General features: G+C 50.8%; 4 protein-coding genes across 6 annotated transcripts; 3 read left to right on the forward strand and 1 right to left on the reverse strand.

The window, feature by feature from the left end:
- The first annotated feature begins 3,259 nt into the window (after positions 1–3,259).
- On the forward strand, positions 3,260–10,281 carry LOC121480225 (tubulin alpha-1C chain). Its single transcript, XM_041736605.1, has 4 exons — positions 3,260–3,387; positions 6,489–6,711; positions 6,856–7,004; positions 9,196–10,281. Exons 1-4 carry the CDS (start codon positions 3,385–3,387, stop codon positions 10,168–10,170), a joined length of 1,350 nt encoding a protein of 449 aa, XP_041592539.1. The 5' UTR covers positions 3,260–3,384; the 3' UTR covers positions 10,171–10,281.
- Positions 10,282–23,899: 13,618 nt separating this feature from the next.
- Positions 23,900–28,974, forward strand: PRPH (peripherin). 2 transcript variants are annotated; one of them, XM_041735423.1, is made up of 9 exons: positions 23,900–26,143; positions 26,470–26,530; positions 26,718–26,813; positions 27,190–27,357; positions 27,443–27,568; positions 27,643–27,863; positions 27,958–28,010; positions 28,237–28,316; positions 28,556–28,974. In XM_041735423.1, exons 1-9 carry the CDS (start codon positions 25,602–25,604, stop codon positions 28,622–28,624), a joined length of 1,416 nt encoding a protein of 471 aa, XP_041591357.1. In that variant the 5' UTR covers positions 23,900–25,601; the 3' UTR covers positions 28,625–28,974. The 2 variants fall into 2 exon arrangements, with proteins under 2 accessions (XP_041591357.1, XP_041591358.1); XM_041735424.1 differs by having other exon boundaries at positions 23,912–26,143; positions 28,559–28,974.
- A 25,053-nt stretch (positions 28,975–54,027) lies between these two features.
- On the forward strand, positions 54,028–60,543 carry LOC121479731 (trophinin associated protein). Of its 2 annotated transcripts, XM_041735517.1 has the most exons (15): positions 54,028–54,089; positions 54,339–54,493; positions 54,598–54,781; positions 55,299–55,456; positions 55,577–55,714; positions 55,910–55,992; positions 56,482–56,534; positions 57,010–57,122; positions 58,052–58,168; positions 58,276–58,359; positions 58,458–58,517; positions 58,766–58,900; positions 59,060–59,693; positions 59,982–60,175; positions 60,389–60,543. In XM_041735517.1, exons 2-15 carry the CDS (start codon positions 54,350–54,352, stop codon positions 60,434–60,436), a joined length of 2,145 nt encoding a protein of 714 aa, XP_041591451.1. In that variant the 5' UTR covers positions 54,028–54,089; positions 54,339–54,349; the 3' UTR covers positions 60,437–60,543. The 2 variants fall into 2 exon arrangements, with proteins under 2 accessions (XP_041591451.1, XP_041591449.1); XM_041735515.1 differs by having other exon boundaries at positions 59,982–60,543.
- Positions 60,544–61,223: 680 nt separating this feature from the next.
- C1QL4 (complement C1q like 4) lies at positions 61,224–64,683 on the reverse strand. Its single transcript, XM_041736958.1, has 2 exons — positions 64,147–64,683; positions 61,224–62,093 (listed from the first exon to the last, which is right to left on the reverse strand). The coding sequence occupies exons 1-2, from the start codon at positions 64,681–64,683 to the stop codon at positions 61,914–61,916; spliced, it is 717 nt and encodes a 238-aa protein (XP_041592892.1). The 3' UTR covers positions 61,224–61,913.
- Positions 64,684–68,909: the final 4,226 nt, after the last annotated feature.

The following is a 68,909-nucleotide window of genomic DNA, read 5'->3' on the forward strand; positions in this document are numbered from 1 at the left end:
TGACTTCCATGTGACTAAATCTAATAGTCATTTTGGAGTTCTTTGCTTTCTTGACTTATCAGTGGCATTTGACTCTGCTAATCATCTCTTTTTCCTTGCTTCCAGGACCTCACACTCTTGGGTTTCCTCCTAACTCACTGGCTGCTCCTTTTTGGTGTCCTTTACTGGTTCTTTGTCTTTTCCCAGAGCTCGATACTTGGTCCTCTTCTCTTGTGTTTCTGTAGTCACTCTGGTCACATCTCACACAACGTCATGACTGAGGATGGCATTTAGATGTCTGTCTCTACCCAGATCTTTCTCCTTTGAGATCCAGACTCATATCCAGCTGTGTCTTGAGCATCTCCACCTCCATGTAGACATCAACATCTTGACTTAACATGACCCAAAATAACCCTTGATATCTACACCTTCCAAGCCTGGCCCATTCTCAGCCTTTTGCCTCTGTTGATGGCAAATCCATCTCTCACTCATTCAGGCTGTAAACTAGACTAATCCTTGGCTACTCTTTCCCTCCATGTGAGTCTCTGGCTTTATCTATCGAATGTAGCCAACTCTAACCACTTTTCACTAATTCCTCTGCTTCCACTCTGGTCAGCAGCACTCTAGTCATCTCTCAAAAGGATTATGGCAATGAGTTGTCATCTTAAGATAGCTTCCTGCTTCTACCTGTCCTTTCCTATAATCTGTTCTCAACACAACAACGAAAGAACCAAAGTGATCTTTTAAGAAAAGGCAATTAGGTCATGCCGGTCCTATGTTTTAAACCCTATGTTAGCTCCCCATATCAGAGTAAAAGTCACAGGACTTGCAGCTGCTTACAAGAAGCCATAAGATCTGGCTCCTGTTTCCTCTCCAGCCTCATCCTCTATTATTCATCTTTTCCAGCCAAGCTGGCCTCCCAGCTCTTCCTTCCAGGAACACTAAAGGGTCACTCTTGCTTGGGTAGGTGGAGTTAGAGGGTCCTATGTTCCAGCTGCTCATTGTTAGCCACTTGGCTAATCCCTCATGACCTTCAGGTCTTTGTTCAAATCTCAGGTATCCTTAAGGGCTAACCCCCACCCTCTTGTTTATATTGCAACCCCTCCCCTCACTCCACCCTCTCAGCGCTCTCATTCCACTTTGCTCAGTATTTTCCTATAGCCGTCTTATGCACTTTTCGCCTTCTAATGACTCTTACGATTTGCTTATTTACTGTGTTCATTGCTTGTCTTTCCTCCTATCCCTCCTAGAACATCGGCTCTATGAGGCAGAGATCTGTCCATTTTGTTCACATACATATACCCAAGAACCCTAAAACTGTGCTGAATGTATATGTGGAATGAATAAAAAGTTGACATGCTTTACCAGTTAAGACTAAAATATTTAGGGCAGGGGATCCCTGGGTGGCTCAGCGGTTTGGCGCCTGCCTTTGGCCCAGGGCAGGATCCTGGAGTCCCAGAATCAAGTCCGGCATCGAGCTTCCTGCATGGAGCCTGCTTCTCCCTATGCCTGTGTCTCTCATGAATAAGTAAATAAAATCTTTAAAAAAAGACTAAAATATCTAACAACAGACTATGATGCCAGTTATTCCAATTTTCAGAATATCCTGCCAAACAATAGGTGTTCAATCAACATTTGATGATAGAACTGTGGTACTATCGTTTGAAAAGGAGTCTCTGTACTTATTTCCACAGCGTTCACTTTGTGTCTAGGAGGTGGAGTGTATCTTGAGTTCTACCTTTTCTGTACCCAAAGCCCATTTTTCTTTTCATTCTGTCTTTTTCTACTTTGGGAAAAAGTCCTTGTAACTTCTATCCTGTAGAGCAGTCACTTTTGCTCTCTGAATATTTCCATAAACCCCATCACCCATAGATGGTGTAGAGAGCTAGGATAACACGGTGAAGTTGCAGAGAGACGGTGAGCCTGGTATATTGAGCGGGAGGCAGTACAAGGTAATGAGGGCTTATTACTCCATTACTCCAGCTATGTGGCCTTCGACTAGTTTAATTCCTCTGAGCCCTAGTTTACTCATCTGTAAAATGGGAATAACTCACAGGGCTTGTCGCAAGGATGAAATGTGATTGACAGAGTGTGAAAAACCAATTACTTTGAATTGTAAGCAATCAAAAATGGAAGCTATGCTAATAAACTGAAAAAACTGCTTTTGCGCCAAGGGGAAGGAGATTGTTGTTAGAGACAAAAGGTTCATTTAAAAGAAGGTAGGAGGGCACCTGGGTGGCTCAGGGGTTGAGCGTCTGCCTTTGGCCCAGGAGGTGGTCCCTGGGATCGAGTCCCACGTGGGGCTCCCTGCGTGGAGCCTGCTGCTCCCTCGGCCTGTCTCTGCCTCTGTTATCTCTCATGAATAAATAAGATCTAAAAAATAAATAAATAAATAAAAGAAAGTAGGAAAACGAGTAAAGTGGAGAATATCGGCTTCAGGTCAGCTGGTGGTAATGAAGAGCTGGAAGGGGGAGCGAAGCCTTCTCTCTCGGGAATCCCTCAGCTGCGAGGAGCCGCGCCAGGGCCCTGCAAGGCGGGAGCGGCGGCCTCGCAGGCCCCGGGCGGCGGGGATGGCTGCAGGTCCCGCCGGCCGCCGCTCCAGGGTCGAGGCCTCTCTCCCGGCCGTGGCCTCGCCCGCCTGACACCGCGCCCCGGAACCCACTGAGGGCAGGGCACAGGCTTCGCCTTCCTTTTCCTTCCAATCGCCGTCTCCGTCCTCTTCCCCGCCTCACCCGCCCGCCCCTGGCCCCGGGACCCGCTCTCCCTTCCTAGGTCTGGCTCCTTCCGAAAGTTTGGTTTGAACTTTTGAACCCACCAATCAGCGCCGCGCGCCTCTCCCCTGTGCGCGGGCGGGCGCCGCGGGGCTTGGGGGCGGGGCCGCAGGGAGGGGCGGGGCCGCGGGGCTTAGGGCGGGGCCGCAGGGAGGAGCGGGGCCGCGGGGCTTGGGGCGGGGCCGCAGGGAGGGGCGGGGCCGCGGGGCTTGGGCGGGGCCGCAGGGAGGGGCGGCGCTTGGGGGCGGGGCGGGGGCCGGGGGGCTTGCAGGTGGTGCTGCAGAGAGGGGCGGGGCCTGCGGAGGCCTCGGGGGGCTGGAGGCGGTGCCGCAGAGCCGGGCGGGGTCCTGCGGGGTGGGGCCTGCCGGAGGCCCCGGGGCTTGGGGGCGGCCCGCAGAGCGGGGCGGGCGCCTGCCGGGGCCTCGGGGCTGGGGCTGGAGGCGGCGCCGCAGAGCCGGGCGGGGTCCGGTGCCCGCCCCCTGGCCACGTGGCCGGGGAGGGTATATAGGGTCCCTCGGGGCCGTCCCGCCTCTTACCACTTCTCCCCCGGACTCCTTGGAAGTCTGTTAGTGGGAGAAACCTGTCGCCGTCCCCTCGCCGCCTCCAGCCCCAAGGAGCCCTTGAAGTCTCAGTCATGGTGAGTGGGGTCCCCGGGACGTGGCGGGGGGTGCGAGCAGTCCGAAGGGGCGCTGGAGCCCGGGTGCACGTGGGGCCGCGTCCCGGACGCCGCCAAGTAAACTGGCTTCTGATGGCGGGGCCGGGAGAGCCGAGCTCACCGGCAAACTTCTCCAGGCCCGGAAACGCGGCTAGGACCCTGTTGGGGCAGCGGAGGGCCCTCCCGATGCTGGTGCGAGGGCGTCGCCCCAAGGCCCGTCACAGCCCCGGGAGCACCAGGGTGAGCCCTCCCGATGGCCCCCAAGGACTTGCGGACACCTGCACTCCCTCCCCTCCGTTCCCCCGAGTGACCTCACGGTGCCAGCCCCTTACGCACCGGAGCCCTGGAGCCCTGGGTGCGCGCCGGCACCGAAGGTGCGTCCGCTCCCTGGCGCCCCCTGTCCAGCGCCCGGTGACTCCCTGCTGAGTCACCTGTGGCTGGTCCCCGGGGAGAGCTTCCAGTTGCATCAGTCCACCTGCAGGGTGTAGGCAGGCTGCTCCTTTTAAGGGAATTATATTGACCGTCACGTTGTCGAATTTTGCAATTCTAGTGTTAACGTGGGATGTTTATAGCTGAAGCTTTGCACTTAGGCCAGGTTTCTAGAAACTCCTTAGAACAGATATTTTCTTATAAAACCGCGAGTAAACAGGTACTAATAGTGTGTTCTTAGGAGGTCTGTTAGAGGTCTACCTCAAGTAAAACACGTTTTTTTTTTTTTTAATTTTTTATTTATTTATGATAGTCACAGAGAGAGAGAGAGAGAGAGGCAGAGACACAGGCGGAGGGAGAAGCAGGCTCCATGCACCGGGAGCCCGATGTGGGATTCGATCCCGGGTCTCCAGGATCGCGCCCTGGGCCAAAGGCAGGCGCCAAACCGCTGCGCCACCCAGGGATCCCAGTAAAACACGTTTTTAAGTTACTATATGTGTATCAAATGTTTCAAAAATATTTCTATGTAAAGAGAAGGGGATACAGTGAACAGACCAGCCACCCTCTTCAGAGGCCACTACAGTTGTCAAAACTAAATCTGACTGTAACAAATTGGCTTAAGTGCCTTTCAGCAAGGGAGACCAAAAGATCGTGGTAAAAGTGTGATTCAGAAAGTAGTGGGCCTGTTTAGAGTAGGGCGGGAGGGCAACAGCAGGGGACCCATTTCGGCAAACACTGGCTAGGTTAATATATGAGAGACATAGAGAGGTAAAGACATAGGCAGAGGGAGACCTAGGCTCCCTGCAGGGAGCCGGATGCAGGACTCCCATCCCAGGACCCCGGGTTCACCACCTGAGCCAAAAGCAGACTCAACCACTGAACCACCCAGGTAAACCCTTTTTTTTTTTTTTTACAAGAGACAGTGGCTGCTTAACCAGGGAAAGCTAGACTAAGTGACTGTATCACCTGTGTCTCACCTCACCTCCTGAGTGGCCAGGGGAAAGTGGAGGGCAAGCAGTGTCCATGATCTAAACGAGAAAGTAGTTACACACAATGAAAGAAAATTTTTTGGGCTCAAAAGTCAGTAGAAGAAACATTTCATTAGAATGAAAGGCTCTTCTCAAATACTTTATCTCCTTGGACCTGGAGCTGTCATGGGCATATCTCTCCTGGGCTGTAGAATTTACAAAGTCCACTTAAAGGTAAATATGATGCAATGGTAAATAGTCATAGGTTCATTAGAACAAACAACTCCCCTTTCTCCCACAGCCCTAGAGCTGGGCGAGCAGATGCAGGTAATGAGCCAGGTGATGCGGTCAGGAGACCATGGGTGTTTTATGAGGAGTGTAGGCAGGAAGGAGGGGATGAGAAGTCAAAGGTTGTGGGTGATTGGGATTTTTATTATCTCAGGTTATTAAACTAGGCCCTTTGAGATCTTTGTGGTGTTGAGTTTTCTCTAGTTTCCTGTTAGCAGCTTTAAAAAACTTTGAAGCCCTCTTATTTGGGGAAAATGTGAAGGAAGATATTTGGTGTTAATATTTTGAAAGTCCTCTTTTGTTCTCCAAAGCGACTTACAATGAGATACAATAAACTCCCATTTTTCATTTTCCTCTTAAATGTGGGGGCATAGATTCTGTCTTCGTGGCCTTATTTTACTAGGCAGGAATGAGTTTGGTAACTTATAAATGATCTTGCTCATCAAGTAAAGGAAAACAAACATTTTCCCAATATCATTAAGTTCTTGACACCACAGAATTTTTCCCACAGTGCTAGCTTTCGTGGCCTTATTTTACTAGGCAGGAATGAGTTTGGTAACTTATAAATGATCTTGCTCATCAAGTAGAGGAAAACAAACATTTTCCCAAAATCATTAAGTTCTTGACACCACAGAATTTTTCCCATCTACGTATGTATGTTTGGGTAGGAAAACTAATTTCTTAAGCTATTACTCAGGTCTTGTTGACACTTCTGGCTTTTATTACCATCTGTCTCCAACCTTGCCTACTCAAGATGTGTTGATAGTGAAGGAAGAATGTTCTTCCTTAAGGTTGAGTTCTTCCACGGGGCTAAAAAAGCTGCCTCTGACCACAGTTTTTAAAATACAGCTAACTGCTGCTTATCTGGCATTTTCTCCATGAGTCATATGGCTGTAGTTTGCTGGTTTAAGCTGGTTTTAGAGGGAGAGGGAGAAGCTCTTGTCTTTTAAAGAATAGGATTAAAGAGGGACCAGAATGAGCTCAACAGTTGCACAATCACACAGAATGAATCAGAGCTGGAAAGGGGGAATTTTGCATGACTTTAAGGAATCAGCAGGCATATTTCCCAGGAGCTGGGGGAAATGCATTGCTATAGAACTGGCTTAAGTCTTTCTAAAATGGGAGAAACCTGACCTTGAATATCTAATGTGACTACAAAGCAAGGGTCTGATCTCTGGTCTTGCCTAGTAGTTCATTAACATATCTTTGGTTTTGCAAAGCATTTTCTCTGAATTAGTCAGCAATGGCTGTTGCTTGTGAAATAAACCTTGGGCTGGAGTGACTTCCAGAAAGGTGATGATCTATCCTGAAGGTTAATTAGTCATTTAGGAATGAATCATTCCTGAATGTCCCATCTGATCTGTCATATTCTGACATTTTCCTTTCTTCTTGCCACAGCGTGAGTGCATCTCCATCCACGTTGGCCAGGCAGGTGTCCAGATTGGCAATGCCTGCTGGGAGCTCTATTGCCTGGAACATGGCATTCAGCCCGATGGCCAGATGCCAAGTGACAAGACCATTGGGGGAGGAGATGACTCCTTCAACACCTTCTTCAGTGAGACGGGCGCTGGCAAGCATGTGCCCAGGGCAGTGTTTGTAGACCTGGAGCCCACAGTCATTGGTGAGTTGGCCTCAGTAACCCAAGTGAGCTCCCGGGGCACTGGGACAGGAGGTCTGTCTGAGGCTCCATTGACAGACAGCCTGGGGCTGAGCAGGGTCATGCAGGTTGTTAGTGATGGGTGGCCACCTTGTTTTCCTTTTCCAGATGAAGTTCGCACTGGCACCTACCGCCAGCTCTTCCACCCTGAGCAACTCATCACAGGCAAGGAAGATGCTGCCAATAACTATGCCCGAGGGCACTACACCATTGGCAAGGAGATCATTGACCTTGTCTTGGACCGAATTCGGAAGCTGGTAAACATTGTTTTATTTAAAGTGGGATGAGAGTTTTCTCTTAGAGCTTTAAGAGAGACCACACCAGAGGAGTCCTCCTTTCGCACACTAAAATGACCCTTTGAGTGCTTACCAGATTTTAAACCAGATGATCCTGGGTTATGGGACAAGTATTTGGGGCAGAGTTAAGTGCTCCCTTGCCTATTTCTATGTCTTATAAGGCAGACTTGGCAATTGCTCAAGGCAGTTGGGGCAATTTACCTAAAGTCAAGGTGAGAACCAGAGAGCCTTTTAACAGTTGTATTGATATTTAAGACCATTAAACATCTTTGTTCATATTAATCAACTTCCCTGCTTCAAGTTCAGATGCCCCTTTTAGGTCATCTTAGTCACATTGAGTAGGTGGCAGACTGTGACATGTAACTAATCGATCAGACTCCCAAAAAACGGATTACTTTACATTTGGTACTTTACATTAATACAGAAAGTTCAGAGCACAAGAAGCTAGTATAACGCTGACTAGAAATGGCACATGCTGGAAACTTCCAACCACAATGAAAGTGGAATCAAGAGAGCTCCCCTATTATAGAGGCTAGTGTCAATCATTGAAACTTGGAAAGTATTGAAATATAATCACAGAAAACAGTCGACTTGCTTTTCCACTAGGCTCAGGACCATGTGGACTGGCACCGTGTCAGAAAAATCTTGGGGCACAGTATTCACATCAGTAAAGTTGATAAGTGTTTTGTTTGGATCATTTTAATTAAGAGTCTGGCAATCAGATGGCTCTTTGCTCCTCAGGCATGTGGGCAGCTTGTAAGTAATTAACCAAAAATTAAGAATAAAGGCTTGGGTAGAGTAGCTTGTCAGGAAAATCACATTCTAAGCCTAGCCACAACTGGTCTAGTCTGAAAAGAATGGCTTTGCATCATTCACAACTTGAGACTTTTCCGGTTGTTTATATCGTAGTTGTCCTAGCAAAATTGGGGTAATGGTTCCTATGTTTACAAATCAAGCTTCAGCTACGAGCACTGACTTGGAAATCAGGACCTGCCTTTAGGGACAAATAAACTGAGTAAAACCCATGAAGGGTTCTGGAGTAAAGCTGATTACCAAAACAATTGTATTTGTCCTTGGTGGTGTTACTGTGTCCATAGGACGCTTAGTGGATTTAATTGGTAGACTGGAGTCTGCCCTGTACATTGATCCCATTCAGAGTGTGGACCCACAGGAGAAGTAACTAAGCGATTGGTAGAGAATTCCACAAATCTCAGCACTTTCGAGAAGTGACGATTGTCAGCAGAAAAGTCAAGATCATCCTTTCCTAGAACAGCAGTTCGCTTATCAGAATCACTCAGTTAAGTGGTGGAAAGCCCCAGGGACACTAGGTCTCGCAGGACTGCACGTTACCTTTTGCAGAATCAGTCAATAGGCTTTCTGCTGACCAGTGTTCACTGTGTCGAGCACTGTTGAAAAACTCGCTTCGTTCTCGACAGCCTGAGGTAGGTTACTATTCTAATTAATAAATGCGAAAACTGAGATTGAGAACTAAATTTGGTCAAAGTCACACAGCAAGGAACTGGTGGAGCCGGATCCAGACCCAGCCTGCCGCCAACACCAGGGCATTGGAACTGGCTGTTCTCTCCTATTCCAGCTCAGAAAGTAGCCGCCAGAGTTTTATAAGACCTTTATTGTGTGGGGCTGGTGGTCTCGGGCCTGCCCTTGGTGGCTCTCCAACTGTGAGAAGTTACCCTTGTTCTGCAGTCACAGCAAGGGCACCAGAGGTTGCCTTTCTAGTTAACTAAAACTTTGGCCTTGCATCCATCCCAGACCTCACGATTCCTTTGTCTGCAGAAATGAAAATAGTTCATTTTCGAATAGCTGATATAGCAGATTTTCACCCCTAGGAATTGTGAAGTTTCTCTGAATTTTAGCACTTAGAAGCTCACTCTATCGCTTTCTTGGCAAATATTGTTCAGTCTTGTTTGGAAGATTAAAAAAGATCTCCATCAGGGGCACCTGGCTGGTTCGGTCAGAAGAACATGTGATGCTTGATCCTCAAAGTCCTGAGTTTGAGTCTTACATTGGGTGTCGAGATTACTTAGATAAACAAAAAACCTAAAATTAAAAAAAATCTCTGCCAATATAATTACGGATTCAGAGAAGTCCTTGCAGCTTTCACCAAGGCTAAAATTAACTTTTCTTTTTGCAGGCTGACCAGTGCACGGGTCTTCAGGGCTTCTTGGTTTTCCACAGCTTTGGAGGGGGAACCGGTTCTGGGTTCACCTCCCTGCTGATGGAACGTCTCTCTGTCGATTATGGCAAGAAGTCCAAGCTAGAGTTCTCCATCTACCCTGCCCCCCAGGTGTCCACAGCTGTAGTAGAGCCCTACAACTCCATCCTCACCACCCACACCACCCTGGAGCACTCTGATTGTGCCTTCATGGTAGACAACGAGGCCATCTATGACATCTGTCGTAGAAACCTCGATATTGAGCGCCCAACCTACACTAACCTTAACCGCCTTATTAGCCAGATTGTGTCCTCCATCACGGCTTCCCTCAGATTTGATGGAGCCCTGAATGTGGATCTGACGGAGTTCCAGACCAACCTGGTGCCCTATCCCCGCATCCACTTCCCTCTGGCCACATACGCCCCTGTCATCTCTGCTGAGAAAGCCTACCATGAACAGCTTACCGTAGCAGAGATCACCAATGCATGCTTTGAGCCAGCCAACCAGATGGTGAAATGTGACCCTCGCCATGGTAAATACATGGCTTGCTGCCTGTTGTACCGTGGCGACGTGGTTCCCAAAGATGTCAATGCTGCCATTGCCACCATCAAGACCAAACGCAGCATCCAGTTTGTGGACTGGTGCCCCACTGGCTTCAAAGTGGGCATTAACTACCAGCCTCCCACTGTGGTACCCGGTGGAGACCTGGCCAAAGTACAGCGAGCTGTGTGCATGCTGAGCAACACCACAGCCATTGCTGAGGCCTGGGCTCGCCTGGACCACAAGTTTGACCTGATGTATGCCAAGCGTGCCTTTGTTCACTGGTATGTGGGTGAGGGCATGGAGGAAGGAGAGTTTTCTGAGGCCCGTGAGGACATGGCTGCCCTGGAGAAGGATTATGAGGAGGTTGGAGCGGATAGTGCTGAGGGAGAGGATGAGGGTGAAGAGTATTAACCTGTCTGCTACGATTTTACACTCCGTTGTCTTGGGACTGTCTTATTTCTGTTGTGGAAGCTGTCTGTTGTGGTCCTAACTTGTCAATAAAAGTGATGTTTCTATTTTAAATGTCAGGCTGGCTTCTGTATCACAGTAAATACTAGTCCCCGCTTATTTAAGGCCAACTGGGGATGGAGGAGGCGGGCAGGGGATCACCCAATCATTTGATCAACACTTCAAGTGGCTTCTTTGTGCCATCCACTGTGCTAAGTGGTTTGGCTGTTTCACTTAATTCCTGGATTGATGAGCGGTGATAAAATCCTATCATGAGTGAGGCAGCAAGCTGAGATTGGGCTCCTGCTTCTCAGACTTAAGTGTGGACATGAATCACATGTAGATAGTAAGATGTAGATCCAGATCTGTAGGTCTGAAGTGGAGCTTAGATCCTGCATTTTTTTAGCAAACTTCCAGCTCATGCTCTTGGTCTGCTGGGACTACATGTGAAGTAGCAAGAGGTTAGGTAATGCAGCTAGTAGATGGTGGAGCCAAGATTCAAGGAACCAGCCAGACTAGCAAAACTTGCCGTCGGGATTTAATAATGTACAGTCACGTGGGAAGGGTTTGGAATTGTGCTGATCTATTCCATACTTAGACAAAATCTACAATGGCAAAGAAGACTGTACTTTAAGACGATACTGCTTGAAGAAAGGAGCTGGCTGAGACGCAAGATTACAGTAGTCACGAGTTAATAATGGTATTGGTACCTGACCCAGTTTAGGTCATGGGGAATGTCTGTAGTAGGAAAAAGGAACATTGAATGATGTATGTGTAGGAAAGATTGGAGAGGGAAGATCCCCTAATTTAGACCCTCTTCCAAGTACATGTTAGAAGCAGTGTGGTTGTTGAGAGCAGGAGGGAGGGAAGGGTGGGGGAAGAGGCATGCATGAGTGGCTGGACAGCGTGGTGATGGGTACTCAGGTACCAGTTGTGTGACCCATAAGGATGAATAGAGCAAAGGGAAAGGGCTGAGCCTCAGGCAGAAGGGAGGAACCAATTTCGGTGCCTGGGTGCCGGCCTGGCCTGAGGGAATGCCAAACAGGCGGCAGGAGATGGGGACAGAGTTGCAGATGTGTTCACCTTTGCTCGATGACTGACCGTATTCCACTGAGGCTCAGTTCCCTTCTTTTCCCACTGGTATTTTCACCCCTAACTCTGAGGATTTCCTCTAAAAAAACATGCGTGTTCCATCTGGGAGCACAGCACTGCCTCCTGCCCAAGATATTTCAATTTTGTGCTCCCAGAGGGTCTTCAGCTTTCATCACTAGAGCAGCCAAGGTTTTAAAAGCCCTTCAGGGCAAGGCCCAGCCCTGACCCGTCCTTGAGCACCAAGGCAGCAATTGCTACTTATCAGATGGGCCAGATTCCTCCTTATGCCAGACCGTGGTGGGGGGGGGGGGGGGTGGCGGGGAGGGGGGGGGGGTCTGGGATGAAAATGAACCTTGGAAAGGCCAGGCAGCCCAGCCACGAGAGAGGCACCTGGAAATTTTCCCAATTTGAGAGATCTGCCAATCGCCACAGTTGGAGCCCTGGAGGAAACTGGATGCTCATATGCGAGAAGAAGCAGATACATCATCCAGCTTCAGCGGAGCGTGACCCCTCATGGTACCTGAGAGGTCTATTCTCTAAACCAGCATGTTCCAAGCACAGTGCCCTGAGAATGGGGTTTAGGGGTTGCCAAGTATAATCCCTCAGTCTTTATAACAGCCTGGTGAAACCTGAAAGACAGCCTGAAACCCCTGGGGCCAATCACCCCTGGCCAGGAATGACCCCTCCAACGACCTCTGTAAACCTTTACAGATAAATTATTTTCTACATGTGCCAAGACGTGAAAAATGTTGGAAACCTTTAAGCAGCTACAATAGTGTGGAGGTGAAAGAAGGTGAGAGAAGAATTTAGTTGAGAAAAAATATTCCAGTGGATCAGAGCCTGGGGAATTGGAAGAGCAAAGGGCCAGGAGTTGGGGAGGGATCTGTCCTTGCATGATTTTTTTCCCCCTCTCCTGTGTTGGTGAGAGAGTGAATAGAAGTTAGCCTGCAGCAAGAACAAATATACCCCAAGGTCTAGGTCACTGCTTTGTGGCTGACAATCATCTGATCTGCCCTTGAGCACAAATGGAAAGTCTGGACTCGGATCGGCTGCCATGGCTGATGCTGCTGAGGCTTGATGGGGATAAATGGAGAAAGGCTAGGAGTATGCAGGCTTCAAGATTGGCTGGGGCCCCAGATTCTGGCTATGTGGACAGAGGGCTTTGGCTGCCCTCATCTGACCTGAACAGAGGAGCAATCTGCTCCTGCTCCAGCCAGGCCGCTGGCCACTGAGGCCCCAGTAGTGGGCTTAGGCCTGGCTGCTTTGTGCTAGTGTGATGAGACAATGACCAGCAGGGACGTGTGTGGGCTGTCTACTTCTTGTTCCGTGTTTGGGAAGCAGCTGGCGAAGGCCTCGGCTCCAGTGGGAATCTGTCAAACAGCCCAGTGTTGGTCCAGAGGCAGCCAGGTGGGTTCGAGCTCAGAGAGACCCTGTCTTAGACCTCTGCCTTCTGGAAGATGTGTGGCGACTCCGAGTGGGGCTGTGGGAGACAGGGGAGGTCCGCCGGGGTAGGAGTGTTTCATGACCTTCACAGCACCCTTCCAGGTGGAGATGTTATCCTCGTCTCCACAGCTCAGGCAGTTGAAACTCAGCTTAAGTATCTAGCCGGGATCCCTGGGTGGCGCAGCGGTTTGGTGCCTGCCTTTGGCCCAGGGCGCGATCCTGGAGACCCGGGATCGAGTCCCACGTCGGGCTCCCGGTGCATGGAGCCTGCTTCTCCCTCTGCCTGTGTCTCTGCGCCTCTCTCTCTCTCTCTCTCTCTCTCTGTGTGTGTGTGTGTGTGTGTGACTATCATAAAAAAAAAAAGTATCTAGCCTAAGGCTACAGAACAAGTGGCCAACCTAAAATTTGACCCCCAAACCCTGACTCCAAAGAGCTCTCTGCTGAGTAGTCTCCCAGAGGGGACCAGGGCCACATCTTGGGTCATGTGAGGCCTGAGGCCCACCAGAGCCAGCCCTTGCTCGGAGCATTGGACAGAGCCACGGCTCTCAATTGTCAGATCACCTTCTAGGAGCTCCGTTCCCCGGGCCCAGTGGCAGCGTGACGATCCGCAATGCCAAGGCCAGCCCGTTCCCACTCTCCAGGCTACAGCTTCTCTGGCGAAGGGGCTTTTTTTGGTCGCGGCCTCTCTCTGAACTCAGTGAATCCATCCTCAGATCGTGGACATAGTGTCCTTTCAGCCTAGCTGCTACCGCCTGGCAGGACTCCCGCTGACAAGACACCAGCCGCCGTGCAGAGGGGACAGCTCCCACCCAGAGCGCCGGGGCCGGGTGGCCAGCTCTTGGCAGCCACGGCCACAAGGTGAGGCTGGCAGAGACGACCCGGGCGGATGGCTCCTGGAGCCTAGAGCCAGGGCAGCCGTCGGGGACACAGGGCACATGAGGTGAAGGAAATCTAGACCCAGTGCGTTGGGGTAGAGAAGCCTCCCCCCTCCCCGCCATGGAGGAAGTCCTCTTTGCCACATCTCACTAGCCTGCCACTGTCCCATTCATTCAAGAGCCTGGTGTCTGAGTTTGTCAGTCCTGAGCAGGTTCTGGGGAAACGGTTTCCCCTCCTCTACCGCTCCCCTGAGTCTGCAGCCGGAGAGAACGCAGCAGCAGCAGCAGCGGCGCGGCCCTTGCGAGAGGCAGGTCCCCTGGAGCCAGAAGGCAGGGAATGCTTTTAAACACCTGTCTCACCACCAGGTTTCTTTTACATTCTCTTTTTAAAATGAGAACAGACTATAAAGCTATCCTCATGACACGAGAGTTTTGTCTATATTCGCACATTAGTTTAATTCACTGGGGGTGAGTAGGTGGGTGTAAATTCAGTGTCATTGCTGTCACCCTTCACCCCCCTGCCCACACTCTGCTCTTCTCAAACATCTCGTTTGGCTCACAGGAGATGTCTAGCCTGACAGTAAACTAATACTAAAATGCCCTTGGCAAAGGTAATCACATCCAATTATACTGTTGTAACAGTCATTTCCGTTTTTAAGTATTTTCAATGAACCTAATTGGTACAAGTCACTGTGCTGGGTACTGGAGGGATTATATTTAGCTTTCTTGTCTCACCCCACCTGCACTGTGGAGACAGATCACATAGACACAACCCTAATTCAAGGTAGTACATGTCCCATGTCTGAAGAGATTATCACGTGTGGCAGCCACCAGTGCACAGCCACCCCAAAGCGATCCCAGCTGGTGGCTTTACCTGCCAACACAGCCTGGTTGTGTGCAGGTGTTGGGCACCCGTGGGCGTCAGGGGACCTGGGCCGCTCCACCACCGGGGTGAATCTTAGGCCAAGCTGATGAAGGTAATGCCAGTTCTCTTGCCAGGGACTGGGTCAGGAGCCAGCACGTGATGGAGTTACGGAAATGAGAGGTGAGGTAATGTCTGCTGGGTGTGGGGTTGGGGGGAAGATGTTCTTAGGAAAATTTCCTTGCTCTTGAAAAGGAATGTACGGAAAAGATTTTCTGTCTTGGCGATACTTGGATGCTGTTGTGTGAGCACATGATGCCTGATGGTGCTGCAGTCATCTTATGACCACAAGGGGACGGACGAGAGGACAAAAGCTAACACTGAGTGTGACAGAGCAGAAAGGGGAAAAGAACCTGGATCCTTGATGGGATGTTGAGCCCTGAAGTAGCTCGCCGTGAAGCTCCTCTGCCTCTTGTTTCTTCTTTATATGAGATTAAAAATCCCCTTACTGTTTGGGACATTTTGAGTTGGGTCTTCTGTTGCTTCCTGACAAAAGCAGGCTCACGGATAGAACAGGGCACCTCATGCAGGACGCCTGGCTGGCTCGGGGCGGGGGGGGGCATGGGACTCGATCTCGGGGTTATGAGTTTGAGCCCCACCCACGTTTTTGAGTATGGAGCCTACTTAAAATAAAAATTTTAAAGCCTTACACAATAGTTCATAGAAACTTTTGGTGGGATGCCTGGGGGGTTCAGCGGTTGGGCGCCTGCCTTCGGCTCAGGTCGTGATCCCGGGATCTGGGATCGAGTCCCACGTCTGACTCCCTGCGTGGAGCCTGCTTCTCCCTCTGCCTGTGTCTCTGCCTCCCTCTGTGTGTGTGTGTGTGTCTCTCATGAATAAATAAATAAATCTTAAAAAAAAGAAACTTTTGGTAAAATGATTAATAATAAGAATATTAAGATCCTTTTAAATGTGTATATCCTCTTTTCCAGTGCAAACATAGCCCTGGGATAACAAAGATTCTATGCCCCCTTCCTTCCGTCAGCTTTTGCCTTCCTCTGCCTGCAGTTCCGGGTCAACCACACTGATCTGCTTCTTCCTTTCAGTCTTTCCAGGAGACTTGGCTGAACTTAAATCATAAACTGAAAGCACACGGAGAACATCTGCAGGTTCGAAAAAATGTGCCTTCGTCCCTTTCACAGGGACCTCGAATGGAGCCTGATTTGTTGGTGGTGTTGAAGAGCAAGGAGGCCGGGTCTGGATGAGTCAGCCGCCCCCCAGGAAGCCCAGCCAGAGGATTCTGACCCTGGGGCAGTCCCAAATCTTCCAGAGCCTAAGGAGCTTTGGACATGACTCCTGAGACAAGAGCCAAACTGGATTTTGAGGGCCCCAGGGTATGAATTGGGGTCACTTCACTGGTTGTTCCCCTGTGTGGTGGCCCTTTGGTCCTTGAGAGGAAAAAGCCTGTGAGGTTCTCTCTTCTTCTCTGACCCACTTGGTTTCCCCTTTTTTTTTTTTTTTTATTTATTTATTCATGAGAGACACACAGAGAGAGGCAGAGACACAGGCAGAGGGAGAGGCAGGCTCCCTCAGGGGAGCCCATTGTGGGACTCGATCCTGGGACCCCGGGATCACGCCCTAAGCTGAAGGCAGATGCTCAACCACTGAGCCACCCAGGTGCCTCAGTTTCCCCTATTCTTTCTCCCTTCTCCTCTCTCTACTCCACCCATCTCTGCTCTTCACTTCCACGTCTCCCTTCTTTCTCTCTCCCACTTGTCACCCCCTTCCCCACTTCTGGTTGCCCACCCGCCTGCCCTCCAGCCAAGCATCCGCAGTGTGCTGCAGAGAGAATTCACTTGGGGAGGCACAAAAGTGCTTCTGCTTCCTCTTCCTCCTCTTCTTCCTTTTTATGTGCAAGTAATATTTTATTCCTTCCTCTGGTTGCTAGTAACATTATTGGACGTTTTTTGGTGGACGTTCATCTTGCCACACTGTGTGAGAACTTCTAAGACACCGACGGTGGCCCTCCCTGGCTGGGAGCTGATGCACGGGCTCCCCAAGCGGTTGGGCCCAGCGGTCAGAGGAGTGGCTGCGTGGCCTGCAGGCGGAGGGCTGCAGGGCAGTCTGTAGGGTATCCCACTCTTTGAACTTGGCTGTTCAGCTGTCAGCAGGCCTCTCCCCACGGGAGGTAGGGTGAGATAGATGGTCGAGTCATGACTGCAGACAAGAGCATCTTCTTTAGGAAAGTGGGGGAGGAGCACCTGGTGTCCCAGAGTTTCCCACATGCTGGAACCTTCTGCAGTATCAGACTAAAGGGCTCAGAGAAATTGGAGGGAGGGAGGGAGTCTGCTGGGTGGGCCAGCATAAAGTCTATACCTCCTCTGGGGCAATCTGAATAAACAGAGAGTTGGGGTTTAGGGAGGAAATCACCGCCCTCCTTGGACTCCCTGTGGTCTACTCTGAAAATGGACCCTTCAACCACAGATGAGATCACATGCATGATCCAGCTCTGGTCCCATCCCAAGACAAGTTGCCCCTGCTGTCCCCCCCGCCCCCTTCCCCTTTCTGCATAGAGACTGCCGCTCCTTCTTATCCAGGAGATCTTGGCACATCACCCTGTGAAGGAAGCGCTTAAAGCTCCTGGGAAGCAGTGCTCTGAGACCCACCATGATCTTTAATAAATGTTTCTTTTATTCCCCGAGTCCCCTACTCAACAAGCTGTATGCGTGGGAAAAATCCCAGAGATCATTTAACCCAACCCTTTTCTTTGAACCAATGTGGAAAGCATGGCCCAGTGGCTGGCCCAGGCCTGAGACCAGGTTTCTAGATTTGTGGTGTGGTGCTCTTTGCTTGCAACATGAGCCATCTTGAGTGTAAACCCCTCTGCCTAGCTTTCCTACCCTCCATAAATCGGTCCCAACTACACAGGATGCCCACAGATTTACCACAAACCCCTTCAGCCCTAGCCTCACTAAGGCGCTGTTGTTCTCTATCATGTTCCCTAGAGTTGAGCCATTCAAATCCCAGTCATCCCTGAAGGCCTTAGGATCAACTCAGCACAGAATGTTTTTCCTGATTGTGTTGTTGGACCAGAGCATCAGACTTGTTCAAGACTATAGGCTCATTATCAGCTGGCCCAGAAGAACCCCCACCATGACCTCCTTCATCCTTTCACATGGGGTGGCCATGCTTCCTCCCCAGGCAGGGACCTACCGGCCAGGGAATGACCTACCAGTTGTAAACTCACTGGAAGGAGGCATTGAGTCCCTGGGGGAGCTGCTAGGAAATGGGGTGTGTTCAGGAGACCCCATGCACCCACATTTGACTGACAAGGCCAACTCCATGTGGAGACCATAGGCTGAGGGGAGGGAAGTTTCTGCTCCAGGGTCTCTCTAAATGTGGAGAGCACATCCTCTGTCTTGAGAGTGAGAAGAAGCTCTCATCAGGCACAGTCTCTTACGAGAGACCTGCAGAATCCAGTGGAGGCCAAGGTGAGAGGGCCAGTTTCCATTCTGATGACCGGTGTGACTAACTCTGCAACTGCTCCTTCTTGGTCTCACTCACCCAGTAGCCAGAGCCTCTACCTTCTACCACAATAGTGTCCAAGACAGTGGGACTGGCCTACTAGAAAGAAGGTCTAGGATGGGATGTCTGGACACTTCACTCCTAACGGTGTTCCTGTGGGCACTTGCTAAGAATAAGAACAATCCCTTACACAACCAGATTCCCATCTTCACACCTAAAAACAGAATAATCATTACATAGAACATAATACACAGATTATTCCATTAGTGCTTTTTCCGCCCCTTCAAATCTGGGATCCAATCTAGGTTTGTACACTGCATTTAGTTGTTTTATATATGTATCTTGGTCTCTCTCTCTCTCTCTCTCTCTCTCTCTCTCTCTTTTTGGTCTAGAACAATCTCCCACTGAGGTGGGTTGAATGGTGGCCCACCAAAAAGATATGTCGACATCCGGGAACCTGTGAATGTGACTTTATTTGGAAGAAGGGCCTTTGCAAGAGGTAGTTAAGGATCTTGAGATTATCCTGAATTAACCGGGTCCCCAAATCCAATGACAAATTCTGTATAAAGAAAAGAGAAGATGTAGACACAGAGGAGAAGGCCATGTGAAGGCAGAGGCAGAGATTGGAGATGCAGCCATAAACCAAGGAACACGAGGAGCCACCGGAAACTGGAAGAGGCAAGGAAGGATTCTCCCCTAGAGCCTTTGGAGGTACAGCCCTGCCACCATCTTGATTGTGGACTCCAGGCCTCCGAAACTCTGAGAATGAATTTCTATTGTGTTAAGCCACCAAGTTTGTGGTGATTTCTTTTGAGAACCCTAGGAAATTAACATGCCCACCTTTAAAAAAAATGACACTGACTTTTTAAGGAGTCTAGGAATTGTTCTATAGGATGACCCAATTCTAAAATTGTTTTCAGAGTGACCTTTTAAAATCATAAATCACATCAAGTCATTCCCCTGCTTAAAACCCTCCAGCGGCTTTTCATTGCATTAAAATAAAAGAAGCTATAAACTCTTTGTTCTGATTTACAAAGCTGTGCGTGCCCTGACTCCTTTGCACGCCTCCAACCTCGCCTTTCCTCTCTCTTCCTCACCCACCCTCTCCAGCCTCACTGACGTTTCTCTAATTCCTCAAACATGCCAAGTTCATCCCAGCCTTACCCCTATGCTCCGGCTCTTCCCTCTGCCCAGGTGACAACCAAATACAATCCTTGATCTTTGATCCCAGATTGGGGGAAAGGGCTAGGAAGGACATTATTGGGACAATGAGGGAATTCAATAGGACTATTAGATAATAGTGTTCTATCAATGTGAAATTTCTTGAATGGGTTAATAGTACTGGAGGAAAGTGTCTTTGTTCTTAGGAGAGGCATGCTGAAGGACTTGGGTGAAATATGATGTCTGAAACTTACTTTCGAAGGAAAGGTGGCAAAATACTGACAACTGGTAAGTCCCGGAGAAGGGCATATCGGTGTTTATAGCAGCCTTCTTTCAACTCTGTGTTTGAAACTCTTTAAAATAAAATGGGGGAGGGCAGCCCGGGTGGCTCAGTGGTTTAGCACCACCTTCGGGTCAGGGCCTGGTCCTGGAGACATGGGATCGAGTCCTGCATTGGGCTCCCTGCATGGAGCCTGCTTCTCCCTCTTCCTGTGTCTCTGGCTCTCTCTCTCTGTCTCTCTCTCTCATGAATAAATAAATAAAATATTAAAAATAAAAAAAAATTTTAAAAATGGGGGAAAGATGGACAATCTAAAGAAAAAAACTTAATCCAGGAATAGTCCAATTTTCATGTGCATTAAAAATCACGTAGGAAGTTTGTTAAAATGCAGATTCTAGAGGTTCAGAAGAGCTGGGTGGGGAACTGGAATCCACTCTTCAACAGGCCCTAGGGACTCTGTCGAGGCCTCAGGCCACACCGTGAGAAGGAAAAGTAACTCGGCATTCCATGCTCCATAGCTGCTCTCCTGCTCTCCAGCTGAGGGGTAGCTGGTTGGAAAGGTCAGGAAGGCAGATTGTGAACACTGTGGGGCGGGCCTGGAGATTGTGAACATAGTAGGAGGTGAGGAGGCTGGGGGCGGTGCTTGAAGGCAGAGAACAGATCTGGCCCTGCTTCCCTGGCCTTTTGCTTGCAGGTGGGAGCTGCTGGGGCAGTACAGGGGAAGCTCCTAGACACCAGGCGAAGAATGGAATCAGGGCTCTGACCTCCTGATACCAATGTTGCTATTCTATTTTACACACCTTTATGAAATTTTTCTCTGTTTCAGAAAGAAGGTCCAATAATGGTGAATTCCCCAAATTGCAATGTTCCATGAACCTGGAGTCTCAGGTGTATTGACTGCCGATGTCATTCTAGCTTCTGACCAGAAGGTGGCAGCAACACATCTCTCTTTATTTTCCAGACCATTTACCTCGGGAAAGATTTTTTTTTCAGGTGCCTCAGAGTTCCATTTAGTTTAAGCAACTTATTTCTTTTTCTTTTTATTTTTTTTTTTAAGCAACACTTATTTGACCTAGATCCTATGCTAAACTCCACAGACACAAAGGTGACTAAGACCTGATCCCTGACCTCAAAGATCATATTGTCGGGGACAGAGGAGTCACATATAAACAGATTAGTGTGGGATCCCTGGGTGGCTCAATGGTTGAGCATCTGCCTTTGGCCCAGGGCATGATCCTGGGTTCCAGGATTGAGTCCCACATCAGGCTCCCTGCATGGAGCCTGCTTCTCCCTCTGCCTGTATCTCTGCCTCTCTCCCTGTGTCTCTCATGAATAAATAAAATCTTTTAAAAAATACAAAAAAATAAACAGATTAGTGCTAGTTTACTAGCTGCGTGACCTTGGGCAAGTTGCTTAACCCCTCTGGGCCTCAGTTTTTTCAACTACACAATGGACTCATAAAAGTACCTATGACCTATGTTGTAGGGTGATTATGAGGATTAAAAATGATAATGTGAAAAAAAAATGATAATGTGAAAAAAAAATGATAATGTGTGTAAAATGTCACATAGGAAATGTTAGCTATTACTGTACAATACAGTGAGAAAAGTGATGGAGTGGGAGAAGATACCCAGAGGGCTTCCTAACTGGGAGGAGTGGAGCCCCCAGATTGAGATAACGGGGAAGGGATTCCACTCTGGTGCAGCCAGTCTGTCAGTGGGGAGCCTGTGGCTGGGCCAGCCTGGGACAGAACCCACCTTGAGAAGTGTGGAGCTGGAATCCTCCTGGCTGAGGCTCATCTTGGCTCCTACAGGCTCAGAGCCCAGACCATCAGCAGGGCCTGACCAACCAGGGTGTGCCTTCGTGCAGAGGGAGCCACTGTGCACCCTCAGACAGGCAACTTCGTCCCTCTGACCCTCGAGTTCGACCTAAGTGATGGGGAAATGAGACACAGAATCGAGGGATGGTGCCGAGTGCCACATCTGGGACACTGCGGAGAGTGGGCTGCGTAGGCAGCCAGTGCAGGGGCAGCAGGACTTGGAGCTAGGGGCGTCAAGAGGAAGCACTAGGAAGGCAAAGAGATCTTGAGGATGACATTGGACTTCCCCCAGCATGTGGATGGAGGTCGAGCCAATCCTAGACCTCTAAAGGGCAGGGGGACACCAGTTGACACTTAGTTACAAGTATTTAGGGTTATGGCATTGCTCGTCTGTGTCTCAGTTTCCTCTCTGTCACATGGCAGGGGAGAAGGCCAGCAATAGTACTCAGCGCCTACTACGAGATCACGACATGCAAATTTGATATCACTTAGATGTCACAACACCCAGGGAGGGAAGTTTCATTATCCCTATTTTACAGATGAAGAAACTGAAGCTCAGAGAGGACAAGTAAGTTGCCCAGGGTCACACAGCTTGTAAGTGCCTGGGCTAAGGGCCCTGATCTCTTCTCCCATGGCCCTTTCCCTCATTCGACTTTAGCCTCCCTTAAAAACACCCTGGAAATCTTATCATCCATAAACACCCAGCTCCAGAGTCACAAACCCATGCATCTCACTCTCTTAAAACAACTTCCTACCCTCTTGGGGCTTCTTTCAATCCCTCTGGACTAGGACTGTTCTTTGGCCTTGCCTGGAAGGCCAGCCACAGACCTCATCACTCTCCCAATCTCCCACCCTCTCTTGCCCACACACCCCTTCCTCATGAGGCTTTGAGTCCATGGCCTGTCATTCAGTAGCACTCTCGCCAGTAACCTAAACTTCATTGCTCACCTTCCTTGCAACCCTCTGAATGCATCTCACTGTCATTTCTCTCCAAGCCTTCACCAGAGCATTGGGAGGGGGGGGACAGGTAATAATAATCCTGGCTAATATTTATACAGCATGTATTATGTGCCAAGCCCTAAGGGGTTGAGGGGTTAACTCAGTTAATCCTCCAATATGACGAGGTAAGTACAATCCTTATTGCCCCATTTATGGATAAAGAAAATGGAGTGAACAGAGGTGCAATCGCTCACTCAAACCCCAAAGCACACAGCTGAGTAAATTGAGGAGCCATGCTCAAACCCAGGCCGTCTATCCCGAGTCCTCGTCTTTTTTTTTTTTTTAATTTAAAAAAATAATTTATTTATTCATGAGAGACACACAGAGAGAGAGGCAGAGACACAGGCAGAGGGAGAAGCAGGCTCCATGCAGGGAGCCTGATGTGGGACTCGATCCCAGGACTCCAGGATCACACCCTGGGCGGAAGCCAGACGCTCAACCGCTGAGCCACCCAGGCATCCCCCGAGTCCTTGTCTTAAATTGGTACATTGAGGAAAGATCAGCTAGGCAGTACTTGGCTCCTTCCACCCTATGTCCAGAGCTGCTCTCAGCCGGGAGTTGGGGACAATCCAAAAGGAGTTCAGGTCCTCACTGCATTCCGCAGCTGACACCATCACTTGGGAGATCAATAATGTTAATGGTAAAACTAACTTACACTTCAGCCATTATCCTGTGTGTCCTAAGTGTTTACCCCTCCCACCAACAGTATGAGGTAGAAGGTACAAGTATCCACGTTTTCCTGGGGGTCATAGAACCCTGGAACAAGCCTGAATTCGTCCAACACAGAATGTTGGAGTCAGATGGACAGCTGTGACCCTCTCCTACCTTTCTTCTGGCCTCAAGATCTCCCAGGCCCGGCTCTTTCTGAGTAAGGGGGAACAATCTCCTCTGACTTGCTAGCGGGCCTGGTTCCCCCACCCCAGTCCGTTGCCTTACCCCCTCCAACAGCTCCCAGAGCTCTGCTGAGGACACCCAGGTCCCCTCTCCTCTGTGGCACCTGATGATGAGCTGGGAGCTTCAGCAGTGAAGGGGAGGGAGGTCCACCTGGTGCCACCTGAGCACCGCCCAAGGGGCCTCTATGCTACTCTCGAAGGCCCAGATCTACCAGCAGCTCCCTAAAAAGAGCCTGGGAAGGACCAGCTCGGACTCCCCGTTTGCTCCCCATGGACAGCAGACTGGGGCAGGGCAGGGCCGAGGCTGGGGTCCAGGGGCTCCAGGCCAGGGGCAGCTGAGCCTATGGCTGTGGCAGGGAGCACCAAAGCTTCCCCAGCATCCCCTCCACTCCCATCCCCACCCCCCACATGCACACAGATACACACAGCTGCCAAGCCCCTACCCCCAGCCTGGGCTGCACCCTACCCCTCTCCACTCCTACAAGTCAGGGGGACAGGCCCAGGTTGAACCATCCTGTCCCCTCTCTCCCATCCTCCCTCTTCCCATTCCCCTGGCAACCAAACCAGACCCATCAAGGAGAAGGACCTGGCAGCTGTGCAGGGAGAGACTAATGGCCCGGAAGGAAGGAGGGGCCTGGAGTGAGAAGGAAGGCGGTAGGGATGTGAGCAGGCGGGCGTTGGCCCATCTCGGAGGACGCACAAAGGAGGGGAGGCTCCTCAGCCCTGCAATGCTGAGGAGCTGGCTGGCCAAGGAGCCGCCCTCCTCACCCCCTCACCCAGAGATCCAGCCTGGAGTCCCAAACCTGCCTCCCCAGATGCCCCACTCTTGTCCTCAGGGCCTGAGGTGGACCTGCCCGTGCTGGAAAGCCCTGGAGTCCCGGCAGCAGCAGCAGCCCCATGGCTCCTGGCAAACCCAGCAGGCCTCAGCACCCCGGCTCCTGCAGACCGTCTGAGCTGCCTCAGTCCTCTCCGGGGCAGCCTGTGCCTGAGTTCTGGAAGCCGCAGACATGCAAAGGCCAGACATCAGCCTTCCCGATAACTGGGGCGGGGGAGGGCAGGAAGGGACGTGTGACTGTGAGTGTGGTGTGTGTGCACATAGGTAATGGGGTGCTATGACGCACATGCATCCGTTTGTGTGCACAGGCTTGTGGATCTGCTTTGGGGCCTTCTCTCTCCTCTTTTCAGTCCCTGGACCACTTGCGATGGGCACTTTCTCTTTCTGCATCTCTTCCCCATCCAGCCCCACCCCTCCCTGGGACCTGCAGCTCCTCAATACTGGTAACCGGTCCCTGCCAGTCCGTTCATCTCTCAGCCTTGGCAGCGGCTGCAGCCCCTCAGCCCCCTCCCCTTCCCACCTCAGGAATTGCTGTGCTTCCCGTAAGGCCCATGACTGAGCAGCAGTTGGTTGGGGGAAGGGAGAGAGAATCCAGTAAAGCCAGAGGGCCTACAACTGGCTCATTCAGCTCAGCCTCTGGCAGGGCACGGACCCTCCTGGGAGGGACCCGAGTGGGGTCCAGCCCCCCTCGGCCGCCTCTGCCGTGCCCACCCTGCTGGGGCCTGCTTGGATCGGGGTTTGGAAGCTGTGTCTTTAAGGCTGAGACAGCAGCAGGCAAGCCCCTGGCCCAGTGTCCAGAGGAGGGGGAGGGGGAATGGCCAGTCCATTAGCGGAGGAGCTGGCGCCAGGCAGCAGACCTCCACAGGGCCCTGGGGAATACGGAGGGACCAGCCTTCCCCCACCCCCCTTGGCTCCCTCTGCCCTCCTGTCCCTCCATTTCTCCCCGGGTGTGGTAACAGAGGGGTAGCTGATAGCAGGTAGAAGCTGGGCCTAGCCCTTCAGGGGACAAGTAGAGGCACAGGCCCTGGGGCCTAGGCCAGGCCAACTCTCCATCCAGCGGGGCCACCTCCTACCGCTCAGGTGCCCGAAGCCTGCCCTTTAACCCCTGTCCTCCTCTGCCCCTATTCTTTTTTTTTCTTACCGAGATACCACTGACCACACGTTCTATACTAACCGCAGGTGGACAGTGTAGTGATTCTACATTTGCGCATCTCCGACCTTTAACAGCTCTGGCAGGCAGGAACCCCAGCTCCTGTCAGGCTCTCCCGCCCCACGCTCCAGCTCTGACGCTGACGCTGGAAGGTGCCGACCCCCAGCCGGCCTGCGGGTGGCCGGTGGTCCGGGCCCTGCTTCCTTCCCGCCGGCAGCAGGGGAACGGAGGAGGCCGGGCGGGCGCTGCGCAGGGAGCCAGGGTGCGGCTCTCCCGCCGCCCGCAGGGGTGGGGCGTCCCCCTGCCCACGGAGACCCGCCGTCAGGCCAGTGGGAGGAGCTGCCCGGGCCCCCCCGAGCCCCCCCCCCGAGCCCGCAGGCCTATAAAGCCGCCTCGCCCGGGCTGCGGCTGCTTCCCAGCTCCCCACCTGCTCCGCCCGCGGTGACTGCCCGGCCACCACCATGAGCCACCCGTCGGGCCTCCGGGCCGGCGTCAGCGCCACCTCCTACCGCCGCACCTTCGGGCCTCCGCCCTCGCTGTCCCCCGGGGCCTTCTCCTACGCGTCCAGCTCCCGCTTCTCGAGCAGCCGCCTGCTGGGCTCGGCGTCCCCCGGCTCCTCCGTGCGCCTGGGCAGCTTCCGCGGGCCCCGGGCCGGCGCGGGCGCCCTCCTGCGCCTGCCCTCGGAGCGCCTCGACTTCTCCATGGCCGAGGCCCTCAACCAGGAGTTCCTGGCCACGCGCAGCAACGAGAAGCAGGAGCTGCAGGAGCTCAACGACCGCTTCGCCAACTTCATCGAGAAGGTGCGCTTCCTGGAGCAGCAGAACGCGGCCCTGCGCGGGGAGCTGAGCCAGGCCCGGGGCCAGGAGCCGGCGCGCGCCGACCAGCTGTGCCAGCAGGAGCTGCGGGAGCTGCGCAGGGAGCTGGAGCTGCTGGGCCGCGAGCGCGACCGGGTGCAGGTGGAGCGCGACGGGCTGGCGGAGGACCTGGCGGCGCTCAAGCAGAGGTCAGGGGCAGGGCCGGCCCGGCGGCCGTCGAGGCGGCTGCTGCTCGCCCCGCTCGCTCCCTCCCCCGCCCCACCCCGCCGCCCGGGCGCGTGCGGGCAGCAAGGTGGCCCGCGGGCTCTGCGCGCCCCGCGGACTCCCCGGGGAGGGAGGGAGGGGGGTGTTATGGGTCTGCCCGGTGCATCCGGGGCTCCCATCTCCGCTCCCAGCCCTTTAGGGAGAAGGTGGGCCTCGGGCAGCTCCCGGGGTCCTGGACACTTGCAGCCTCTGCCCTAGCCCCGGGGGCGCGGGGACCCTGCGGCCCAGCCGCCCCCATTCTTCCTGCCAGGCTGGAGGAGGAGACGCGCAAGCGGGAGGATGCGGAGCACAACCTCGTGCTCTTCCGCAAGGTGAGCGCGGGCCCCAAGTCGGCTGTCGCCCCGCTTCTACCCCGTCTTTGCCTCTGGGGAGGCCTGTGCGGGCGCCAGGAGGCGACCCGAAGCCTCCAGAGACTGGCAGGCAGGGCCTGGCCCTTCCTGGACCTGAGCAGCCCCTTCCTGCTCTTGAACCCCCTCCCCACCCCGCCACCCCCTTAAGGACGTGGACGACGCCACCCTGTCCCGCCTGGAATTAGAGCGCAAGATTGAGTCCCTGATGGATGAGATTGAGTTCCTCAAGAAGCTACATGAGGAGGTAGGTGGACTCGGGGTCGGGGAGCCTTCAAAGGCTGCAGGTGGCCTCGCTGGCGCCGGAAGGCGGGCGCCGGAGAAGCCTGGCGCGGGGAGCGGAGGACTCGGCCTGGGGAAGAGCAGCGCCTCAACCCACCCCCCTCTACAGGTGGTTTGACTCCCACCCCTGCGCCACCTGGTGGCGCGCCGCGGAGCTGCACCCCTTAACTTGGCCGCCGGCTTGGGGCGTACGCGGGCGCAGGCCGCGCAGTCCTACGCGCGCTGCACTCCCTGGCGCCCCCTTCTGCTCACTCGAGAGTTTTCCCTCTTTGCTGAGTGAACCGCGCGGCCCGCGTGGGGTCCGCGCGGCAATCTCAGCAACTCGGTGTCCCGGGCGGCAGGAGCTGCGGGACCTGCAGGTGAGCGTGGAGAGCCAGCAGGTGCAGCAGGTCGAGGTGGAGGCCACCGTGAAGCCCGAGCTGACCGCCGCGCTGCGGGACATCCGCGCGCAGTACGAGAGCATCGCGGCGAAGAACCTGCAGGAGGCCGAGGAGTGGTACAAGTCCAAGGTGCGCAGCCCGGCCGGCCCCGGCGAGTGCGGGCCGCGGGGAGGCGCGTCCCCCGGCTCACGGCCGCCCGCCTCGCACCCCCCAGTACGCGGACCTGTCCGACGCCGCCAACCGGAACCACGAGGCCCTGCGTCAGGCCAAGCAAGAGATGAACGAGTCCCGACGCCAGATTCAGAGTCTGACGTGCGAGGTGGACGGGCTACGCGGCACCGTGAGTCCCGGGTTCGCGCCCCGGGGGTGGGGTGGAGGGTGAAGGCTGCCCCGCAGTGACCCCCCTGCCCCCAGAACGAGGCGCTGCTCAGACAGCTGCGGGAGCTGGAGGAGCAGTTTGCGCTGGAGGCCGGCGGGTACCAGGCGGGCGCCGCGAGGCTCGAGGAGGAGCTGCGACAGCTGAAGGAGGAGATGGCCCGGCACCTGCGCGAGTACCAGGAGCTCCTCAACGTCAAGATGGCCCTGGACATCGAGATCGCCACCTACCGCAAGCTGCTGGAGGGCGAGGAGAGCAGGTGGGGGGCAGGGCTGCGGGGGGGAGGGGCGGCGGCAGGTGGGGGGGGGGGCCGCCGCGCCCGCCCGCGTCGCTGACTGCCTGCCGGCTCCCAGGATCTCCGTGCCAGTCCACTCCTTCGCGTCCTTGAGTATGAAGACGAGCAGCGGTGAGTCTCCCACGCCCGGCTTCCAACCTGCCTGTCCCCGTCCACTTCTGCCCTGACCAGACTCTCGCCCGGGGCTCTGCTCAGGGATGGATTCTGTGCAGGAGCTACTGAGGCCCAGTCCACACTCGCGCCTGCTCCTCACGCCCCGCCACCCCCTCCCCTCATAGATGAGAGTGAGGACCCTCCAAGCCTCCTCTCCTCCACCCCCTCATCCCACTCTTTCCAGTGCCTGAGGTGGAGCCTCCGCAGGACAGCCACAGCAGGAAGATGGTTCTGATCAAGACCATTGAGACCCGGGATGGGGAGGTGAGATGGACCACTTGAGCCTGGGGCCCCATCATCGCCCATGTTATTTCTGGCTGCAGCTGATTTTAGAGTATTGTGGGTTAGTGGTCTTTGGGGGCGGGAGGGAGACAGGGAGATAGAGATGTGGGTGGATAGTCAGGAGCCTGGGCTGGTTTTGCTGGAGGAGAGGGCATGCCCCAAAGGAGAGGGGAGGAGGGTGGTGCTGAATGGTTTGTGCCCTTCACATGCCTTGCCCCCAGCAGGTGGTGACTGAGTCCCAGAAGGAGCAGCGCAGTGAGCTGGACAAGTCTTCTACTCACAGCTACTGACCCCATTGGTCTGGTGCTCCCTGACACCGCCCTAGGCCTACTCCAAGCCCCAGACCCTAACACCAGTACTGAATTAGTCCTCTCTTGCTCTGCATGTGTCTAGGGGATGACGCAAGTCACCCCTTCCCTGGCCTGTGGCCAAGCCCTACCCAGCCAGCAGTAGCTGGCCCTTCCCTCCCTTCCCTGACACATATTTATATATATGACCCGTATGTTCCCCTTATCTCGTCCTAGTAAGAGGCCAGCAATCCCCAGAACAAGTCTACTGCCATTCATTACCCCGTGACCAGTGGAGTGGGCCAGGGTCTGAGTTTCACTTTTGAATCAAATAAAACTGCTGTCAAGAGAAACCCATCCAGTGCATTTGTGTCTGTGGCAGTGGGGGTGCCTGTGGGGAGGGGGCTCAGCAGTATTTTCCCCTGGTCTCTAGTCATTCCTTTTCTACATCCCATACCTTGGCATCTGTGGCTCCTATCTACCCTTCTTCTAGTTCTACATCTGTTCCTTCTCAACTTCTGTTTGCCAGCTGCAGCCCTGAATGTCCACATGCCTCCTGGGTATGCCAGAGGTCCCTCAAACTCAACATGTCCAAAACAGAGCTCCTCGTTTCCCTCTCTGCCTGAGGTCAGAGAGGTCATGTTCTTCCTTCAGGGTTCCCTACTCCAGAAGAAGGCACCACTAAGGACTTCTGCCGCCAAATTAGAACACCTCATCTTCTACCTCTTTCTTTTCTTCACCTACCCCCACCACCCAATTCTGTTAATTCTACTTTTTAACTCTTGCAAGTCTGTCAACTTCTCCCCATCCCTGCTGCCACCACCCTAGTCCAGGCCACCATCGTCTTTTGCCTGGGTCACCTTATCTCCCTCAGAGGTCCTCTTTCTCCTGGCCTAACCCTGCCACCCACCTAAACCTACCGGACACACTTGACCAGCAAATCATTCTGCTGCCATCACTACCCACCCTGCTTGAAAATGTCTACTTCTATAATCCCCTCCAACTCTACTCAATACTGCCTTTGCCTTCAAGTCAAAATCCATTTCTGAGTTGTTGTTTTTTTTAAAGATTGTATTTATTGACTCATGAGAGATACACAGAGAGAAGCAGAGACACAGGCCGAGGGAGAAGCAGGCTCCATGAAGGGAGCCCAATGCAGCACTTGATCCCGGGACCATGGGATCATGCCCTGAGCCGAAGGCGGTGCTAAACCGCTGAGCCACCTGGGCTGCCCACCATTTCTGAGTTTAAAATTATCTTTTTCCTATCATAAAAAAAAAAAAAATTTTAAAAAGGGGATCCCTGGGTGGCGCAGCGGTTTGGCGCCTGCCTTTGGCCCAGGGCGCGATCCTAGAGATCCGGGATCGAATCCCACATCAGGCTCCCGGTGCATGGAGCCTGCTTCTCCCTCTGCCTGTGTCTCTGCCTCTCTCTCTCTCTCTCTCTGTGACTATCATAAAAAAAAATAATAAATAAATAAATAAAATCATCTTTTTCCACTCAATTATCATGCTACATGCAGGGAGTAAGCCAGAGTCCCTGCTCTCAAAGAGCTCCCCGTCTGGGGTAGTGGGGAGAGATGCCAAGCAGGTCCTCCAGTCCTGGGAAGAGCGCTGGGACTGGGAAAGAAGATGACATTGTGGGGACATGAAGAAGAGCATCTAATCCAGCCTTGGAGTAAAGGCACAGCTTCCCCAAGGAGGTCCCATCACGCTGAAGAACAAGCAGGAGTTATTCAGGCAAAGCAGGGAGGGGAGGAGGCTTTCTCTAGGTAGAATAAGTCAGGAGGCGAGGGAGAGCCAGTTTGGGAACTGGAAGTAGCTATATAATTCTGGAATGAAGAATGGAAAGGAGGAATGGCGCTGAGGTTGGAAGATGACATGAGGGCTGGGCCAGGCAGGACCTCACGGGCTGGATGAAGGCCTTCTGAACACATCCTAAGGAAAAGGGAAGAACATGGTCTCATCAGGAGGGTGAAGCATTCAGATCTGCATTTCAGAAAGATCACTCTCACGGTGGCATCCAGAAGCCATTAGGAGACTGAGAACATGGGTCATGAAACATCGTGATATAAATTACTGGGTCAAGACCAACATCTTAAAAAAAGAATATAAAGTGTAAGGGAGTGGTGAAACTTTTTATTTTTTTATTTTTATTTTTTAAAAATATTTTATTTATTTATTCACGAGAGACACACAGAGAGAGAGGCACAGACACAGGCAGAGGGAGAAGCAGGCTCCATGCAGGGAGCCCAATGTGGGACTCAATCCTGGGACTCCAGGATCACACCCTGGGCCAAAGGCAGACACTCAACCACTGAGCCACCCAGGTGTCCTGGTGAAACTTTTTAATGTATTTATATACATGTATATTGGCTTGCCATACAAGATGTATTTTTTTTTATCTTGGACTGTGGTAAAAAAAAAATTTTTTTTTTAAAAACAAAACAACCTAGATTTGAACATGTTTAAACACTGGGGAGAATTTGAAAGAATCAAGTTGTCATGGGTGGACCCAGACATCTATTGAAATGACACAAACTCAGACGTGGCTGTGATCGAAGAGTTTTAGGAAAACTCCAAATCCAATTCTAACCAAGGGGGATCAGATGTTAACCTCAAGAAGACAGGACTGGGATTTGATCGTAATTAAGAAAGCTTATATCACATTGATTTTATTGTACTCAGCTTGTTGGAAGCACGGAGATAGTTCCCATGACATCTACAAGAAGGTCATCTCAAAAGCAAGGAGGTGGCCACATTGATTTAGTGTTCCTAGAAGGAACTGGATGTGGTGGGCACGTCCCCTGGGTCCCAGGGATAGTTCCTTAGGGGCCACCTGCAGTGGGTGGAAGGAGCTCGGTTATCTGCACTGCAAAGGACAGAGATTAACCAAACATCTCAGGCAAAGGGGAGTGACTTGGGAGCTTACGCAGAGAAATTGGGGCACAGAGAATTGCAGCTGCCTGGGGTAGAGTGGGAGTGGCTTCACGGGAGGCCAGAACTGCCTGGTGACCTGGCCTCCCAGGAGGAATGGACTCTGCAGCCCCTCAGGCCTCACCCAGCCTGACAAGTGGCAGAAAAACCCCTCAGCAGCAGGAGCACACTGCTCCCTGCTCGAGGGTCCTACTGCCTCTATTGCTCCCACCACAATGGGTACAGGACCTCATCCTCCATCCAGCCTGGCTTTTGCTTACTCATGGTTCCTTCTATTCTTTTTTAAAGATTTTATTTATTTATTTGAGAAAAAGAGAGAGAGAGAGAACACGAGCAGTGGGGAAGGGTAGAGGGAGAAGCAGACTCCCTGCTGAGCGGGGAGTCTGATGCGGGGCTCATCCCAGGACCCCAGGATCATGCCCTGAGCTGAAGGCAGGTGCTTAACCCACTGAGTCTCCCAGGTGCCCTCATGGTTCCTTCTTATTTATGGCTTCAATTGTCCTATGGCTTCCATGACCTAAGAGCAATTGCATGCTGACTTCTGGGGCTTTCTTTGGTTCTGCTTTCACTTCCTTTCACAGAAGATACCCACTTTACTAGCCTTTACAGATTAGTTGACATTTCCCATTGCTTTTGTGAGACATACCAACAAATGTCCAAAACACTGAGCCCTTGGGGTGGACAGGGGGCTCTCTTTCATCCCCTGGGCACTTCAGCTCCCACCCATTAACAAATACTGGAAAGCGCACAGCAATTGTTGGTTCTCTTTGTTCCTAAACCTGTTTTGTTATATAATCCCACAGTTTAACCAACTATTTTTTTTTAAACTCATCAAAGAATGTGAAAAGTACAATTTTAATTTTAACGGATAGCATGGGGATTAAGAATCTGCTTTTAGGGATCCCTGGGTGGTACAGCGGTTTAGCGCCTGCCTTTGGCTTAGGGCGCGATCCTGGAGATCCGGGATCGAATCCCACGTCGGGCTTCTGGTGCATGGAGCCTGCTTCTCCCTCTGCCTGTGTCTCTGCCTCTCTCTCTCTCTCTGTGACTATCATAAATAAAAAGAAAAAAAAAAGAATCTGCTTTTAAATCTTGGATCTTTATCTACTAGATGCACGACTCTGGGAAAGACACTTCGCCTCTCTTTGCCTCCCCAGTCTTCTCATCTGTAAAATGGAGACAACTATAGCAAGCTACTTCACAGGATTATTGTGAAGAATAAATGAGACGATTCATGCAGGGTTGAGTGGTCTTGGCTATCCCGTAGGCAGGAGATTGAGGGGACACGGTTCAGAATATGGCCTCCCAGGTGGCTTCCTTCAGCAAGGAGGCCTGGGATGGCCATAAATTACAACCCAAGCATTGAAGTTGAGTTATTCTTCCATATTATTTTTTTTTAAAGATTTTATTTATTTATTCTTCAGAGATACACAGAGAGAAAGAGAGGTAGAGACACAGGCAGAGGGAGAAGCAGGCTCCATGCACCGGGAGCCCGACGTGGGATTCGATCCCGGGTCTCCAGGATCGCGCCCTGGGCCAAAGGCAGGCGCTAAACCGCTGCGCCACCCAGGGATCCCTATTCTTCCATATTATAAACATCAGAGGTTTTTTCTATTTCAAGAGGACAGTTTGAGTGTACCCTATAGCCTCTCTTCATACTGTATTAATTTCTAATTACTGTTTTAACAAATTACCACAAACATGGTGGCTTAGAACAACACATTTATTATCTTCCAGTGCTGGTGGTTAGAAGTCTAAAATGGGATGATAGATCTGTGTTCCTGCTGGAGGCTCTAGAGAAGTCCGCTTCTAAAGACTGCCCACTATCGGTGGCCTGTGGCCCTCTTCCATCTTCAAACCAGTGACCCCATACTGATCTCTGCTTCCCTCTTGTAAGGATCCTTGTCATTACACTGGGCACACCCAGACAATCCAGCATAATCTTCCCCCTCAAAACCTTTAACTTACACCCTTAAGGTCCCTTTGGCATGTAAGAAAATATTTACAGGTTCTGGGCTTGGGGATGTGGACAGGGGAAGCCTTTATTATGCTTATCGTGGTCTGACCTCTGGCCTCTGAAGATTCATGTTGGTCTCATATACAAAATATATTCACCTCATTTCAGGGTTCCCCAAAGTCTCAACCCATTACAGCACTAGCTGAAGGGCAAACTCTCATCTAGAGGTCATCGGCTCAGAAGTCTCAAACCTCATCACTTAAACCATCCACACTAGGCATGAGTGAGGCTCCGGGGATAGCTGATCCCTGAGGGGAGACTCCTCTCCCTTCGTGGACTTGTGACACTAGAAAACAAATAATCTGTTCCTAAAATACAATGGGGGAGGGGGGTGCAGAAGATAACAGCTCCAGACATTCCCATCCAGAAAGGGAGAACCTGAAAGGAGAAAGGTTATAAAGCAAATTTATAAAGCAAATTTAAAGTCCACTTGGCAAAACAATATAAAATTTCAAGGCCTGGGAATGGTCTACTGTGGCTCCTGGCCCTGCTTTCTGGCCTCACTGTCTGGCCTTGGAATCATCCTTCCTCTCTCATGTGTTTCCAGCTCTTCGTTTCCTGGGTGGACAGTCCAGGGGGATCTGACGGCTTTCTTCCATTTTACCGTCTCTCTGGCTCTTTCAGGACAAGCTGGCAGTGTCTCTGTTTGTGAGACACTCTCAAGAACCATGTGGGTCTCCTGGGTAGGGCTCCGGGACTCACGCCACTAGACAAGAGGCGCCTCCACAGATCTTTTTAGACAATCCCATTTCGATGCTTGGTTTCTGCTGACATGGCTGAGGAAATCCAAGGGTCACATGGCTAATCTCTCCAAAGGGGCCTTCATGTGATTAAATGCTCTGACCTTTGATCCTTCCTAGGCACTAGCAAAAGATTATCCAGGTACCTCCTTGGATTTCTCCTCAGAGCACACTTTCCTGTCGGTGAATGGCCTAATTTCAGCATTGTCTGCAATCCAGGTAGACTGAAAATTTCTAAAATACCAAGTTCTGAGGCCCTTTTGCCTCTTTTCTCTCAGATTTTACTATGAGCAGCAAGAAAAAAGTCACACCACACCTTCAACCCCTGGCCACACGGATAAATACCCCAGGTCACCCTCACAAATTCTGCTTGCCACATAACCATAAAACACAGTTCTGCTCAGCTTTCTGCTACTATCTAAAAAATATCTCCTTTCCTCCATCTATCAATAACGTATTTCTCACTTCCTTCTGATCCCTTGATGTCAGCAGCATTTAATGTCCATATCTAATGTCCATATTTCTACCAGCTGTCTGTGTGGTGACTTAGGTACGCTGTACGGTGCTTCCTCGCTTCCCTGAGCCCTCGCTAGCAAGTTGTAACATCTCTATTTCTACTAACGGCCCATTCGAGGCAAGCTAGGCTACTCCCATCAACCTCCTGGAAGTTATTCCAGACTCTATCCATTACCTAATTCCAAAGCCACTTCCACATTTTTAGGTGTTTGTTACAATAGTGCCCATTTCCAGGTACCAAAACCTGCATCAGCCGGGGTTCAACCAGAGCAGCAGAACCAGCAGGAGGTACATGTTAAGGGATCTATTGCAAGGAACTAGATTACGCGATGGTGGGGGATGGTCAGGCAAGTCTGAACCCTGTGGGCCAGGCCCGGAGGAGGAGCGGGTGGCTGGGCTGCCACTGTCCTGCATAGACAGGAGCTGCTGCCTGCAGGTGCAACCCCTAATTCATGAAGGAAGCCCCAGCTGGGCTCCGAAGGCCTTTCCACCAATCCCAATTGAATCAGGCTCACCCAGCCCACCCAGGATAATCTCCCTTAAAGTTCACTGATTGCAGATTTTAATATCTATAAGCCTTCACTACAACACCTACATTAGTGTTTGGGGACTGTATAACCTGGCCAGGTCAACACATAAAACTGACCATCAAACATCCAAATCCCTAGGAATGACAGAAAACATATAACAACATATTAATAACTACCAAGCCACACTAAAACAAACAAACAAACAAACATAACTCTTAGTGGGCCGGAAATCAAGATAATTCTTTTTTCTGCCAAAAGTCCTGCTTTATTGTTTTCAGTATAGTCCCAGAAGCCCCAAAAGAATGAAAACCAGGTACTCCAACAAATAACTGAACATGTGTGTTCATAGCAGCACCATTCACTATAGCCAAAGGGTGGAAAAAACGAGAATGTTCATCAGTGGATGAATGGATAAACAAAATGAGGTCTCTCCACAGGATGGAATAGTATTCAGATGTGAAAAGGGATGGAGTACTTATATATGCCATGAAAGGGATGAAACTTGGAAATATTATGCTAGGTGGAAGACCACTGGACACAGCAGGCCACATGTATATGATTCCATTGATAGGGAGGATCTGGAATAGGGAGAGACGGAGCAAATTGGTGGTTTCCAGGAATTGGTGGGGAGGGGAGATGAAGAGTGACTGGTTCATATGGAACCAGATAGATATGGTGATCATACAACACCATGAATGTACTCAAATGCCACTGAATTGTTCACTTTAAAATGGTAGATTTTGGGACGCCTGAGTGGCTCAGCAGTTAAGCGTCTGCTTTTGGCCTAGGGCCTGATCCTGGAGTCCTGGGATCGAGTCCCACATTGGGCTCCCCGCAGGGAGCCTGCTTCTCTCTCTGCCTGTGTTTCTGCCTCTCTCTGTGTGTGTCTCTCATGAATAAATACATAAAATCTTTTTTTTTTTTCATAAAATCTTTTAAAAAATAAAATAAAATGGTGGATTTTATGTTATATGAATTCGGCCTCAATTAAAAAAAAACTTAAAAAGTGATTCTAGCTAAGACCAAATAGAACCAATATTTCAAACGAATACAATTAACATCATTGGAAAGATAAAGGAATACTGTTATCTTCATAGAAAAGAGTAGGTGGTTCTGAAAAAGAACAATTAGAGATCTTGGAAAGAAAAATTCTAATCATTCAAACATCAAACCTCATCTTGTTTTGTGTTCTTTCATGGGATAGTCATTCAGGTGTGAGGTGTCTCACAAGAGGAGACACAATAGAGGCACAAGAAAACTAAGTTTATTACACTCCCAGGTCCTAGAATGGTTACTACACGTCACACAGTAACAGAGGAAGTTCCAAGTTTGGTCAAGAGGCAAAAGATGGGAAGGAGACAGCTTAGGTCACAACATTTATCGTCATGTCCGCAGAAAAGGCAAGGCAGGGCAGGGTAAACAGTTTAGGATTGGCTAGTTTGAATAATCTTATTTTTAAAAAATATTTCATTTATTTATTTGAGAGAGTGAGTGAGTGAAAGAGAGAGAGAACACAAGCGGGGGAGAGAGCAGAAGGAGAGGGAGAAGCAAACTCCCCACTGAGCAGGGAACCTGACATGGGGCTCGATCTCAGGACTCTGGGATCATGACCTGAGCCAAAGACAGATGCCCAACCAACTGAGCTACCCAGGCACCCCTAGTCTGAATAGTCTTAGTACGCTTTTAACTACAAGGGTGATACCTATAGCTTAAAGCCTGATACCTGGTCCTGGGATGATTAAGACAGAGGAATATTACCTCCTGGAGTATAAGGACCAGATAGAAGAGGCAGGGCTCTGGGTTGGTTAGTCTGCATATCGAAGCCATGCTCCTGGCTAAGCCCTCTAAGAGCCAGCCAGCCCTGGAAAGGCAGCCTCACTTTAGTTTTATGTTTTTTGAATTATTTTTTTAGAATGCCCAAACACCATAAGATACAGGAAATGTATACGTATATGTCTACACACCCACAGAGACACACACACAGTTGACCCCACACAGTCAAAAATCCATGTGTAACTTTTGCCTCTCCAAAAACCTGAGAGCCTGCTGTTGACCAGAAGCTTTGCTGATTAATATATGATTAATACATATTTTATACAATATCTATCGATCTAATATTATAGATTGTATTCTCACAACAAACTAAGCTAGAGAGAAGAAAATGTTATTAGGAAAGTCATAAGGAAAAGAAAATGCATTTATAGTACCATACTGTTTTTATTGAAAAAAAATCCACCTTGACCCACACAGTTCAAACCCATGCCCTTCAAGGGCCAACTGTATATATACATATGTACAATACCCAGATCTTCTGAAGAATTCCAGAATGCTACTATTGAAGATTAAATTAGGGATGCATTGCTCCAGAATTTACAAAGGGATAAATAGAAAGTACAAAAGAAAAGTTTAAAAATGGATAATAGATGCAGAAATTCCTAAGTCTGTCCAACGGGAGTTTCAGTGGGAGAGAATAAACCAGTACTTCCCAAACTTCAGCGTGTATGCAAATCATGGGAGGATCTTATTAGAAAGCAGATTCTGATTCAGGGGGTCTGGGTGGCGGTGCTGCCGATCCAGGCACCCGACCTCTAAACATTCTCCAAAGCAGGAGGAAGGTGTAAGTCCTCAGGTTGCAAGGGCCGTCAAGTGCTCCTCCGGATAAAGCAAAACACATACCAGGATGTGTTACAATTAGATTTCAGGACTCTCAGACCCACTGCAGCCCCACTGAATCAGAATCTGCATTTTAAGTTTCAGGACATCAAAAATAAAGAGAAAATTCCAAAAGCTCCCAGAGAATAAAAAGTTAGAATTCTACAAAGGAATAAGGATCATGTCGACGTCGGACTTATCAGAAACAAGGGGTAGAAGAAGATAGAGAAATCTTGCAAAAGCACTGAGAAATCATCTGAAACCTAGAATTCTGTACTCAAACTATCAATGGTTTGATGAAACTTTAAGACCTAGAGTTTGGAATTTTATCCTTTTTTTAAAAATTTATTTATTTATGATAGTCACAGAGAGAGAGAGAGAGAGAGAGAGAGAGAGAGAGAGAGAGAGAGGCAGAGACACAGGCAGAGGGAGAAGCAGGCTCCATGCAGGGAGCCCGATGTGGGATTCGATCCCGGGTCTCCAGGATAGCGCCCTGGGCCAAAGGCAGGCACCAAACCACTGCGCCACCCAGGGATCCCCCCCTTTTTTTTAAATAATAAATTTATTTTTTATTGGTGTTCAATTTGCCAATATACAGAATAACACACAGTGCTCATCCCGTCAAGTGCCCCCCTTGGAATTTTATCATCCACAGATTCTCTCTGATAGAATCTTTAGAGGAGGTATTCCAGATAGAAGTAAAAAAAAGGCCCCACGAATAGGGCAGGCACCAGAGCCCTGAGCACCTGCCAGACCAGCAGAGGTCAACCTCACCCGGTTCTTCCACTTTGCCCTGGGCTGCGTCTCCTTCCAGCTGTTTGCTGACACAGTTCTAAAGAAGGCAAAAGATTTTCATGGAGGTCCCTGGGTGGCTAGGTCAGGTGGGGTCATGATCCCAGGGTCCTGGGGTTAAGCTCTCTGCTCAGCGGAGAGTCTGCTTCTCCCTCTCCCTCTGCTACTCCCCCCCTGCTCGTGCTCTCTCTCTCTCTCTCTCTCTCTCAAATAAAATCTTAAAGGAAGGAAGGAAGGAAGGAAGGAAGGAAGGAAGGAAGGAAGGAAGGAAGGACAAAGGAAAGAAAAGAAGGAAGACTCTTGTGTTCTGAGCCCTGGGGAGAAAGGATTTGGTTATAAAGGTCCCTGCTTTCACGGGATTATTCGGGGATTTCTGTGCTGGGAAGGTGGCTTCACATGCCATCATGGCACTGGTGGCAAAGTCCATCTAGGGGGAGAAACTTGAGTAAGAGAATTTCAGTCTGAAGCGCACAGTGCCTGGCATCTTGTCCATGGCAATTGCTGGATCCAACATAAACGGTTCCCAGTTTTTCATCTGCCACACTGAGTGGTTGACATGGCAAGCGAGCGGTCTACAGCAGGGTGAAAGAGGGCAGAAATATTGTGGTGGAAGCCGTGGAGTGCTTTGGGTCCAGGAATGGCAAGACCAGAAAAAAAAAAATCACCATTGATGACTGTGGACAAATATAATAAGTTTGACTGTGTTTTATCTTGACTACCAGACCATTCCTTCTGTAGCTCAGGGGAGCACCTTTTGCCCCTATTTGCTCAAAGTATTCTATAATCTTTGTGCCCTTGCTGCAGTTCTTTTTTTTTTAAATATTTTATTTATTTTTGCCAGAGAGAGAGAGAGAGGAGAGCGCGAGCACGTGCACAAGTGCACATGAGGAGGGGGAGGGGGATGGACAGAAGGAAAAGCAGACTCCCCGCCTAGCAGGGAGCCCTATGCGGGGCTCCATCCAGGACCCCGGGATCATGACCTGAAGCGAAGGCAGATGCTTAACCCACTGAGCCACCCAGGCGCTCTTTCTCTCACTGTGTGTGTCTCTCATGAATAAATAAATAAAATCTTTAAAAAAAAATTAAGCCGAGCAAAATAAATTGTTCACTTGTGGAGGTTACAGTTCAGTAGTAAGCAGGCAATTAAATATATAATTAGAAACTGGGAGTGCCATGAAGGAAAAGAACAAGCGAGAATAATAGTGCAAGGAATAATAGGGAAGATCTTTCTGAGGAAGTGAGAGGGAAAATAAAACCTCAATAATGGTTAAAAATGATAGTAGCTAACATTTATTGAGTGCTTACTCAATAAATTGCTTTTCAAGGATGAACTCATTTAATCCTCAGAACAACCTATTAAATATATATAGTTATTATGCACATTTCATAGATGGAGAAATTCATAGGTGAAGCAACCTGTTCCAAGTTCACATAGCTGGTAAGGAGGAGATGGGATTTGAACCCAGGTAGCTTCACTTTGGAACCTGAACTCTGTGCCTGAGATCTGGAAGGTGTTGGCCAGCTTGGGAAAATGCCCTGATCATCTAGGAAGAGCGCTCAATGCTTGAGGAAATTTTTTTCAATTTTTTTTAATTTTTAAAGATTTTATTTATTTATTCATGAGAGACACACAGAGAGAGGCAGAGACACAGGCAGAGGGAGAAGCAGGCTCTATGCAGGGAGCCCGATGTGGGACTCGATTCCGGGTCCCCAGGATAATGCCCTGGGCTGAAGGTGGTGCTAAATCACTGAGCCACCCAGGCTGCCCAATGCTTGAGGAACTAAAGGAAGCCAGTGGTGGCAGATACTGCTACCTGTCCTCTAAACTCAGTTTTCCCTTCCAGCACAGTCATAAAGAAGATGTCACCGGTGGGAACAAAGACCACATTTCTTAGCTTCCGGGAAAGCTAGGATGGCCAAGTGATTGAGTTCTGGCCAACAAGATGCAAGAATAAGTATCACATGGGAAATTGCACCCCACCTCTCTAAGAGATGGCTGATGAGAATCCAGGCACCCCTCTTCTCTGTCCTTTCCTCCAACCTGTTGTCTGTTGCTCACGTGCGGCCACCTCCAAGTCTGAGGGTGAGGGCCACACCCTGGGGATGACAGAGTAGGAAGCTGGAAGAAGCTGCCCTACTAGTCTTGGCCCTCATACCATTGGAACTGTAAAATTATCAATAATTGTTATTTATTAGAGTAGTTTCAGATTCACGGTAAATTGAGTAGAAGGTACAGAAAGGTCACATACACCTCCTGGCTTAATCAGCACAGGCTCCCATAACAAAATACTGTAGACTGGATGGCTTAAACAATACAGGTCCAGAGGGGAGAAGTCCAAGTTCAAGATGCCATCGTGGTTGGTTTCTGATTAGGGCTCTTTTCCTGGATTGCGGACAGCTTCCTTCTCACCATGTTCTCACATGGGGGTGGTAGGGAGCAAGTTCTTTCGTGTCTCTTCTTATCAGGGCACCAATCCCATCATGAGCCCCATCCTTCCCTTAGGACCTCTTGTAAACCTAATAATCTCCCAAAGGCCTCATTTCCAAACACCATCACACTGGGGCTAGGCCTTCCACATAGGAATTGGGCAGGGTGGGAACATGACACAGTTCAGTCCGTAGCACTTCCTGTTCCCACACACATACAATCCCCACCATCAGCCTGTACCAGTGTTCTACTGGATTTTTAAGTAAAATCAAAATGATTAAATTTATATCTCATTTAAGCCACTGTTGAATGGGTTTTATCTTAACTGGTCCAGCCAATATGGCTGGATCATAATGAGAGAGGAAAGAGGTCTGAGATGTGGTTGGAGAGGAGGTGGGGGAGGACATCACACACGGCCTTGTGAGCCATAATACACTGGGAAATCTTTGGTGAATTCTGACTGCAACTGCAAAGGACTCTTTAGAATAAGTGATGTTACGGTATTTCTTTTTCTCAAGAAGAAATGGAAGAAATGGAATTGATAAATTATCCCTATGGTTACCAGATTAAGGTCTCTCTAGTCCAAGAGATAATTTATACATTTACATTTTACAGCACACAACAAAATTTTTATATATCTTTGCTCAGAGTTATATGCTTAATATTTTATTTTTTAATTTTTAAGAGATTTTATTTATTTGAGAGAAAGAGAGTGAGTGAGAGAGCACGAGGAGAGGGAGAGGGAGAAGCATTCTCTCTGCTGAGCAGGGAGCCTGATGCAGGGCTCAATCCCAGGACTCTGGGATCATGATGTGAACCAAAGGCAGACACTTAACGCATGCGTCCTGTATGCTTGCTACTTTAAAAGTTTGTTAGAAACCAGAAAATGCTTGCTTCTTAATACTTCAAATAAAAGAAAAACTACAAGTGGCTGTCATTGTTGTTAGTCATTTGTGCACTGGGAAAGATTTTACAAGGGGAATACTGACACCTTTTTTTCTAGGAAACAGTTATCAAACCACATCCACAGAACCTGACCGTAAATGAATCCTCTTGGCCACCCCTTTTAAGACAAGTCTCAAATATTTGAAGTGAGAAAATAAGCACTCTAGGTTATGTCTTATTATTAACATCTGAGTATATGAGTTTTAAAACAATGAACTATAGAAAAAGCCTTTTGGCTGATCTCTTTTTTTATTGCTAAATTTTCCATCTTGATTCATTAATTGGATCTGGCAAAGAGAAGAGAGCCCACATTAATTTGGGAAGTTCCTAAGATATTGGATAAGACAGTAGAAAAACTTTGAAGTATTTTAAAACAGGTAAGTAATGTGGTTTTTATTTTAGATTTTATTTATTTATTTGATACAGAGAGAGAACACAAGCAGGGGAAGCAGCAGGCAGAGAAGAAGGAGAAGCAGACTCCTGCTGAGCAAGGACCCTGATGAGGGCTCGATCTCAGGACCTACCTTGAAATCTTGACTTGAGCCAAAGGCAGATGCTTAACCGACTGAGCCCCCAGTTGCCCTGATGACATGATTTTTATTTATTTTTATTATTTTAAAGATTTATTTATTTATTCATGTTAGACATAGAGAGAGAGAGAGGCAGAGACACAGGCAGAGGGAGAAGCAGGCTCCATGCCGGGAGCCCGATGTGGGACTCGATCCCCGGACTCCAGGACCGCGCCCCAGGCCAAAGGCAGGCGCCAAACCGCCGAGCCACCCAGGGATCCCCAATGACATGATTTTTAAAGGCCAAAGTCTTGAACTCATGGTTTTCAATATATTTAGATATAGAAATTTAGATGTAAATGTGGCGTGTTCATGCATGTGTGTGTATGGACTATATGTGTGTGTAAACAATATTCCCTAACTCTGTTCACTAAGAGGAACTGGGCACCAATTCCCCAATACCAATGAGCACAGTTAGTGTCCAGCTCTTGGCTTCTTTTTTTTCATTGTTTTTAACAGGCTTTATTTTCTATAGATTTTTATTTTATTTTTTTTTATTTTCTATAGATTTTTAGATTTATAGAAAAATTGAAGAGAAAGTACAGAGTTTCCAAATACTTTTGCTCTGCCATCCTTAGAGGGAAAGTATTGCCCCTATAGCTAACTTTTTGTATTGTTATGATACATTTATCACAACTGATGAACTAATGTTGATACATTATTATTAACTAATGTCCATAGTTTAAATTAGGGATCCCTTTTGGTGTTGGACAGTTCTATGGGTGTTGCCAAATGCATAATGTCACATGTTCACTATTACGATATCCTATAGATAGTTTCACTTCCCCCAAATTCTCCATATCCACCTATTTGTCCCTTCCTCTCCTCTCCCCCCTGGCAACTTTCCTTCCTGCTAGCTCTTGCCTTTTTCAGAAGGTCGAATAGTTGGAATCATATAGTATATAGCCTTTTGAGATTGTTCTTTCACTAAGCAATATGTATTTAGGATTCTTTTTGGTAGTGTAATAGCTTATTTCTTTTTATCACTAAATAATATTCTATTGTATGGCCTTACCAGTTTGTTTATCCATTCATTCATCCATTCAAAGACATCTTGGTTGCTTCCAAGTTTGGGCAATTGTGAATAAAGCTACTAAAAACACCCACGTGTAGGTTGTTAGGTAGACATAAGCTTTCAACTCATTTGGGTCAGCTCTTGGTTTCTAAAAAACATACTCCAATAAAAAGAACCAGAGCTTCTTGGAGAAATGGCTGATTCAGAGCCAGTGTAGGGAAGGTATAGTCTGAGTCTGAAACCTGTTGCTATGCTAGAAAGAGAAGAAACACTAAAAACTGCTGAATGCTAAGAGGATGCAGTCAAGATGACAGGGTATGGAAGATGACTTGAAAGACCCCCAGCTGACCAAATCAGAGTCAACTCTAGTGTAAAAATAAAAAAATATTAGTAATTGGGTAATAATCCACTGAATATAATAGGAAAGTATGAGTCCATACTGGTGTAATTAAATAAAGCGAAAGTTGAAAGAGGAACAGAATAATCTAAATAAACTCCCCTCACACACACAAAATAAAAATTACAAGAGGAAAGAGTGATTTACAGCAGAGAAAGTTGGCGTTACTTTAAGGAAATAATCAAAGTAACAGGACATAGGGAGATGAGCATGAGCTGGTGGGAGGCCGCAGGAGGAGAAGAGCATCGTTTCCATGGTGGCCCTGCCAGAGATGCGGACCCGGACTCTAGTCATGAGGACACAGCGGACAAACCCAACCTGAGGGGCATCCTGCAAATAAAAGTCCTTGTAGTCCTCAAAAACATTAAGGTCCCGAAATTCAAGAATGAAGCACTGATCCAGACAGAAGGAGACTAAAGAAGCCTGAAAACTAAATGCAACATGTGCTTCGGGGTTAGATCCTCTTGCTATCAGGGTATCACTTAGAAGACTGGTGAAACTGGAGCCCCTGGGTGGCTCAGGCGGATAAGCTGCCGACTTCTGATTTGCACTCAGGCCATAATCTCAGGGTGGTGAGAGATCCAGGGCTGATTGAGCCCTGCATCCGGCTCCACGCTCAGCCAGGAGTCTGCTTGAGAGTCTCTCTCTGCCCCTCCTCCACCCTCTATAAAATAAATAAATACATCTTTAAAAAAGAAGAAGACTGGTGAAATATGAATGGAGTCTGAAGGTTAGATGGAAAGAATGTATCAGTATTCTCTTCCTGATTTTGACCATTGTATTGTGCTTATGTAGGAGTATGTCCCTGTTAGCAGCAAGTGGACACTAAAACCTTGGAGGGAGGTGGGGCAATGTATTGGCAACTTACTCTTAAATGGTTGAGAAAAACGTTTTGTGTACTACCCATGCCAATTTTTTGTAAGTCTGAGATTGTTTCGCCAAAAAAAAAAAAAAAAAAGGTTATTCTTTGGAGAAACTTTAGATTGTTTCCCATGTCAAGGTTACCCCTGGCACTGCTACTCTGTTAATATAATATTGGAAGTTCTGTAGTGATGTAACATTCATGTAAGAAAAAAATGAAATAAATGAGAATAACAAAAAACCTCAGCAAGGTATAAAGATCGAAAGGAAATGTGTATAATCTTTATTCTTTTGCAGCGATAACATAATTATCTTTATAGAAAACCCAAGAGAATCAGAAAAAAAAATTAAAAAAACAAGGAAAAGAGTTCATTAAAACTGCCAGATGGAAACTCAATTATAGGATTAATAATCCCGGCTGGCTCAGTTAGCAGAGCATGCAATTCTTGACCTTGGGGGGTGAGTTTGAGCCCCATATTGGGTGTAGAGATAGTTACGAAAGAGAGAGAGAGAAGGATGGAAGGAAGGAAGGAAGGAAGGAAGGAAGGAAGGAAGGAAGGAAGGAAATCAATTCTATCTTTTCTGTAGGCCTAAAAGAAGTATTTGCAATGTCTAAAGTGGACATGGGATTCATATGCAGAACATACAGTAAAATCTTATAAATTAACAAAAATAAAGATAGGAAAGCCAATAGGAAAAAATGCACAAGGGACATGAGTAGGCACTTCAGAGAGAAAGAAGGTCTATTGGTTAATAAGAATATGAAGTAATTCTCAATCTCACTAGTAATCAGAAAAATGCAATTGAATATAGCCAAGAGTCTGGGGCACCTGGGTGGCTCAGTCAGGCAAGCCTCCAACTCTTTTTTTGTTTTTTGTTTTTTTAATTTTTTATTTATTTATGATAGCCACACACAGAGAGAGAGAGAGAAAGAGAGAGAGAGGCAGAGACATAGGCAGAGGGAGAAGCAGGCTCCATGCACCGGGAGCCCGACATGGGATTTGATCCCGGGTCTCCAGGATCGTGCTCTGGGCCAAAGGCAGGCGCTAAACCGCTGCGCCACCCAGGGATCCCAGCCTCCAACTCTTGATATTGGTTCAGGTCATGATCTCAGAGCTGTGAGATTGAGCCCTGGTCAGACTCTGCTTGGGCGTGGAGCCTGCTTAAGATTCTCTCTCTCTCTCTCTCTCTCTCTCTTTCTCTCTCTCTCTCTTTACCCCACTGCCTCCCTCCCTCTCTAGAAAGAAAGAAAGAAAGAAGAAAGAAAGAAAGAAAGAAACCAAGAGTCCATTTAATCCTCATTAGAATTACAAAAATTAGAAAGTTCTATAACATCCAGTGTTGGAAAGGAGAGAGGTGATAAGAACTTCAAGCAATATTGTTAAGAGTATAAACAGCTACAAACTTTCTGAAAAATAATCTGGTGGTATTTAGTGAAGTTAAGTTTGCATAAGCCTTCTGACTCAGAAACCCACTCCTTGATATATGTCCCAGGAAAATTCTTTTTTTTTTAATTTTTTTTTATTATTTATTTATGAGAGTCATACAGAGAGAGAGAGAGAGAGAGAGAGAGAGGCAGAGACACAGGCAGAGGAAGAAGCAGGCTCCATGCACTGGGAGCCTGACGTGGGATTCGATCCCGGGTCTCCAGGATCACGCCCTGGGCCAAAGGCAGGCGCCAAAGCGCTGCGCCACCCAGGGATCCCCCAGGAAAATTCTTTAACAGGTTCACAGGGAACCGTTTAAGAAGATAATTGTCGGGCAGCCCTGGTGGCACAGCGGTTGAGCATCTGCCTTCAGCCCAGGGTGTGATCCTGGAGTCCTGGGATTGAGTCCCACGTCGGGCTCCCTGCATGGAGCCTGCTTCTCCCTCTGCCTGTGTCTCTGCCTCTATATGTGTGTGTGTGTTTCATTAATAAATAAATAAAATCTTTTAAAAAACAGCAATAAGGAGGCATCCTAAAAACAGAGTTGGCTGAAAAAAAGTAAAACCAAAATCATATGGTAATGCCACTTATGCAAATTAAAAACATATACACTAAAGAAACTGTAGCAGGTTGAATGATGACCCACTCCCGAAGATGTCCATGTCTTAACCTCTTGAATCTGTGAATGTTACCTTATGTGGCAACAGAGATTTTGCAGATGTGGTTAAGGACCTTGAGGTGCAGAGGCTATCCTAATGTTATCACAAGGGTCCTCATAAGAGAGAAGCAAGAGATCACAGTGAGTGGTCGATGTGGTGAAGAAGCAGAGATTAAAGTGATGGAAGAGGAGGCCACAAGCCACAGGATTCTGGTGGCCTCTGGAAGCTGGGAAAGGCAAGAAATGGACTCTCCCCTGAAGCCTCCAGAAGGAGCAGAGCGGTGCCAACACCTCAATTTTAGACTTTTGACCTCCAGATCCATAAGAAAATAAACTGGCATTGTTTTAAGCCACTAAATTTGCAGCAATTTGCTACAGGAAACTAATGTACAACCTCACATGTTTTATAAGCACACATTCATAGTCAAGAACTATCAATCACATTAGAGTGCTGTCTATAGGGCAGAGGAATAGGAGAGAAATAAGAGTGTGTGTAATAAGAGAAATAAGACAGGAGAGATGGCTTGCACCTCCCCGTACACAAAGTCTAGCAGAGACAAACAGAAGCAGGTGGCTCGGACTGCTGTGCGGAAAACAGCTTGGCTACTCTGACAGGCTGGCAGACAGTCCGGACATTGGCTCTTTTAAAGACTTCTCTGATATAAAACTCAGTCTCCCTTGTATCTTGATTCTGTGAAGTTGATGCCCTGATGAGTAAGCATAAATATTCTGGTTATTGAAAGGTATGTCCTCAGGGCACCTGGGTGGCTCAGTGGCTGAGCATCTGCCTTCAGCTAAGGTTGTAATCCTGGGGTCCTGGGATCGAGTCCTGCATCGGGCTCCCCCCAGGGAGACTGTTTCTCCCTCTGCCTGTGTCTCTGCCTCTCTCTCTCAGCCTGTGTCTTTCTTTCTTTCTTTCTTTCTTTCTTTCTTTCTTTCTTTCTTTCTTTCTTTCTTTTTTTTAAGATTTCTATTCATTCATTCATGAGAGACACAGAGAGAGAAAGAGAGAGAGGCAGAGTCACAGGCAGAGGGAGAAGCAGGCTCCATGCAAAGAGCCCGAGGTCACCAGCGCCAAACCGCTGCACCACCTGGGCTGCCCTCAGCATGTGTCTTTCATGAATAAATAATTTCTAAAAGATTTTATTTATTGGGACGCCTGGATTGCTCAGTGGTTGTGCACCTGCCTTCGGCCCAGGGTGTGATCCTGGAGTCCCAGGATCAAGTCTTACATCCGGCTCCCTGCATGGAGCCTGCTTCTCCCTCCGCCTATATCTCTGCCTCTCTCTCTGTCTGTCTTTCATGAATAAATAAAATCTTTAAAAATAAATAAATAATTGTTTTAAAAAAGAAGAAAGGCGTATCCTCTTGGTAAATCATTTCATTTCTCTTATGAATTTGATTAGTATGAATAGGTCCTTAGATCTACTCTGGGTGGTCTGACAAACTCATGTTTCCAGGTTTGTGAAGCTGAGGACCAGACCTGCATTGTGCTGACTATCTTAAACTGCTGCAAAATCACAATACAGCCAACCTCCATCCTGGTGCCTCCTCATCTTTCAAAACTTGTCCTTATTCCTCCCAGTAGCCCAAGCACCTAGCAAAGGGCTTTCCACACAGTAGGTACATAATGCTTGTTAGTAACCAGCCCTGTGGGCCTAGTGGCCAGAATCTGGCACGTTCACAGTGCCTGTCAGTGGAATGAGGTGATTTTCTTTCCCTCAACTCAGACCACCTTTCTAGTTTTATTTCCTACTATTTCCTACATTCCATCCACCCCTAAAGAGCTCACTATTCTCTGAACACTCCATATTCTTTCTTTTTTTTGGTCTTTGTAGAACAGCCTTCTCTCTTTTAAAGATGAAGTTCAAATAATACTTCTTGGAGGTCTTCCCTGTCACTCCATGCATTCATTTGATCAATTATTCATCCCTTCATTGACTCATTCAACAAATACTGAGCACTTTACAAGGCAGGCACAAAGCAAGGCATTGAAAATATTATGGTAAGCCAAAAACAAAAGGTCGCCATCCTTATGGAGGTTTAGCAGGGAGATCGAATTTAATAAACACAATATATTATGTTCACATTGATGAATTGGTGAATAATCAATTACCAACTGAGATACATGCTCTGAGGAAACAAACACTGTTCTCTGAGAGCACATAGCCAAGGAATCTTTTTAAAAATTAGGGTGGGTTGTGAGTAGAGGGGTCCAAGGAAGGTCTCTAAAGGAAGTAACAGTGAATATCAATTTGGAGGTATGAATAGGCAAGGTGGAAGCAAAAATGGCATTCCTACACACTACTCTATGTACAAAAACCAAAAGAATCCACCCAAGACTTGCTAGAACTCACACAGGAATTTAGTAAAGTGACAGGATACAAAATCAATGCACAGAAATCAGTTGCATTTCTCTGAACGAACAATGAGACACAAGAAAGATAATTAAGGAGTCGATCTCATTTACAATTGCACCAAAATCCATAGGGTACCTAGGAATAAACCTAAGCAAAGAGGCACAGGATCTGTACTCAGAAAACTATAGAACACTCATGAAGAAATGAAGGAAGACACAAAAAAATGGAAAAATGTTTCATGCTCATGGATTAGAAGAACAAATATTGTTAAAATGTCTATGCTACCTAGAGCAATCTACACATTCAATTGAATCCCTATCAAATACCATCAACTTTTTCCACAGAGCTGGAACAAATAATCCTAAAATTTGTATGGAACCAGAAAAGACCCCAAATAGCCAAAGGAATGTTGAAAAAGAAAACCAAAGCTGATGGCATCATAATTCCAATTTCAAGCTCTATTACAAAGCTGTAATCATCAAGACAATATGTACTGGCATAAAAACACACACATAGATCAATGGAACAGAGTAAAGAACCCAGAAATGAACCCTCAGCTCTATGGTCAATTAATCTTTGACAAAGCAGGAAAGAATATCCAATGGGAAAAAGTTTCTTCGATAAATGATGTTGGGAAAATTGGACAACTACATACAGAAGAATTAAACTGAACCATTTCCTTACACCATACACAAAAACTAACTCAAAATGGATGAAAGACCTAAATGTGAGGCAAGAATCCATCAAAATCCTAGAGGAAAACACAGGCAGTAACCTCTGTGACTTTGGCCACAGCAACTTCTTTCTAGACATGTCTCCAAAGGCAAGGGAACAAAGGCAAAAATGAACTAATTGGACTTCATCAAGATAAAAAGCCTTTGCACAGCAATGGAAACAGCTGACAAAACCAAAAGACAATGGACAGAATGGGAGAAGATATTTGCTAATGTGTTATTAGATAGCAAACTAGTATCCAAAAATCTATACAGACCATTTTCAAACTCAGCACCCCAAAAACAAATAATCCAATCAAGAAATGGGCAGGAACGGGAAGCCCAGGTGGCTCAGTGGTGTAGCGCCACCTGCAGCCCAGGGCATGATCCTGGAGAGACCCATGTCTCGCTCCCTACATGGAGCCTGCTTCTCCCTCTGCCTGTCTCTCTGCCTCCCTCTCGAATAAATAAATCTTTAAAAAGAAAGAAAGAAGAAAGAAAGAAAGAAAGAAAGAAAGAAAGAAAGAAAGAAAGAAAGAAAGAAAGAAAGAAAGAGGCAGAAGACATGAACAGACATTTCTCCAAAGCAGACATACAAAGGGCCAACAGACACATGAAAAAAAGCTCAACATTACTCGGCATCAGGGAAATACAAATCCAAACCACAATGAGACCAGTCAGAATGGTTAAAATTAGTCAGGAAAGAATAGATGTTGGCGAGGATGCGGAGAAAGGGGAACCCTCTTACTCTGCTGGTGGGAATGCAAGCTGGTGCAGCCACTCTGGAAAACATTGTGGAAGTTTCTCAAAAAGTTGAAAATAGAGCTACCCCATGACCCAGCAATTGCACTACTAGGGATTTACCCCAAAGATACAAATGTAGTGATCCGAAGGGGCACCTGCACCCCAATGATTATAGCAGCGATGTTCACAATAACCAAACTATGGAAAGAGCCCAGATGTCCATTGACAGGTGAATGGATAAAGATGATATATATATATATATATATATATATATATATATATATATATATATAATATATATACATATATATATGTAATGCAATACTACTCAGCCACAAAAACATAAAACCTTCCATTTGCAATGACATGGATGGAACTAGAGGGAATTATGCTAAGCGAAATATCATATGACAATTATCATATGATCTCACTCATATGTGGAATTTAAGAAACAAAACAGAGGATCAAAATAGACCTGCCCTATGACCCAGCAATTGCACTGTTGGGGATTTACCCCAAAGATTCAGATGCAATGAAATGCCGGGACACCTGCACCCCGATGTTTCTAGCAGCAATGTCCACAACAGCCAAACTGTGGAAGGAGCCTCGGTGTCCATCGAAAGATGAATGGATAAAGAAGATGTGGTTTATGTATACAATGGAATATTCCTCAGCCATTAGAAATGACAAATACCCACCATTTGCTTCAATGTGGGTGGAACTGGAGGGTATTATGCTGAGTGAAGTAAGTCAATCGGAGAAGGACAAACAGTGTATGTTCTCATTCATTTGGGGAATATAAATAATAGTGAAAGGGAATATAAGGGAAGGGAGAAGAAATGTGTGGGAAATATCAGAAAGGGAGACAGAACATAAAGACTCCTAACTCTGGGAAACGAACTAGGGGTGGTAGAAGGGGAGGAGGGCGGGGGGTGGGGGTGACTGGGTGACAGGCACTGAGGGGGACACTTGAAGGGATGAGCACTGGGTGTTATTCTGTATGTTGGCAAATTGAACACCAATAAAAAATAAATGTATTATAAAAAAAGAAAAGTTTATATAATTTGTTCAAATAAAACTTGTGCCCCTTTAAAAAAAAGACAGAAGATCATAAGGGAGGGGAGGAAAAAATAAAACATGAGGGAGACAAACCATAAGAGACTCTTAATCAGGAAACAAACAGGGTTTCTGGAGGGGGGGGATGGGGTAATTGGGTGATGGAGATTAAGGAGGGCCTGTGATGTAATGACCACTGGGTGTTATATATGACTGATGAATCACTGAACCTCTGAAACCAATACACTAAATGTTAATTAATTGAATTTAAATTAAGAAATACTTTTTAAAAAGGCATTCCAGGCAGAGAGACTAGGAGGCACATGACGAGTTTGAGGAACTGAAAGAGGCAGTGAAGTTGGAAAGCAGAGAACAAGACGGGGAGTGGGAAAGAGGAACAGTCAAGCCCAGTGGTAACAGGACCAGATTTGCAGTTTTGGAAAGATTGTTCTAGCTGCCCTGTGGCGAAGGTATTAAAATGGAAAGCAAGAGGGAATGGAGGGTGGGAGACTCTTCCAATCCTCTAGGCTAGGTTAGGGTGGATTAGGGAGTCTGTGGTGAAGAGGAAAAGAGTAAATGAGTCGTACAGATACGAAAGTAGTAAGAGTGAAGGAGAGAATGTAAGGGAACGAAGGAGAATACCTCCGGGTTCTTGGCCTGAGTAATAGAACCCGCTGTAGTCAGGGACAGTCCTACCAGAGTCCTGTACACTTGTAACCATCACCACTTTCCCATCTTCCATTGGAGGTCACCCCTCCAGTCTAACCGGGATATTCTAGGTTCCCTCAGTTTCACACCCCTGCCTGCCAATAACAGGCAGATGACACCCCTCTTCCCTCTTCCATGCCTGTTGAGTGGAATGAGTTCCAGTGACGCTGAGTCTGTGAAATGGAGACCACGCCTCACCAGGCTGTGAGGCTCCTGTGAGATGGTTGGGTTATTTATTTAAAATTTTCCTTATTTATATATGAGAGACACAGAGAAAAGCAGAGACACAGGCAGAGGGAGAGGCAGGCTCCCTGCAGGGAGCCCGATGTGGGACTCGATCCTGGGACCCTGGGATCACGACCTGAGCCAAAGGTCGATGATCAACGACTGGGCCACCCAGCCGTCCCTATTTATTATTATTTTTAAAGATTTTATTTATTTATTCATGAGAGACACAGAGAGAGGCAGAGACAGAGGCAGAGGGAGAAGCAGGCTCCATGCAGGGAGCCCACCTCCTGGATCAGGCCCTGGGCCGAAGGCGGCGCTAAACCGCTGAGCTACCAGGGCTGCCCTATTATTATATTTAAAGATTTATTTATTTGAGAGAGAGAGAGAGATAATCAGGTTGGGGGGAAGCAGAGAGAGGGAGAGAGAGAAGAATCTCAAGGGGACTCTCCCCTGGGTGCAGAGCCCCACGTGGGGCTGGATCTCGCCACCCTGAGATCGTGACCTGAGCTAAAGTCAAGAGTCGAGGCTTAGGCGGTTGAGCCCCCCAAGTGCCCCAAAGATGGTTTATCATCGTTGGGCTCAGTTCTATTGCCTCCAGCCCTCTCCGTCCATTTGGAGGCGCTTCCTCCTCCCAGGCACCAAGTGGAAAAGACGTTTCCTCTCCGCGTCTGGAGCTGCGTCCCCTGAGCTCGCGCCGCGCTCCGGTCAGTCGCGTGTGGGGTCGCGCCCGCCGCCGGCGCCCTCGGCCTCTCCCAGCACCGCCCGCCCATCCCGCACAGCCTGGACCGCTCCTGCTCCGAGCAGTCCCGAGACCTCGCGAGAGTTGGCAGCGCCCGTTGTGGCCGGGACTTGGAGAGCCACGCCTTCCCAACCCCAGAATGCCCGCCCTCTTTCTCTTTTCCCGCCCCTCTCCCCGCGCTCCGCTCTCCGATTGGCTGGCTGAGTCGGGTCAGTTTTTTCCTGGCCGGAGAGCGGCTCAACCACCAGTCCTTCTTCTGGCCCCGCCTCCGGAGCCCGTGGATTGGACAGCTCAGGCAGGTGTCACGCGCCTCCGGGGAGCGCAGAAGAGCCAATCAGGGGCTTGGCGTATTTTACAAACTGGGGAAGTAGCTGCTGCTGAAGCCAGTCAAGAAAGAGCGAATGAAATCGGGGTGAGCCGCGGTGGCTCCGAGGAAGGTGCGGCATGGAGATCGTAGAGGGAATGGGGGCCGCGGGGCTCATAGGGAGGAGAGGCAGCTCGGGGTCCTGGAGCCAAAGAGTAGAGTCGGGGTGTCTGGAGGGAGAGGCTTCCTGCAGCGGCCTTGGAAGCATCGGGTCTTCTGGGCGCATGGGTTTGGGTGGAGGTGGGAGCTTCAGGAAGGTCGGAACTGATGCTTCGAACTGGCTGACCTTTGACCTGAGGTCCTGTTTCCCTCCCCATCTCAGCTGTAGCAGTCATGCCCACCCTCCAAGCCACGAAGGATCCGCTCCCCAGGGGCGTATCTCCCACCCCTAGCAAGATTCCCGTACGCTCTCAGAGACGCCCGCCTCTCCCCACAGTCAAATCCTGCATCCTGGACCAGGAGAACCAAGATCCAAAGGTAAGAGGGGGTCTGTGGGTGAAGACAGTAGCTGCAAGGAGACAGCTCATGCCATCAATGCGCCCCAAAGCTGAGCCCCAGCCTTTTGTCCTCCCCTCCCCCAGAGATTGGTGCAGAAGCTCAGTATTCAATGCCATGTCGACTCAGCAGGCCCCAGGCCGAAAGTCACACATCAAACAGAGAAATCAGAGAGATCACTGGGGAGCACTCAGCTCCGGAACCCCTTGGAGGAACTGAGGCCTAGCCCTGGGGGACAGAATGTGGGGCCTAAGCCTCCTTCCCAGACAGGTACCCTTTGGAGGCTTGAAAACACACAGTCTCCTTGTGTGGATGTTGGGGAAGGGGATGATGCATTCAGTGGGATTTGGGAGCTTTCCACTAACCTGGTCTCCTGCCTGCTCTGAATCCTGCACCCTGCTCCTGGTAAACTCTCTACTCCTGGAAGCCCTCTCTTTCCTTTAGCAAAATGTCATCTCTTCTAGAGCCTTTCCAGCCCCCTTAGTCACAATCAATTCCTCTGTGTTCTAATACTTGGCAATACTTCTTTTATAACACATCCATGCTTTGGCTTGAGCCTCTCACCTCACTCTAGTTTGATGGTAACTTCCCGAGGCTGGGGGGTTTCTCATTCCTCTCTGAGCCCCAGTGCCTAGAATCGTGTCTTACATAAAGTTCCATGAACTTCGGTGAACTGAGTTCAATAATATGAGTCTCTTCAGCTCACTCTTGCACCACAAGGTGACTGCTGACTCTTCAGCCTTCCTCCTTCCTGTTCCTTTTCACCTTTCTTTCTCTTCTCTTGCAGAGGCTCCAGGGACTGTAGAGTTTGTGGCCGACCCTGCAGCCCTGGCCACCATCCTGTCAGGTGAGGGGATTAAGAGCTGTCTCCTGGGGCGCCAGCCCAGTCTGGCTCAGAGAATACTGATTCGAGGGAGCCAAGGAGGCACCACCCGTAGGGGCCAGGTAATAAAATAGACTATGAGGAAGGATAGAGGTCCTTAGGGCTGAGGACAGAACAGTGGCTGGTGTGGGCCAAGGAAGGAGTCCTGAGCTTGGGCTAATAGCCTCTTTTTGTGGTATCAGGGTGCCCGGGCTTCTGCATATTTAGCCCCTAGAACCCCTGCCCACCGACTGGACCCTACCAGGGCTTCCTGCTTCTCGAGGCTGGAGGGACCAGGACCTCGTAACCGCACCTTGTGTTCTCAGAGGCTAGAGGCTCTGGTGAGTGCCCTTGAGGAGCTGATGATGCTCAATGCTTCTGGGAGCTCCTCCCTGGGACAAAACTGGGCCTTAGGAGGGAAGATACCTCCTGACGAGCCAGAGGGGTTGTGGAGGCTGATGGGGCTGATGGTGAGGCCTGAAGCTTCAGAGCCCACCTCTGACTCTGCTTTTTTTCCTCTTGCTCCCGTGGGTCAGATTCCACCTTCAGGACCTTCCTTTCACCCATCTACTCACCCCCATTTCCAGGAGCTGAGAAGAGTGACAGGTGGCAGCAGCCGGTGAGGGGGGAAGGGATCATTTGGAAGAGAATGATCCAGTGTCTGATTCAGGGTTCTTTCCAGTAGCTTTAGGACTTCCTAGCAACCCAGGAGGGGAAGGGGGAAATATGTGGCTGCCCAGGCTGAACCCTTGGAATAGGGTTCAGGCCTCTACGGCCAACCTTCAGTATGACATCAGTTTTTTCAGGTTGTGGGGGAAGAAGAAACAGAAATGAGAAATGCTATCTCTTTTGTTTAGTGGCTAGAGCATAGATGATGGCAATGAACGGGATTTGGGTTTGACTCCTAATTCTCAGCACTTACTAGTGTAAGCTTGCCTTAACCCCCAGGTTTCAGGTTCTTTCATCTGTCAAATGAGGATAATTCTTGTATTGTTAGAGATTGTTGCACAAAGACTTACATGAGATGATGTTTGTAAAGCACTTAGCAAAGTGCCCAGCTCATACTTGGTACTCAGTGACTGCTAGTTGCTGTCCTTATTGTCATCAGGACTTTGGTGAGCCAGACCTCAGGATTGCTCCTGGATACCCCAGTCCAGCCTGGTGAGTGTGTCCGGCCATGGGAAGAACACAGGAGTAGGTGGACTGCCTAAAGTTGGGAGCAAGACAGGAGAAAGCTCAGCATTTGGGGAAGGCTGCATGAGGGGAAGGCCATGTTGGAAGGAGCCACAAAGGAAGGGATCCTGATAGGCTAGAGGTTGCCCCGTTGCACTTGTGTCAAAGGAGGCGGTCCCCACTTCAACCCTTTCTCTGCCACTTTCTATAAGATTTACTTCCACTCACTGTTCTGTCCTCAGCCCTAAGGACCATCATCACCCCCTTAGCCCACTTGGGGCATTCTGATTAATAAGTGATTACTGAGATAGTGCTGGGCTCCAAGGGGATGCTGGATGGGTCCCCACCTCGATGGTACAGTAGGGGCTGTCAAACTGGCATACCCTCTCTGGAGGTTGCAAAACCCTGTGCCAGACAGTGGTGTGTGTTGTAGCACTACAGCAAACTTCCTGTCTCCTCCTAGCTCCCTCTCTTCCTGAAGGAGAACATGAAGTTGTTACTCGCTCAGATGAAGGAGGAGGGGGCCCCCTAGGTCTGGCCCAACGGGTACCATTAAGAGAGAGAACCCACACCAGGGTGAGATGTGACCCTTCTGGGATGGGGAGGAGGCAGGGGAGATGTTTGGGGGAATTCTCTGGCACCAGCCAGCACCAGAGGATTGTGGGTGGGCCTTGGGATGTTAATTGGGTCTGTGTTTGCCCCATGGGCCCAAGATCTGTCCAGAGTAGGACTAGCCTCTGTTTACCAGCTGTCTGGAACCTGGGGCTGAGAGGTCATGGTCTGGTATAGATTTGTATCACGCATCAGATCAGTGTGGAGAGTGAGGCGGATCTGACATTCATTGACTCTACAAGTGTTTATCGACCAGTTACTGTGTGCCAAGCGGTACTCTAGGTTCTAGATATATAGTAGTAAATAAATTCACATTCTAGAAGGGAGAGACCAAAAAATAAACCTGTGTGTAAAATATATAGCGTGTCAGGTGCTGATGAATTAAAAAAAAAAAAAAAAAAGCAGACACCGAAGGGGGAAGGGATATAGGGAAGGGGGTATTTTGATTTCAAATAGATTGGTCAGGGAAATCTTACTGAGAAGATGACATTTAAGTGAAGACTGAAAGGAGTTGGGGAGGTGAACTGTACAGAGATCTGGGAAAGAAAGGTCCAGGCCAAGGGAATTGCAGATGCAAAGGCCCTGACATGGGACTGTGCCTCGTGTGTTTAAGGATCAGCAGAAAGGAGACCCCAGCCAGGCCGAAGCAGAATAAGGAGGACAGCAGGAAGTGAGCTTAGGGTGATGGCAAGATCAGATTGCATTAGGATTTATAAACCAGCATGAGGCCTTGGCTTTTATTTGGAATGCGTGGCCTTCCACGGGGAGGGGCGATGAACAGGGGAGAGGCAGGATTTGAGTAGGTCTTCAAAGAATCACCCTGGCTGCCATAATGAGGAGACTAGGAATGCAGAGGGCGGGCGATCACTCTTCCACCTTGTTCCTCCCTACAGGACACCAGTGCCTCCCACCTGATACCCTCCCCTGGCCATGGGGGCCCACCTTCCATCAAGCATCCATCACCCTTTGGACGGGCTCAGCGTGTACCCTCTCCTGGCCCTTCCGTTTTAGTTTGTATCCACCACTCCTGGGGGCTGGGCGAGGGCACAATAGTCTGGCTGGGATCCCTGCCAGGTCTGGGTTTTGCTCCCGCTCAGCCATCCTCCTCTCTCCCCAGACCTCGTATTCAGTGTTGCGGCGTCTTGCCATTCGTCCCCAAACCCAGTTCACGCCTATCCTGTCGGGCCCCAGAGTTCAACAGGTAAGAGGGAGCAGGGAAGTAGCTGACCTCCTGGCCCCGGGCGGGGAGGAAGGGAATGGATGGGTAGGGAGAGTGATGCGGTCTCACTTCTGTCCCAGGCCCCGTGTTTGACTGGCCTGTCCCCTCAGTCATGTCCTGAAGAGCCTGCCCTGCCCTGGGTAAGTGCCTGAAGCCTTTCCCTGCTGACATCCCTCGCTGGGTCCTGTTGGCCTGAGCCCAGCAGTCGGAGGCAGGTGGGCTCTCTTGGAAGCCCCCCGACCCACCCTGCTCCTCTGCCAGCTCTCCTAATCTACGTTCAGAGCCTCTCGGCTAACCTGACCCCTTCCTCCTGAGGGTGGCGTCAGATTGATCCTCTTCCTGCCCTGGACTGGCTTCCTCACAGAACCCCTGTCCTCCCATGTGGCAGGAGCAGATTGCAGTCCGGTTATTTGACCAGGAGACCTGTAGGAAGGTGCAGGAGGGGCCTGGGAACCCTCCTGTGGCAACTCCTCCTGGACCCCACCCTGGTACAACCCCCACGCTCCAAGAGCTGAAGCTGCAGGTGCGTCCGTGTGGGTGACAGCCTTGATGGCTGATCAGCAGTGACAGAGCTGGGAAGGGGACACAGGCGGAGAGGAGAGTGCGGGAACAGGACCGTGTGGGCGGACAGTGGAACCCAAACACCTTGACATCACCCTGTGTACTCTTCTCCTACCCACAGCGCATCAATATCTTGCAGCAGCTGTTGCGACAGGAGGTAGAAGGGCTTGCTGGGGACAAGTGTGCCCCCCATAATGGAGGCTCCTCTCTGGATATGGTTGAACTTCAGCCCCTGCTGGCTGAGGTTTCTAGAACCCTGAATGCCCCGGAGCATAATACAGGGGACTTACACCTTCCTGGACTATCACAGCACTCTGGACTACCAGAGCCCTGCCTTCCAGAGGAGCGTGAGGAACCACAGCCCTGCCCGGAAGCAAAGCTGGAGATAGCTCAGTCCTGCCCTCCAGCAGAGCCAGGACCCCCAGAGTCCGGCCATAGGAGGGAGCCTGGGATGCCAGGACCCTCTGCCCAGGAGGAGCCTGAGGTATCAGAGCCCTGCCCTCCAGTAGAGCCCGGATGCCTTCAGGTAGACTCCCACAGGCAGACTGGACTCCTAGACGCCTCCCCTAGGATAGAGCCTGGGGCATCAGAGGCCGGTCCCCTGGAACCTAGAAGTCCAGAGGCCAGCCCACAGCCTTGCTGCCGGCAGTGGACTCCAGCCACCACCAGCCTGACCTTCTCCTCCCAACGCCCACTTTGTGCCAGCCCCCCTATTCACTCACTCCAGTCTCTTAGGCCGCCAACAGGCCAGGCAGGTAAGGAGTTGGTCAGAAGGGCTTGTGAACAAAGGAGATCCTCATCTCTCACTGGGAGCGGGGCCCCTTCCTTGCACCGGGTGGTTCCAGGCTTTTCTTTCCTCCACCTGCCCTGCCCCCCCACCCCAGCCTGACGCTCTTTCAGAAAGAAGGGAGGAGTTGCACCTCGAGCTCTAATGTGCTCCTAATTGTCTTGGTCCCTGGTCGGGGGAGTGGGAAAGGGCAGTAGATGGTGGGAGTATAGGACTCCAGAGCCTGCCCGAAGTCTCCTTGGCCTTCGGCCCTCAGGTCCCAGCGGTCTTGCCCCTCGAACCCTGGCCCTGAGGCAGCGCCTCAAAGCATGTCTGACTGCCATCCACTGCTTCCACGAGGCCCGCCTGGATGATGAATGTGCCTTCTACACCAGCCGAGCCCCACCCTCAGGCTCCCCCCGGGTCTGCACCAACCCTGTGGCCACGCTGCTTGAATGGCAGGATGCCCTGGTGAGCACCCCTGTCCATAGCCAGGCTGTGCCTGCCCAGCGCCTCCAGAAAACAGGGTGGTTTGGGGGAGGGGGAGGAGGCCTGGGCAGGGGAGCAGAGGCAGGGGTGGGGGTGGGGGAGGCGGCACCAGCCTCTACTTCTTTGCAGAGGTCAGTGGGGAAGGGTTGGCTACAGTTCAAGGATTGCTGCGCTGACAGTCTTCTCCCTCTCCAGTGTTTTATTCCAGTTGGTCCTGCTGCCCCACAGGACTCTCTGTCATGATGCATCCACCTCCTGCCCTGCCTTGCCCCTTCCTTTTTAGCCTTTATTTATTGTCCACCACAGGAGACTGGGAGCTGATACCCTTTATCCTTCAATAAAGTTTCTAAAGTGTCCAAATGTCAGTTTCCCTCTGGGCTGATCTAGGTCAGCCGCAGCTGTTGCTCTCCAGCTGCCCACACGGTGGCAGTGTCCCCCAGCTTAGAGGCAGGTCCTGGCTCTCCGGATCCCCCAGGCTCCCTCCCCAGGAGCTGTCCTAAAGGGACATCCCACTCCTGCCCACCCCACTCTCAGCAAGCTCTGTGACTCTGTGTGTGTGTGTGTGTGTGTGTGTGTGTACTGAGGGTGTGGGGGGGGGTGGCAAATCTGGACCTTTAAGGACTTGCTCTTCTTGCTTTTTGAGATCAATGCCACTCCCAGGAGCCATCAGCAATGGCCCTTATCCCCTAGGGTCCTCTTTTCACAACTCCCCCGCATTGCATCACGCCTAAAGCAGAAGCACCAGACCCCTATCTCTGGAATCCTCCCTTGTTCATGTCATTCTGGCTGGTGTCTCCCTACAGTACAGGCCTCAAAGCTCTCCTGAAGCTGATACTCCTCCCTTTCCATATCAGAGTAGAAGCCCTGGGCTACTCCCCTCCTCTTCTCCCCCCAGAGACAGGCCTTGCCAGGAATAAGTAAACCTTTGCCTCTGGCAGAGAGACTGGTAAGGCGAGAGAGTCCTTGAGAGGAGTGAGGGAAAGGGTCAGCTGTTTCCTCCCACTCTGCACCTAGTTAAGAAGCACACACATTCTCCAACTTCACTTTATTGGAAGAGGCCACAGCAGCTGTAGCCCTAGGGCCTAGGCAGGATGGGGGTGAAATGGGGACTGTACAGAATGCGTTTCAAATGCTAGGAAAGAATTCACTGGTCCCTCCAGTTCACAGGAAGGCTGCTAGGCCAGAGCCTGGAGCCCGAAAACGGAGATGAAGGGAGGAGAGGATGGTAAGAGAAAGTAGTGGTGACAGAGGACCAGCGCCAGCCACATGTTTGCTCTCCTCCCACCTAGGTGGGCTCCTGTTTCTGCTCTCCACCTCCGAGCGCTTCCAACTGCACACGCGCGCACACGCACACACACCACACGACCACCACCAGATACTGCCAGGGCTTGCTTTCTGCTTGCAGCTCCGGCAGTGGAGCTGTTCCCCAGCTCCCGGCGGTAGGGGGGCCCCGACCCCCGCCCCTCTCCGCCCGGCTCGCCCAGGCGCGCGCTCGCTCGGACGCCGGGGCCCCTTCCCGGGCCGCTCTGCTCCCCTCCCCCAGCCGCTCCCACTCCGGAGCGCGGGGAGTCCCCCCAGCAAGGCCGCCTCCGGGAGCGAGGGTCCGCCCCACCGCCAGGCTCTCGAAGGACGGGGTGGCGCCTTGGGTGGGGTCGGCTGGAGGCGGGTGACGAGGGGAGCGAGGGCGGGGGGCGACGGGGGCGCGGGGGTGGGGCCCTGCTCAGTCCGGGTAGATGATGAAGCCGGAGAAGGTGCTGTACTTGTTGGTGTTGCCGCCGTGCACCTTCCCGCCGTCCAGCTTGATGAAGACTTCGTCGCCCACGTCCAGGTGCAGGATGACGCTGTTGCTGGCGTAGTCGTAGTTCTGGTCGGCGTCCTGAGCAATGGCGCTGGCCCGGACCTAGCGGGGAGAACGGGACGGGCCGCTCAGCCTGGGCGGGACTGGGGTGGCGGGGCTGCGGCGGAGGCGGCGCCAGGGTAGCGGGCTGCAGGGGCTGGGAGGACGGGAGGCAGCGGCGCGCGGAGCCCAGGTCCTGCCCTTCACTAGCTGTGCTGCTCGGCAAGCTCCGCGCCTCCTCCACAAGCTGGGAGGTAAGGATCGAGCCGACCTCACACGGTCCCTCATTCATGGGTTACCGTGTATGAAGTGTCAGAACAGCGCTTTGCACCTAAAAAACGCTACACAGCGTTTGCTGTCATCACTTGAACGAGATTAGCCTGTAGGATAATTTCTGAGGTTTCTGAACCCGCTCTGACCTCCTAAACTTTCATTCCCTTCCCTCAGTGATAGGGCACAGGTGTGTCTGTAGTAGGCAAGCAAGGGTGCGGGCCATGGGAAGGTGCAATGATGCATTCTCGCCTCCGGGTGCCCCTTCCCCTTGCAGCGCCCACTGGCGCCACGGCATGGAGGTCGCCTTCCTCCCCAACAGGTAACCCCTTCTTCCCTCTGGCCTCTCTGCTGGTCTCCTCCGGCCTCCAGCCCCTTCCCCAGCCCCCCTCTTCCCGCCCCGCGGGGGCTGGTTATTAACTCATTAATTATTCATCATTATTCTAATCACTATTTACCGTCCCCAGGGCCGCAGCGCCCGCGCCGCGGAATACAGAGTGGGGAGCTGCGCCGCCCCCGCCCCCTCAGGAACCGGCACAGTCTAGATAGACACTCGCCCCCTCCTCCTGCTCAGATGCCCTGCATAGACCACACACACCTACTCAGTGCCACATGCACACAGACACTGCTCTATTCTCACACCTTCGCACCCGGCACCCACAGACACACTCACATCAGCACACACTCCCTTACACAAATACAGCTCTCCCATACAGACACACACACTCTTTCCTTGGGTTCCTGGGGGGCGGCCCTACTGGGAGGAGACCCCAACGGGTGCCTGCTAGTCCTGGAGCAGGAGCGTGCTGCAGCCATAGCAGAGCCAGGGTTCGGACCTCCAGGACCAGCAGGCCTAATGTGCCACGTCAACACCACCCCACCCTGCCAGGCATTCAGAGGTCACCGCTTTACCCCAATCTTACACCCTGTGGCTTGTGGGGCCCAAGCGCCTCTGCCAACTCCCAGCCCTGCGGCCTCTCCTTCCCTCTCTGCGTGTCCCAGTCCTCCAACTGAGTCCTTGGAGCTATTCCCCCAAGCCAAGGTGGCGGTGACTCCAACTCTGACCAGAAGCCAGAGGTTGCCAGGGAAGACGTGGGGCCTCTGGAACTAGTCCAAAGCTTCCACTTTATCTGTCCTTTGCCTCTTTCCCCCTCCAAACCCCTTTCATCACGCCGCCTGTCTGGCTGGTGAACTGCCACACGATTTCCACCTCTGCCTCCAGACTCAGTATTAGCTAAGGGTAAGGCCAGCTCTGGTATTGGTCCCGGCCGCTGGGTGAGTGTTGTCTTTTTCACCCTTTACTCGAAAATCCAAGCTGAATGCCCCCACATGAGAACAGCTGCCGACTGCCCAGTGCCAGAGACCTGGATTCCATTCTAATTCAAAGGAGCCAGACTCCAGGTAACTCGCCCATCATGATGCTGAGGAACCCAAAAGCCAGGAGGGCTGCCTCAGAAGTGAGGGTGGGCCAAGACAGGGGGAGAAAAGACGCTAACTGGCAGGGTGAGACAGCAAAGAAGTTTTGGTGTGGGGCTGCCTATAGTTGGATGTGAGGTTGGCAGCCGAAGAGGCGTTAAGCTCTGAGTCCCGAGTTCTGATTCTGACACCATTCCTAAGGCTCCGGAGACCCTGGGCAGGTCATTTCCTGTCTCTGGTCCCAATTCCTCCTCCTCCAAATCGGCTAAATGAACCGATTTGTACGATCTTGGCAGCCCGGCCTTTCTGGACTCAGTGACGCCGTTAGGGGAGGGATTCGAACGCAGCCCTCCAGTGTCCCCAGAGCAGGGAGATTGGGAAGGCTCCCGGGTCTGCGCGGGCCGGGCCGGGCGGGGGAGGGGCGCCTCACCTGTCCATTCTTCATCAGGTCGGCCCACATGCTGGTGCCGTCACCGCCGCGCATGAGCACATGGTAAGCGAAGAAGTAGACACCCGGCATGGGGCAGGTGAACTTGCCGCTGGCCGCCTCGTAAGCGTTCCCGACATTGGTCACCACGTCGTCGAAGCGCAACACCTCGTAACCTTCGTGCGGCCGCCGCAGACCCGCGTAGAAGGCGATGCGAGGCACGTAGCCGGCAGGGGGCGCCACCCCGCCGGGGCCCGGGCCGGGAGGACCCGGGGGACCCGGCCTGCCCGGCTCTCCCGGAGGCCCTCTGGGCCCGGGGGGGCCCGGGGGCCCTCGCAGACCTGCCTTGCCGCGCCGGCCCACCTCTCCCTTGGCGCCGGGAGGGAAGGGGGGCACGGAGGCGGGAGCGCCGTCGGGGCCGGGGCCCCGCGGCCCGTGGGGGTCGCACACCATGCGGCAGCGACCCAGCATCTCGTAGTGCGCCGGCCCGCGGGAGCTGTGCACCAGCAGCGGAATGGCCACCAGCAGCAGCAGCACCATGGCCACCCCGACGGCCGCGCCCGCCACCCGCTTGCGGCGGCTCAGCCGCGACGCGGCCAGGGCCAGCAGGTCCTCCTCACTCTTGGGCGCAATGGCGGCGGAGGCCCGGGGCTCTCCGCGGGCCCCGGAGGCGGTGGCCGGGCTCGGGCCTGGGTCGGGCCCCCCCCGACGGCTGCGCCCGGGCCCCCCCGCCCCTGCGGGCTCCCGCCTCAGCGGTGCCGTTCCCCAAACCTTCCGTCAAGGCGGAGGTGCCCCCGGTGAGTTGGGCCAGGGGCTCCCGACGGCTCCGAACCCGTGGTCCTCTGTTACCCTCCTGTTCAGCCTAACGTGCCCGGGCGCCTGAGATCCGCGGCTCCTCGGACGGCGGGCTTCTTACGGACCTAGGATGCCTGCTCCCCGGGCAGCTGCTCTCTCCAGGATGGCGGCGCTGGGCCCCCGGCTACCCAGACGGATCGCCCCCGGCCGGCCGGCGCGGGGGACTACTCAGCGCTCTGGACGTCCCGGGCTCGGCGCTGCGGGTGGCGCCCACCGGACGCGACCTCCTGGGAGGTTTGCGCTCCGGCTCTCGGCGAGCACTGACGCACCTTTCCACCCCGGCCGCGGCCCCAGCCCCTGCTGGAGCCCCGGCCCCGCGTCTCTCTCCAGCGAGCGCGCTCCCTCTCTGCGTCCCTAACCTTCCTCCCCTCCCTCCGCGGGCGGCAGTGCGGGTGGTGTGAGCCGCTGCGCGGCGGGAGCCTCTATAAGCGGCCCGGGGCGGAGCGACCCCTGGCGCCCAGAGTGGGAAGCGCGGGGGCGGGGCAGGCGGAGGCCCCCACCCGCGTCCCCCCCGCCCCCCCTAGCTTCTCGGTTCCTGCCTGTTCTGATCCGATTCTGCAGAGATTCATTGCCCCTACCCTATCCTTACTTTCACCCCACCCTGAGTTTGGTGTTCCCAGAGCCCGGAGGAAGCCGGATATAGATATGGGATTAAAAGGGGTCGAGATATACACACAGAAAGGAGGCAGAGGTGGATTCCAGAGCTAAAAAGCGCCCCCCTCACCAAAAGAAAAGCCCACAAACAAACAAGAAGGGCGATAAAAGATAGAAATTCACCACCGCACGCCCCTCAGTGCCGTGACCCAATAACAAACGGAAAAGGCTTCAATGAGTACATGTTGGCCTGAACTGGAAAAGGCAAATTTCCAGCCACCCCCAACCTCGACCCCCGAGGTTGGGGGGGCGCAGAGCAGCGGAGAGAGTGAGGGAACCAGAGGGAAATCAGATCAGCCTGGGGGAGTGAGCAGGAAACCGACAGGAAAGCAAAGAAGGAACGACAGAGAAATCAAAGAGACAGAAAACCAGATAGAGACGCAGAGACAGAGACAAAGCTTCGAGAAGAGACTGACAGGCCCAGAGGGGGAGAGGGAGAGACAGAGACAGAGAGAGAGAGACAGGAGCCGAGACAGGTTGACAGATCGAGAGAGAAATGTAAATGGCGCGCTGCAGAGAGACACCCAGGTCCGTGTTCGGACTCCAATGTGACATATCAACTGTGGGGAAGATGCGGGGGCGGGGCGGTTCTTCCAACGGAGCGGTAGGCTCTGGGTCTGTGCATTGTGACAGAGTGCTGGCAAGTGTGGACGAGGCCGTGGGGCCCTGGCCTTGTGTGTTTCTGGGTGAGTGGGATTGTGGATTGTGTGTTGTCTTTGTGCGGGTATGTGTGTGAGGGCTGTTTGAAGGGAGGTGTTTGTATTTTGCTTCCTCTTAGTTCCTAAATGTGGGGCCCCACGGATACCATCTCTCCTATCTAAGGACTGAAGAGTAGAGAATCTACTGGGGGGGGGGGGGACTCAGAAAGCAAGTGGAGTCTCTCTCTTGCCCTGCCCTGCCCAGGCCCACACCACCCCTGCCAGGGTCCCAGACCTTGTCCCACCCCAGCATCTCTCCCTCTTTCCCTTTCTCAAAAAATCTGTGGTCAGAAGGAAATGCAAAGAAGTTGGACCCCCTGCATAATAAATGTTTGAGGGAGGGATTTGAAGTCGGTTATGCAAATCAACACAACGAAAATGCAGATTAAATGCTGGGCACCCTCCTGTGAGAGGTGACTGTTTCTGTCATTCCCAGCAACCAAGAGGGGACACAAGCTTTGATGGATCCCTCTCTGTGAGGGGTCAGGGTCCAGGAAAAAAGCCTAGTGCCTGCATCCTTCCTTCAGGTCTGTCTGGCACCTCTGGAGGAAATTTCTTGCTCACAAGGGACCCCAGGACCAGAGGTTTGGAAAGGGGGTTTTGCCAGGACTGGCAAAAGTGGGGATGTTTGGAGACCCCGGGGGTGGACAGCTGCAAAGGACCTCTTATTGACTAGGATAAGTCAGAAACGTAATATATAGGAATAAGTTGTGCAAAATGGAGGGCACAGGGCACACCAGGGCATGATTATTGCGTGGAAGGTGATTCCCTTCATCTTGTTTTCTGTACCCTTTTCATGCACCTCCCAGCCCATAATGGTGCAGGAAGAAATAGGTTGCTGAAGCTGGGCCGATTTGGAGGGAGGCCCCTACATGCTTGAAAGGGTTGGGAGAGAAAGGATTGGCAGTCAGTGGGGGAGGGGCCTCCTCCTCCAACCATAAATACAAATTTTATTCAAGGTCTTTGTCGCCATTTGTCTTCCTGGGGGGGGGGGGGGTGGCTTAGGGCCATGTCGGCCCCGTGCATGTCTAATTCCTGAACGGCTCCCCCAGGCTGGATGATGGATGGATCAGAGAGGAGAGAGCAGGCCAGGTCTCATGCTGGCCTACCCTGACCGGTCCTCAAACCCCAAAGTCCCCAGGTCCTGCCACCCCTCTCCTGCCTCCTCCTCCCACCCGTGCCCTCCCTCCGCTGACCAGAGGCCCTCACTTCTCAGCCCCACTCCCCGCCCCACTCCTACTCACCGAGGCCCTCTTTCTGAGCCCCTCACCTCAGCCCCTTTCAGGTCCCAGCCCTCTTCTCTCAGGAGCGTCCCTTCTCCCGTCCCCAGCCCAGGCTGTGAGCTGCGGTGACCGGCAGGGCTGCAGGCGGCAGCGGGTCTGTGTGGTGGGGGGGCCGCGGGGGGGAGCAGGCTTGGCTCACAGGGAGCTGAGGGGCCAGCTCCATGAATTTATTCATGTTCTGTTGCTCTTTCCCCACGCTCTGGAATGAAGCTGCCAGCTCACCAGGTCCTTATTGCTTCCCCTGCAGCTGTCACATTCGGCCGACGGAGGGCCTGGGTAGGGTCAAGGCCAACCAGTGCTCCTGGGGCCAGAAGCCAAGAGTCTGGGCTCAAGAGGAAATGCTGAGGGCCAGGCTGGGGTCTGGGGTGACTTATCCAGAGCTCCTCAGGCAGCCAAACTGGGAGGTCCCAGGGAGGTGAAGAGGTTAGGCACGGGGAAGTAGGCAGAGAAGAGTGTGCTGCAGGGCAAGGGCAGTCGAGGTGGGGACGACTCTGGTGGGTGAAGGGGAGGGGAGGAGGCCTTTAAAATGTCCCCTACACTCCCCTCTTTCAAAGCACAGCCCAGGGGTGCCTGGCTGGGTCAGTCCGAGGAGCATGCGACTCTTGATCTTGGGGTTGTGGGTTCAAGGCCCACTTGGGCATAGAGCTTACTTAAAAATAAATGAAATAAAAGCACAGCCCAGTCTGAATCCTACCTTAACCTCCACCCTTGACTCTGCACTAACTGTGACCCTAATCCCAAATTATACACTTGGCTCCTCTCCAATCCTAAAATGAATCCTAACTCCATAACCTGAGCCCAAATGGAACACATCTCTTGTCTGTCTTGTCCTGGAACCCAGGGGTCTCCCAAGAATTTCCCCCACAGTTTAAAGCCAGGTGTGTGTCAGAGTTCTGAGGACCAGACCTTGGATTAGCATGTGATTAGCATATTATTTGCATGTGATATGTGCCTTCTACTCTGAAGAAGTTTTTGTGTTAAAATTTTATGAAGTCTAGTGGAAAGGTCCTGGCTCCTTGAAGGTTTTCTCTTTTGTTCCTTCTCCCACACTCCTCCTCACTGACCCAGACCCCCTCAAGGGAAGAAGAGGAGTGAGGAGATGAGCAAGAGAGGGCTCATGGGAGGAAAGATCCTAGCCAAATGACCTGTCCCTGTCACTAGCAGGGGAACCTCCACAAGCTCCAGTTTCTTCACTTATAAGAAGAGAAGAACCCACTGGCTGATGTCACATTAAGATCTAAGAAAGCACTTTTGTTTTCTTGCACTCTCACCTTCC

Source organism: Vulpes lagopus, chromosome 21 (genome assembly GCF_018345385.1).
Source record: "Vulpes lagopus strain Blue_001 chromosome 21, ASM1834538v1, whole genome shotgun sequence".
In the NCBI taxonomy this organism is placed as follows: Eukaryota; Metazoa; Chordata; class Mammalia; order Carnivora; family Canidae; genus Vulpes; species Vulpes lagopus.

Excerpts from the sequence above, each read along its gene's own strand:
- LOC121480225 (XM_041736605.1), top strand. Across the intron at positions 6,712-6,855 it reads CCTGGAGCCCACAGTCATTG|ATGAAGTTCGCACTGGCACC; the intron begins GTGAGTTGGCCT and ends TTCCTTTTCCAG. Across the intron at positions 7,005-9,195 it reads TGGACCGAATTCGGAAGCTG|GCTGACCAGTGCACGGGTCT; the intron begins GTAAACATTGTT and ends TTCTTTTTGCAG.
- PRPH (XM_041735423.1), top strand. The coding sequence starts at position 25,602 with ATGAGCCACCCGTCGGGCCTCCGGGCCGGCGTCAGCGCCACCTCCTAC. Across the intron at positions 27,864-27,957 it reads CTGGAGGGCGAGGAGAGCAG|GATCTCCGTGCCAGTCCACT; the intron begins GTGGGGGGCAGG and ends GCCGGCTCCCAG. Across the intron at positions 28,011-28,236 it reads GAGTATGAAGACGAGCAGCG|TGCCTGAGGTGGAGCCTCCG; the intron begins GTGAGTCTCCCA and ends CACTCTTTCCAG.
- LOC121479731 (XM_041735515.1), top strand. The coding sequence starts at position 54,350 with ATGCCCACCCTCCAAGCCACGAAGGATCCGCTCCCCAGGGGCGTATCT. Across the intron at positions 54,494-54,597 it reads AGGAGAACCAAGATCCAAAG|AGATTGGTGCAGAAGCTCAG; the intron begins GTAAGAGGGGGT and ends CCCCTCCCCCAG. Across the intron at positions 58,360-58,457 it reads CGGGCCCCAGAGTTCAACAG|GCCCCGTGTTTGACTGGCCT; the intron begins GTAAGAGGGAGC and ends CTTCTGTCCCAG.
- C1QL4 (XM_041736958.1), bottom strand. The coding sequence starts at position 64,683 with ATGGTGCTGCTGCTGCTGGTGGCCATTCCGCTGCTGGTGCACAGCTCC. Across the intron at positions 62,094-64,146 it reads ACCTGATGAAGAATGGACAG|GTCCGGGCCAGCGCCATTGC; the intron begins GTGAGGCGCCCC and ends TCTCCCCGCTAG.